A 72,089-nucleotide genomic window follows, 5' to 3' on the forward strand; every position below is an offset into this window, starting at 1 on the left:
GCAAGAGCCCGTTGGGAAGCTGTTTTAGTGATTGATTGCATATGCATAGTGAGGGGAAAGAATGAAAAACACAATTCCTAAACTTCTGGCTTAGGCAACTGGAGAAGGAATATAGTTTCAGAGGGGGAAGGAGATGAAACAGCCATGGCTAGCAGCCATGCTAAGAACAAGTGTCTCCATCTTCTGATTTTAGTCACTATGTCTCTAAACTCAGTTTTTCCAAGAAGAGAATCCGATTTCTATGTCTGCTCCAATCAGGTGTGACAGTCTCATACTGTGCCTGGGGGTGGGCAAAATAGGATTATGTCAGGGTTCTGTGGTACAAATAAGGCTGCCTGGATATATCGCTTCCATTCGGGGGGAGGGGGAGTGGATGCTCGGAAAAGGGGGTTACATAGGAAAGGCACCTCAACAGGTTCCCGTGGGACATCAAGGCGAAGATGCTCAGGACAGAGAAAGCTGGTCCTTCTGATGCTCAGAGAAGAGAAATGCTCAGAGGTACGTATATTTGGGAATCTTCAGCATGTAGATAAGCAAGGCCAGGGAAGCAGCTGACATCCCCCCGCCCAGGGAGTAGAGAAAGAAGCAATGGGGAAGAGGTGAGATGCTCCAGGAATGGAAACATTAGCGGATGGGTAAAGGAAAGGAGGCAGCAAAAGTAAAGGAGAAGAAGGGCCAAAAGGAACACACAAAAGAAAGGGAATGCTGCCTCAGTCTGCCAGACAGGAGGGTGGTTTAAGAAGACGGCAGGTATCCGTGGTGCTGAAGACACGGCAGGGACAAGGGCAGGGGGAGAGGGGTCCTGTGGGACAGAAGTAGGTCATGTCTTCCCGTGCGATGGTATGCAAGGGAGAAGGAGTTGGGGAGCATGCAGGTGGCCAGGGGAAGGTTGCCATCTGCTGAGAATGTCTGGGGAGGTAGTGAGATGGGTCAGAGCAGGTTTAGCAACAGTGTGAAAGAGCTGTTGTGGAGAAAGGGGTAAAGAAAACTGAGAAATGAAAAATGATTTCCAAGCAGCCGTCAAGGGCCAAGCTGAGGTTGGAGACTATGAATCTAAAATAGCACCAGTTTCTGTGCTGTGTGGTTTTCTTCAGCAGCATTCTGCTGAGTGGAAGAGCAGGGAAGCCTGGGTGGCTGGGTTCTTGGGAGAGTTTGGCTGGGGGTGTGTGGGCGCAAGTGGCCTGTTGATGGACTGCCCAGGAGGCCTCAGAGACCTTGCAGCACCCACAAATTGTGATATCCACACTCGCTGTCCCCTGGATGTGAAATATCGTTCTCCCTCTTCCTTCTCTCCTGCAGTTGATAGAGCGCTCCTGCTGGCTTCTCAGGACTTAACTTCAGATGCTTTCTCCTCTGTGAAAACTATTTTCCTTTATCAAAGCTTCTCAGCGTTGTTGATGAACTTAGATCGTAGCGTTTATGTTGCATCTTGGCTCCTGACGTGTGGCGTGACTGCGACGTGTTTATCTTCAACCAACCTGGTTGCCTGGGTCTGACGTTTTAGCGCTGGACATCCCTGGTCCCAGGAAGCCCCGCAGACCCAGGCATTCTTTCTAACACCTATTATAATGCTGCTATCATAGGAGGCATTCAAATAATGTTTGTTCAAACACCTGTGTTTGTGTGGATACAGATACTAACGCCTTCTTGGGGGATTGAGGGTACTGGTGGGAAGGAGAGGGAAATAGGTTTATTTGCCTTTTCAGCTTCCCTCCCCCGGACACTTGGAGTCACCTTCTTAAACGCTCATTTCATACATAAGAAAACTGAAATTGAGGTTTAGAAAGCTTAAGTACTACCGAAGGTGATATAACTACTTTTCTAATTAATGGACTTTTTGAAGCAATTTTACGTTTTACAGAGAAATTGATGGAAAAGTATAGAATGCTCCCATGTATCCCCCCCTCCATGTCCCCTGTTATAAACATGTTGTGGGACATTTCTTGTCATTGATAAGCCAATACTGGTACATTATTCACTAAAGCCCGTAGTTTACATTAGGGTTCACTCTGTGATGTTCATTCTGTGGGTTTGGACAAACGCATAATGGCATGTATGTGCCATCACAGTGTCATAGAGAACAGTGTCACTGCCCTCAGCGTCCCCTGTGCTCCCCCATTCATCCCTCCTTCCCCCTCATCACTGGCCACCACCGATATTTTCCCTGTCTCCATGGTTCGCCTTTTCCAGAATGTCACATGGTTAAAATCATACAGTGTTTGTAGCCTTTTTCAGATCGGCTCCTTTCACTTAGCAATATACTTTTAAGGTTCCTCCATGTCTTTTCATGGCTTGACAACTCATTCCTTTTCAGCACTATTCTATAGTCATATTCTATATGCCACGGTTTGCTTATCCTTTCACTCATTGAGGGACAGATTGGTTGTGTCCAACTGTGGGCAATTATGAATAAAGCTGCTAGAAACCTTTGTGTGCAGGGTTTTCTGTGCAAATACATTTTCAACTCATTTGGGTATCAAATATCAAGAGGTAGGATTGGTGGATCTTAAGGCATGGGTATTAAGTTTTGTAAGATACTGCCCAACTATCTTCCAAAATGGCCGGACCATTTTGCACACCTAGCAGCAATAAATGAGAGTTCCTTTTGCTCCACATTCTCACCAGGAGTTGATGTGTTCAATGCTTTGGACCTCAGCCATTCAGGTTGGTGTGCAGTGGTACCTCGCTGCTGTTTTAACATGCAATTCCGTGACATATGATGTGAGCATCTTTTCATAGGCTTATTTGTCATCTGTATGTCTTCTTTGGTGGTGTGTCTGTTCAGATCCTTTGCCCACTTTTTAATTGGGTTGTTTGCTTATTGTTGAGTTCTAAGAGTTCTTTGTATAATTTTAAACACTGGTCTATTAGCAGAGATATGTGTTTTGCAAAGATTTTCTCCTAGACTGTGGCTTGTCCTTCCATTCTCTTAATACAACTACTTTTTGTAGAAGTATTCTATATGTATACAGAAAAGTGTCCAAATCATAAATGTAGAGCTCTCAATATAAATGTGCGTATATATATTTATGTTTATATATGTAATTAATATAATAAGTGTATAATAAGCATGTAGTTGATAAGTGTGCTTAATTTTTATAACGTGCACATCTCTAGGTAACCATGTTGCCGACAACCCACGAAAGCCACCTTCTGCCCAATTGCTATTGGAGGTGCTAGTGACAGTCATAGAGACTTTTAACAACACAGATTCACTTCGCCTGTTTTGAACTGGGCATAAATTGAATCATGAAGAAAATATTGTGTTTTGTATCTGACTTCACTGGTTCAAAAGTTTTTTTCTGAGACTCCTACCTGTCATTGTACATTAGCAATCATTGTTTCATTCTGCTTTTTCTTTTAAATTATATGTTAATATTATATAAGCCATACAGGTGATGGGTGGTTCATGTATGTGTGTGCACACACATGTGTGCATGTGTGTATGTATGTACATGCATGTGTGTGATCTCTGGCATGTATTTCCTTGCCTGTTTGTGGACCTTCATCATTCTCTGACTCACTGGATTCGCCCTAAATTTCATTTTCCTCCAGGTCATGGGTTGTTTGCCTAAGACAGCACCTTCTGTACATGTGCTTGGTAACATGCTCAAATGTCAGCCCATTCACCCCCCGAGGCATCGAGGACACACAAGGAAGAGCTGTAGAAAGAGGACCAGGGAGCCACAGGAAACTGAAGGTGTGGCCAGAGACAGCAGAGAGACGTGGAGCAGGGCCTCAGCCTGGGGCTGAGAGGGGGTGGCATTGTCCCCTTCCTCTTGTCTTCCCAGATACTGTAGCCTGTGACAGCGGAAGCTTTGGTAGAGGAAGGAGAGAGGATTAAAAAGGCAGTACAGGGGTAGGAACGCTGAAGCTCTTTCTGAGATTTTTTTTAGGTGTTTGGGGCCCAAAGGCTTTTTGTCTGTGAGAACTGAGTCTATGCTTTTCATCCCGCTTCATTCTGAGCTGGGGTAGCTCTCCCCAGGGAGGAACCTATGATGCAAATAGGGGCTAAATGCACAGAGAAGACCTGGGCGCTTACTGAAGAAAACACGCATCTGTTGAGTACCTACTACATAGCGGGTCAGGGATGTTAGGCACACTGGATGATTTAATTCTTTCTTCAACTCTAGGAACCAGGCACATTTCCTTCCATTTTATACTGAGACAACTGAGGCACAGAGAGAAGAAGTAATTTGTCCCAATCACAAAGCTGATAAGTAGGATTTGAACGCAGGTATTTCTGACTCCAAATTCCTGCTCACTCCACTACGTTTCCTCTGTAAAATTCCTTCTACACACCCCAGACCTTTTCTTGACAACAGAAGCTGGGGGAGATCGAGGGCAGGATTTGGTGAGGGAATCAGATGGCCTGGAGTACCGCTTTCTGTTCCCACTCGGGTGGATATGGTAGGGAAGAGACCTCGATGCCAGTAGCACCAAGGCTGGGCCCCTGCAGGTAACCCACACCGCCCAGACCTCCTCAGGCACCTTGAGCCAAAGCTCCTCACCTCCATTTCATTTTCAAAATAGCCCTGTGAAACAGGAAGGACTGTGTTCACCCCATTTTGCAGGGAGGAAACCAAGCAATCTCCAACAGCTTGCCTGAGGAGCACCGTTCCAGCATATCCTTGTCTAGTTCACTGTGCTTCTACTAAGTGCTTATTAAGGCACCGAAGAATGCAAGCACAATGGTCACCAAGTCACCTGGTAAACACGGGTGTCTAAGTGAAGAGAGATCACAAAGAAATTCTGTCCCCAGCAGACAGGGACCATGAAGCGAACGCAGCAACATCTATCCCCAAGCATCTCTTAATGTTTAATGGAGTCTTTGCCAGTGGTGTGGCACCAATGACTCGAATGTCCCTCCTCCAAGAATCCATTCAGCTCCCGCTAAGAGTCCTCGTCTGCAACACTACCTTTCATCTGCAGCTGCCCACTCTAGACCTCCAGGAGCTCTTTTGAAAGAGAATCAGCCCCAAAGTGCTCCCAGGCTCTCCCCCAGCCCGGCTCTGCCCGTTTCTTCACTGCTGTACCCCTCTTCTTTAGTAAGCTCATGTCACCCCAAACCACCCCTCCTCCACGGAGTCTTCTGCTCCTCCTTCCTCAGTGACCTTCCTCACCTTAGTTGACCTTAAGGGTTGATGCTGTGCCCAGCCAGGAGACAAGTCATCTCTCTCAGGTTTGAGGGGCGTCTCAGCACAGTGTGGCTCCACTTTTCTCCAAAGCCTTGAAAGACTCCCCTCTCTTGCAGAGACTCCACAGAACAACTCTGCAGGGAGTGTCACAGAATGAGTTCAGCCTGGACTCCGAGCCTTGAAAACCAAATCCTATGCCCTAAGACTTCACGGGCCCTGGCTAGCTGTGTGTGTGTGTGTGTGTGTGTGTGCGTGCGCATGAACACACACATGTGATATGTGTATGTGTGTATGTGTGACGAGTGTGTGTATGCACACGTGTGTGCCTGACTATGTCTGCATCTGTATGTGTGTGTGTGCACGTGCACACATATGTGATGTGTGTAGGTGTATATATGTGATTGAGTATGTGTGCATGTGTGTATGTGTACATGTGTGTATGTGTGTGTGTGTGCGTGTGTGTTTAAATTCAAGGGGATTTACTTTCCCCTACTGAGTGCTTTGTTTTTTAGTTACAGCTGAATTAACATTATCATGTATTGTTTTGGTTTGGTTTTTACTATTTATTACTGGACAAGGTTCCTGACATCTAGGAGGTTAGAGTCTAAATCTTGGGGGTACACATGAAGAACATATATGGGGGGACAACAAGAAACAGAGTGAGTCCAGAGGAAGCATCATGTAATTGTCAGAACACCCCTGGGCTCGTGGCAAGCATGAGTCCATGGGTATTCCACATCAGTTAGAGTGAAGGGATGGAGGCAGAGGCTCGTAGCTATTTATTCACTTACATAGTCCTTTCAAGGCAATTATGGAGTGCCTACTACATGTCCAACATGGTGATAAAAGCTGGGGATGGAAAAGCAAGTGAAATTTTGTCCTCCAAGTACATCAATATAACAGTATGCATAAAGTGTTAAATTGAAGTTCACACAGTGGTCTACAGAGGTCTAAAAACAGAAACCCCTAAACTAGACTAGAGAGCCAGAGTAGGCTTCCTGGAAAAGGTGACATCTGAGGTGTATCTGGAATGAGCCCTTATATTTTCATGATACTTGGTTTGCAAATTACTTTCATAGTCATTATCTTACATAATTTTCTCCACAGACTTTTGAAGTTAGCCAGAGATGAACTGTATCCCGATTTTACACGTGAGACGGGGGCCAGCAGAACCCAGGTTTATGTGGATGGCCCAAAGTCACACCCTTAGGTGGCTGGTCTCCTACTTCCTGGTTCTGACTCTTTCCGCTCAGTACCAGGTGGCTTCCTTCCTCCTCCCCCACTCCCTTGTTTTGTTGCATATAACTGAAGACAAGATAGCAATTTTCTGATAAGCCCAGGCAGGCTTCCAGGAATCAGGTGTGGGGGCGTTGGGGTCACCTCAGAATAGCCCAGGGATCTTGCCCACGACTCCACCCCCAGGAAGTCCCCAGTGTGTCCCTTCTGAAAGATAGTTTTGGCCATCTGCACTGACACTGTGATCCAGTGCCTGCTCACGTCTACTTCCTGAGTCCTACCCTCAGGGCAGCCAGTTGCTGGATATGAGGTTGTGGATGGAAGCAGGGTGGAAAGTCCACTCACTGCTGTGGCTTTTGCTTCTGGGGAATTCTGCCCTCGCCCTCATAGCCTTTATAGCCATCAAAGTATACTTTCTTTCTTTAAAATTAGGAAGTAATTGACACCTGTCCCTCAGAATCATCAGAGCTCTGTTCCCCTTTATGTCTTCATACCCCCCTTTTCCCCTCCCCCTCCTAGGCCCCAGGAGCCATAATCAACATTCATCGTTAAAGATTCTGTTAGTTCCAATCTCTGGATGAATAGGGAGTACTTCAATTATTTTTATCATGTTTTAATTAACTGTTAAGTACATAAGCAATGCAAAAATAATTCTCCCTGTAAAACTTGACCCTTACAGTTAAACGCGTGTAGAACCAGACAGAACCTACTCTGCCTCCTGGTCTCAGGCCTGTCTGACATTTGTGGGCAGGGCGGGAGCAGCACTGGAGGCCTCTTGCTTTCCTCCTTCTCTTCCCAGCCCTGGCTCCCTTGGGTCTAAGCGTGGACACAAAGGCAGCAGCCTTTGGGAGAATGGATCCAGAAAAGGATCCAGAAAAGGATCTAGAAAATGTCCACACAGGTCTTGAAATGGGCTCAGGATTCTTAGGAAGAGAAGTCTGGGTCCCAAGTTCCTGAGTGTGGTCTGGAAGGGAAAGTGCGGTAAAGCTGAGGGCTCCTTGGCGGGAGGAAAGGGTCTGGAGGGGGCCAGAGCGGGGTCCCATTGGCCTGGGTGTAAGGACAGTGTTGCTGAAGTCCTCCTCCCCATTCTGCTGAGACGACGCAGTGACCAGATTTTCCTCTAACTTATCGACATGGAATATGTGTAGCCTAGCAAATAAAAGGTGCTGTTTTGAAGATTATTCCCCCCACCCCCACTCCCATGAATAATATCATACTGTATATATTGTTCTGCAACTCTCTCTTTTTCACTTACTGTGCAGTAAGATTTTTCCACATAACTCTACATTTTTTATTTTGACTGCCACCTAGTATCCTGTGAGTATAGTTGTGCTATGGTTTAGTTAAAGATAAGCAGTGTTCGTTTAGCATAATTTTTGTGCTGTAACATAATATGAGCATTCCTGAAAAAACTTTGCTTTCTAAAAAATTGCACACTAAGCATAACAAGCTAAAAACAATAGGATTGGGTAGGCCTTCAAAGTTTATGCAATTTGGTAAAAGAACCCTTCCAGAAGGGTTGGCTCAGGAGAAAATCTAGACGGCCCAGGCATGGAGCTCAACATTTCGAGGTGGCCTGTGGGGAAGTTAAAAGCCACACAAATCTACAGAGGGATAGTGTCGCCTGCAGGTGATGAGGCAGTGCAGGTGGAAGTGGCATCCAAACCAGGTGGGCATAGCAGGAAGTGCAACCTGCGTCCTGGGAGTGAGTCTCTCTGGGGACCAAACCCCAGGTGCAGGCACACTTTAAAATTTTTCTTAAAATAGAACTGGAAGAGGGGTGGCTGGTTAGCTCAGTTGGTTAGAGCATGGTGCTGATAACACCAAGGTTGCCAGTTCGATCCCTGCATGGGTCACTGTGAGCTGCGCCCTCCTTAAATAAATAAATACATAAATACATAAATAAAAGGCAATACTTAAAAAAGAAACAAACAAACTAGCTAACTAACCAATAGAACTGGAAGGGCTCTAGCCTCTGCAAAAAGCCAAATTGAGGTCTTTTCCCTTTCTTGGTGAAGGTTATTCTTCTGCTCCCACTATTCCAGCTCTCCTTACTAGGAAAACATTTATATAAACCAACTCAACTTGCATTCTATAACCACATCATCACCATATTTATCAGTTGTGTATGAGCTCTTTGACATTCTAGAAACATGTGCTATAGAAGAAAGAAATGGTAGAAAGCTGACTACAACATAGTATATGCTCAATAAATTCTGTAAAGGATGAGAGGAAGGGAAAGGAGGAAGGGAGGAAAGAAGGAAGGAAGGGAGGGAGGAATGAAGGGAGGGAAGGGCAAGGGAAGGAAGTAAGAACAACTGAAGAATAATTCAAGGAAACAGACAGTAAACATCTTTGGTTAAGAGAGCCCACTTAACATCATCAGGTTCATTAACTCCTAAATAAGGGACCACTGAAGGTCCTTGAAGAAATGTTTGCTGGTCGGAGGGAACATAAAGACTACATAATGAGTAGAAAGTATTCCTTGAAGGAGAGTCTTTATTCTAAGATTGTCTAACTTTTTGTTATTAAAATGTCCTTTCTTTGTGAAACAACACTCATAGCAACTGGTATTTCTATATCTATATCTATCTACATATTCTTATTTAAAAAAATACAAAGTCACCAGCTTTTAATTAGTCCTCAAATTTTTGTGTGTGAAGTTTTGTTCATCTATCAAGTGCAAAAGTCTGGGAACAACTGAACCCTCGGCCATCCCTAACCTCCAAGTCAAATAAATGATCCCTAAGTGCAGAAATGGTAGCTAGTCTATTTCTCAGACCCTAGACTACCTCCAGGATTCCAAAAATGGGAAATCTTGTACTTTAATCTTCCAGTTTCATGGTGAAATGTATATAATGGGGTCCCCCTAAATGTAGTTCTCTCTACTCCAGGAAGAGGGATTACTTTAAATCTTGTTTGTATTTTATGCTGTAGAAGTTCCCTTCAAGCATAACAAGTTTTACAATGTAAATGGGGGAAATTTGGAGGATGGAACCCAGAGTGTGAAGTGAATCCTTAGATCATCATCCGCAGATCTGCTTGGTCACCCAACCAGCTCTCTGGGACTCTGTGGGATTACAGTACGGTGCTTTTACCTGCATGGAGGCAAGTCCAAGGAAGAGGGAGAGGCTGGAACAGAGGCTTGGGGAACCAGTGTTTCTGAACTTACAGCACAGGCCCTATGTGTAGCACCAAGGGCGTGTACCCAGATTTCTCTCTGGTTAACAGAAATCAGAGTCAGGCCAGGAATTTCCTCCAGTGTACTGTAGCCCAGGACATCAGTCTGGGGTATCCTGCGTTGACTGCCACCACCTCTGGGCCTGGACCTCCCCGTGCAGTGGACATTTACCCTGGATCCTGTTCTAGAAGGTTCCTGAGTCGTGCCAGCAGTGGTGGTCGTATTGGGTCACCCTGCTCTGGGTTTCGGGGTACTCACCTGTAGATGGATGAGGCTGCCTGCAGGATCTCTAAGTCTCTTCTAGCTTTCACGTCCCATGGCCCTCCCACCCCCACCCTAACCAAAGGCAGCCATTCCGGGATGGGTCTACTAAGAGCCCAGGACTTTACGAATCCAGTTCCAAAGACAGAAAGACAGAGAGAGGGAGATTGAGAACTAGCCTTCAAAATATTTGTTAAGTAAAAGCAAAGTGCAGAACAATAGTACGTTACCGTTTGCGATAAAAGTAGACAAAAGAATATGTACATATTAGAATGTATATGCGGGGAATATCTCTGGAACGGTGTACAAGAAACTGATTTGTTCTGGTAGCCTTGAGGGCAGGGGACACTGCTAGGCGACAGAGACAGGAGAGAAACTTTTCATTACACAAAGTTAGTACATAAATTTTTAGCTAATCAAATTTTTGAAATGAACTTACAGGAACATCCTGGCTCAGTCATTTCCTAACTGCTGGTCTTCCGGCAAGTGATCTAACTTCCCGTTTTAGTTCCTCCTCTAGAAAATGAAAATAATAGTCCCATAATTTTCTGGGTGAGACTTAAATGAGAAAATGATATGTAAAGAGCTGAACCCAGTGCCTGGCGCATCATAAGGCTTGATTAAGTTGTAACGAATTACTCATCAGAGATGTGGAATTTCAGCTTTGTATCGCAAAGAAAGTCATAAAAAAAGTTGGGAAGACAATCTCTGCAAGGAACAATGAACTTGTGTACAGATCATGACCGTTTACCAGGGGGTATCCTCCCTCTTGTCACATTTCCTCCTCACCACAGCCCACGGGTGGGCAGGGGCGCCACTGGAAACGGCAGCTGACTAGGAGATCACATCTCAGGATGGCAGGCCAGGACCTAGAACTCAGGTCTTATAACCTCCTGTCCTGACTTCTTTGGGTCATGTTTTTTTGAGTGAAGGACATTCAACATTAGTTTGTGGGGTCAGCTTAGGAGAGAGACCTATAAGGCTCTGCTCCCCCTGACCTGTCCCTGACACGTGGGCAGGCGTCTGATTGAAGGCAGGTGGACAGAAGCCCAGGGTGGGGTAGAGAAGCAATTCTGCATGAGTCATAACTTGAAAACAGCTCAGGGATACCCTCTTTAACTTGTGGCCCATTCTCATCATTTGCGATTTCTTCAAGGCCCCTCCCAATTCCTATTTCCACTCAGACGGCAACCAACTCTGGGAGCTGCATTGGTAGTTTTCTCAACTTTAAAGAGAGAGTGTTGGATTAGTCAGAATATTTGAATCTTAAGATGCTAGGCTGTAAGGATATGAAAAGTAAACTAACCATCCGTCCCCAATATCGCAGAGAAGGAAATGAAGGTCTGGAGGAATGCGAGTGATATTATCAGGGTCACACACCACTTAGTACAGAGCTGAGATTCGAACCCAGATCTTCTGACTCCAGGAAAGTGGTAATAGAGATTCTCAAGCTTTTTATCCACAGAAAACAGCACCGGAATGTTTTACGAGGACTCACTTGTGTCTCTGCATGGGTACCAGGGGGTCGGGATAAATAAACATGCGTTGGTACTAATTTGCCAGGCGGGGTGCTAAGTACAAGTCAGGAAACATCACTGAGGTTCATGGAGGTGGGCATCACTATTCCCATTGTATGGATGAGGGAACAGGTTCAGAGAGCTTACGTCAGCTTCCCAGGATCTCAGCGAGTAAGACATGGAGTACGGGGTTCTTAGATGGGTGAAAGGCGAAATGAAGAACTGGTTCTCAGGACTGACTGTGAGCCAGTGTGATCAGTGACCTTCTAAGGGTGGCTGTGCACTTGTCACAGGGAGCGCCTTCTCAGACAGTGGTCAGTCCCTGCGGTGTGAGTCCTGCTTTCCTAGTGGCAGAAGACTGGCCAATGGGATGGTGCTGAAGCCAGGGGGCTGGCTCCTTTGCGGTGGCTTGGTGAAAGACTGTCTCACAGGGGTCTTCTGGGTGGGGTGGTGACCCAATGGGTCCTTCCTCTTGGGAAGCGTGAGTACAATATTGGAGAGGGCTGCAATGACGAGCTGTGTGTGTGCTGCCAGGAGGCTCATCTGCCAAGGACTGTGCCCCAGGGCAACCTCTCAGCACAGTGGCTGGGTTTCTGCAGGCGATCTTCAGCTTCCTCATAAGTCCTCATGGGACCCGAGGCTCCCCACATTCATCAGCCTTCGAGGAGCACTCTTTGCTTTTGTGTTCCCGCCACACCGGCTGGCGTTCCCCATTCTCCGCGGTTGGGAAGCATCAGGGCGTGCTTCCACATTCCAGACTCACCCACCAAGGGGAGTTCTTGGGACCTCAGCCAACTGCCTATGCTTCTCAGCTGGTCTGTGGCTGTGAGAAAGCAAGAAAGGTGTGAGAAGTTGAAGACGTATTCAAGAGAGTGATCCTGATTGGCCACAGAGTTTAAGGCTGGTTAGCAGGTAAGAACAATGGGTGGGGGAATCTGATGCTGTCCCAGGTTATTGGAATTGAGGTTCTTTGCAGACAGTAAGCTGCAAAGATAGGAGGTGGAATTAGAGAGTGGGATGTAAGAAATTGAGATTACCTTGGGATTGAAATTATTGGTAATAATGGGGTCTAGTGCATGAGCATGGGAGTGGGTGGCGAAGGCAGGCTGGACAACAAAATTATGGGGGCTCGGTGTTCAAGGAACCATGCTTATTACGTACTAAAATCTGCAAGAGCTAAGAGATCGGAGTCTTGACTGGAGAGAGTGACGGGGAGCTAGGAACTAAAATCACGGAGAAATGATGGAGCGTGAACCATTCAGGCTGGTAGGTATTAGTACATATCCCTGGGACAATCTCTTTCTGAATTCTGATTTTCAGATTGTTAGAAAAGGCATGAACTTGCAATGAGTTTAACTCCTGGGTGACATAAGGTGACAATCTGTTTAATTGTTCAAAACTGATACTCCTCCCCTCAGCAAGGTTGGTTCTGTTTTTGTGTTTTAATATTGTAGGAGGAAAGAAGAGGTGAGGTTGCTAAATAAAAATTGTCATCATTCCTACCCCCTGCTTTATGACATCTGAATTTAATGTAACCCATGACCGACCAAAATACCCCCTTTCTAACATGGAGCTTTGATCTTAAATATGTCAGACAAGGGCCTTGAGTAAGACAGTTTCTCTAAATGCCAAGGTTTTGTTTGGTCCCTTGTTTGGTGCCTCAAGGTGTTGATATCTGGGACATAATAAGATGCAGGGTGGGGGACAGGTGCACCTTTCTTCTGCAAAGTGGGGAAGGGCAATTGTGAAAGGAGATGGCAGGCGTATCCAGAGGGCAGTGAGCACCATGGAGCTGTGGATCAGGAAACTGATTCCTTTACACAGCCCAGGCTCACAAGTCTCTTGGGAAGTCTTGCTGCACCCCAGTTAGAATACCACTGGTCTATTTCGCACTGGTCCTCTGGGCCTCAGTTTCCATGTCTATAAAACAGGTACAACTCAGTGGTCCCTAAATTACATTCCAGTTTTAAATATCTAATTCCAACCAGCAGGCCAGGCTAGTGGGTAGCCTGTGCACTTGTGGAAGCCACTAGGTCTCCTGGAGGAGCGTTAAATAGTCTGGGCAACCCCTCCACTCCTCAGTGAGCTTAACCCAGCTGCCTCGCCGCCACCCCACCCCCAACAGGTTGTTCTCAGTCTCCCTCTCTCTCTCTCTGTCTCTCTCTCTCTCTCTCTCTCTCTCTCTCTCTCTCTCTCTCTCTCTCTCTCCACCAAATGGCTCTGCCACCCCTCTAGCTGAATGATCTTTGGCAAGTTTACTCAACCTCTAGGAGGTAACAGTGTGCATTCAATAATAATTCTCCTGCACAGACTAATTACAATATAGCATTAAAAATCCTGAACCCTGAAAGGCGGTGGTTTTTGGAGGATGGGATTATAGAAACTATGTCTTTTATTTCTGTGGAGTCTGAGTTTTTGCTATAAAAAAGTATAGTGCTTTTGTTTACATGCTAATGCATGCATTAGCATTTATTTTTGTATTTTTAAATGTTATGTTTTCTTTGTTTTCGATTTGAGTAATAATACTAACTCGGTGTTGAAACAGCATAACATGCAGCTTAGAAGCTTTGGCCATTATGTGTATCTGATAAACTTTTTAAATGGAAGAATTGGTTCTTATGTAGTAAATAGAGTCAAAGTGTAAAAAGGAGGTGGGGTGGATAAGGAGGCTAGGGGTCCCCCTGCATGAAGGGGGTGTCTCCTCCACCACACCCTTGCCTCCGACCTCTGCGTGGGCAGTGGGGGAGTGGAGGAACAAAGTCCTTGGGGCAGTGAGGTGGGTGTGGGGTGGTGGAGGTACAGCATTCAGGAGGGTTAGGGTTTGGGCCAGGAAAGGAGAGGTAGGAGCCAGGCCTGGAGGACCAGAGTGGCCTAGCTGAACTCAGCACTTGCTGGGGGAAGTGGGTGGTTTGAGTTTTACTTTCAGTTTTCACTCAAAGTCATTTCAGAATGAAACCCTTTTAACGGTCAGATCTGTCAGTCAGATTTCCCAGCAAACCTGTACTCCACCCCAGCCCAGGTTGTTCGGCTTGAGCTTGAGAGTGGGCTGGGGCAGGGGCAGGTGAGAAGCAGGAGTACAGCTGCTTGCAGGGCGGTGGCCAGACTTGGAGAAGTCAGTGCTTCTGAATATCAACCAGTTCTCACGGCTGGGGCCCTTGGTACTGGTGGCCGGTCATTTTACCTCTCTACTCCACAAACTGGGGTCTAGAAAGGATCTCTAGAACATCATTTAGCACCTAGTGTGTACCAGGCATGGGTCTTCAAAGAGGAATAAGACACAATGCTTGCCCTCAGGGAGCCCACAGCGTAGAGGGAGAAGAAGGAAAAGAACAAGTTCGGATTGATGAGAGCTGCCATTCACGGTGGCCTGCTCTGTGCCAGGTGCTTTACTCGTGTTCTTTTCATAATTCTTAAAATGACTCAAAGGCAATGCTTCTTAAAAGTTGAGCCATGGACCACTTATCAGAATGCAGATTCCTAGGCCACACTCTCACCGAATCAGAATTTACAAGAGTTGGGTTAGGTGTCTTCATTTTTGACAAACATCACGAATAACTCTCATGTACTTCAAAGTTCCAGATTCCCCCCCCCCAGGGGGGATAGATATTTCACCTCAGTAGATTTCATCAATAAGAAACCAAAGCTCAAAACAATTAAATTGCTCAGGACCAGCCAAAGGACAGGTTGTAGATATATGATTTATCAATCAGTGGTTGTTGATGCCAATTTAACGCCAACAGGAACCCCCACTTTGGGATCTGGTGAAGAAGGAAACTACTCAGTGCAAACAGCTCAATAGTGGTACAGCTCAGTTATGAAACATCACTGTTGGGGCTCAGCTTATCATTTGCGATGAGCTACACGGCTCTGCCCAGCTCTGATCCCACCCTCCTGCTCTGCTCCTGTCCCTTTGTGTCTGCTCCAGTGGGACATCACTGGGACATGTTGATGCTTCAGCTCTAGCTGGAGAAACAGTCTCCAGTCTTTGGTGGAAAGGGCAAGTGTGCTCCCCGAGCTGGAGGGGAGCTGACTTATACAGAGAGAAGTCCTGTCCTCTGGTCCCCGATTAGTCCATCCTCATGAAAATGAGAACTCCTTATTCTCACAGTTTGATTGCTCCCAAAAGCAGTGTCCTGATTGGTCAGAATGGAGCCACTCTGATTGTTTGGTGAAGATACTGATGGGGGAGGGGGAATATAGCTGTGCAGCTCTGGTGGGATGGGGAAAGCCTCAGGTCTATTGGTTGAAATACTATTCCAGGAACTCCTTTGTAAGGACTGGCTCAGCTGGCAGGAGCATAGTGCAGGCAGGCAGCTCAGTGTGGGAGGCAGGAAGCTTAGCGCAGGTTTCTCCCTGAAGCATCACCCTGAGAGGTGCCTGTGTAGAAATGGCTGCTAGGATCTGCTTTTAAATATGAGCCCAGTTAGCCACGGGTGCCCTGCTTTGTAGGTATCTTTTTTCTTGGTGTTGACAGATTCAACCCCAGAGTTAGGGTGATGTCTAGGAAAATTCTGGTTTATGCTGTAACCCCTGTAATTAACAGATATCCCTTTCAGTCTCAGAAGCATCCTGGATTGGATAATAAATTATATGGCTACACCATCAGAAGCCCCTAGCCATTACTCTGCACCATGCTCCTACGCCTTCAAAAAGGTCAGCGAATGTGGTTATGGAAACACACAGAAGATGGGGCAGAGGGGGAGGGTAACCTGGCTGGAGAGGCAGAGTGGAGGTGGAGTGGGAGGCCGGTCAGGGAAGACATGTCAGTTGTGATACCCAAATCCTCTCTCTGCCTTTAGGGTAGCGTTGTAGACAATGGGGAGTCTACAGAAGGAATTGATGAATCGCTGATGTCCGTCTCCATTGAAAGCTGCAGCCACCACAGCAATTATAATCACATCGAAAGCTACATAGTGCTCACTCTGTGCCCAGCACCATTCTAACCTTTCTGCATAGAGGAGCATGGAGGAGCATGGAGGCTGAAGAGCAAGCAGAGAGAGGTTAGGCTGCGCAGCAAGAACATGTATGCCTGGGAAACTAGGATGACAGTGCACTATTGACCAAGGACCCAGGAGTCCAGACACCCAGCTTAGTTGCAGAGCAATTTTGGATGCAGCCTCTGCGATCTGTGACCTTTCTGGAAGACGTGGGAAAAGTCGACACCAAGATCCTGAGACGAACATTTGATGAAAAGGAGCTCCCTTTTCCTTCTCCAGGGACCATTAAGAACAGAGCTGCCTGCACATCTTGACTGGTTTAGATACAGACTTGCCCGGAAGCAGGAAGATGGAGGAGATGACCTCTGAGGTCCCTTGAAACCCAAGGGGTCTGTGATCATTACAACCACATGTCAGGACCCGGAGACATTCCTGTTTCCTGCTGCTCCACCTGGGGCCAGGGCTGCAGAGCCCTTTGTGTGCACATTTAGTGGATCATGCCCCTTTTCCTGGGCCTCCGGCCACCTCACCAGCCTTCGCTGCCCTCCCTGCCCCCCAGTAGGCCCCTCGGCTCTTTCTTTTCCTGGATCTCCCTTGAGCTTTCCCCATAGGAGGAGCCTGGGTGTAGGTGCAGGACATGGGTCCTCCTTCTTTCTCTCCACTTCATCTCCAACACACATCTGGATTTTCCAAGCCCAGCCTGGAACCATATTCTTTCAGTGACATGGAGCAGGACGCCCTCGCCCTAAGAGAGTCAAGACACTCTCCAAACCTACCCTTGCAAACTTGCATCCTCTCTGGGGAGCAGAGCCAGTGGCCATGGTGGCTGAGGCTGTGGACAGATGTGTCCAACCTAGCCAGATGTTCTGTCCCAGCCAAATGCAGCTAAATCACTGAGTGTGTTTTTAACCCAGAAGGGCAGTGAAGGGCATCCCCTGAAGACTCTAGGCCTATGCATATATTTCTTATTTAGATCATCCTGAATGAGGCAGCTGACGGGAAAGGACTGGCCCAGGGCCCAGCCACACAGAGGTTCCTTGGAGCCAGCTGTTTGGCTGGAGCAAAATCGACAGTGGTAAAGAAAGCTTATTGTGGGGAGAAGGGAGAGAGAGAAGTGGGGAGAGGGCAAAAAAGGGAGTGAGAAAAGAGAAGAAAGAAGTGTGGAAAACAGGATGAAGATGAGGAGAGAAAAGGGGGTGGGAGAAGAGAGTAGAATGTGGGGAAACAGGAGAAAGGGGTGTGTGTTGCTGCCACAACAGCTTGTGGAAACAGAGATTTGGGGTCGAGTTTGATCTTGGGCCTAAAAGCCATTGAAGCATTGGGGTCAGAGGTAGGGGTGGGGAGGAAGGGAACAGTGAGCTGTGCTTAGGCTATTTGATTCTCACAGTAGAATCTCAACACCTTCAAAACTCAGCTCTTGGGGGAGACTCTAGACACAATCTCTATGGAGAATGGGGGGCTAGGAGAAGAGAAAAAAGTGTTAGAATAACTCTGAGGTGCAGTACACTCAATTCAGCTCACACTTTTTAGGCACCTACGTTTTCTATGGCAAGCTTCATGCTAAGCACTAGGCATAAGAGGGGTAAATGAGATGCAATTTCTGGCAACACCCTGGGGAAGACATGCAGTGTGTTCAGTAGGCAGGAGTGGGTGCATATGTCTGCAGGGCTGGGGTACTGAGATTCTATCTAGGAGAGGAAAATACACATCCATTCTTATGTGTGAGCTGGGGATCTGCGAGCTGCAAAGACCCTTGGAAAGTCAGCTTGTAGGATGGCCCCCCAAACTGCCCAAGATGAAGGATTCCTTCCAGGCTAGCAGGTCCCCAGAAGAGCAGTACTCCAGCTCATCAGGAGAGTAGATACTAAATCCACAGATCACTCAGGAAACCTCAGATAACACTGAGTGAAACAGAGTTTTTTCCTCATTGTTTGGAAGGATTTTTTCTTATATTGTTTGTTGGACTTTGGTTTCGCCTGTAGGATATACCAGAGCCTTGAATCTGTAAATGTGCACGACTTGGACAGTACGAGCTTTTGGGGGCTGACGTAGATCCTGGGACTGACTTTGAGTTCTGCTCCAGCGGGGTTAGGAGCTTTCCTATGTTGAACTGGGAAAGAAAGGCGTGGATGGGGGCACTGGTCCTTAGGCCCTGCCTGGGAGGTCTGGGCCTCTGTCTGCATTCTACCTGTCCCCAAAGCTCTTTGAAAACCCTTCAACTGGATTAAAGATTTGATTAACTCGCCTTTGTTCTCAGTGATCTGACCTTGGGTGAACCGCTCCAATTCTTTATGGCCCTTCCATTTTCTCCTCATTGAACCGCGATAATGAGCCTCGATTCATTCCTGTCTCCAGGGGCTACCTTTCCCCAAATCACTTCTGTGTGGGATTGTTAGCATCTACTTCCCTGATTTGTTTGGCATTATTTCCTCCATAGGTTCTGACTCTCCAGCTAGACTGAAACGCCTCTTCTGATAGCCGTTCTAGGTTTCCCCAACAGTGCGACAAGATGGAATAGGCTGAGACCTCAAGTCAGAGGACCTGATTAGCTTTCCCACTCTGCCACTTGCTCCCAGGGGCTCATTTCCTTCTTCTATGAAAAAATGGGTTAATTAAGCTGAGGGAAAGTGATTTATAAATTAAGTTTCCATAGACTCCTAGTTACTTCTATTAATCATTTGTCCAACTCATGCCATGTTGCAGGTATTGTGCAAGATGATGAGAATCGGCGATGAGTCTCTGGTTCGTCCACCTCATCTCATTCAGGCTGCACGTTTATAAGTATGATGATTGTGGAAAATCAGGCTTATATACTTGAAGAACGCCTCAGCACTTCGAAAAGGGAGATAGATACATCAAAATGCAGGAATGAGTTCTAGGGGCAGCCATAATCCATAATAAAAAGCAAGCCCATGGGACACGTTACTTTTTATTCTACAAGGAGAATTTAGAAAGTACTTTTGCACTCAGGTAACCTGGAGGTTGGGGATTTGGGGGGAAGGGGAGGACGAAGGAGGAGGGGCAAGCACGGATTGAATGGAGGTGGGAGGGGCTGGCGGCGGAGCAGACACACCCCCAACACGGACGTCCTAGGAAACAAGGGAATGCTGTGAAGCTGTACGACCTTCACGGCTCCATCCTGGCCCCCTTAAGGACCACCCTGGGAAGTCTTCTAGAAAAGCCATCCATCATGGACAACAGTCTGCTTTCTTTCTTCCCTGGTTCAATATCCATAGCACAAAAATGTGCTTTGCTAATGTAAACCTTGTGCTGGCTGGCCGCTCGGAGGACCGTGGCACCGAGCGGCAGAGGGGGAAGCTGGTGTGTGGGAAAGAACACACACGCACAGGCCAGAGCTCCCACGTCTGTGGACCTGTGCACACTCACACTCGCATGTGCGTGCACACACGGGGGGGCGGGGACAGTGACAGTGACAGTAGGGAGGCAGAGCGCGGGAAGGACTTGCTCTCCACTTCCCCAAATCAAGCAGGGATCGTAGCCGCCCTCGTGTCTTTCTCAATGATTCAGAGGCTGCTCAGTATGTCTGGCTGGGGTTTTCACTGGCTCTTTCATACCTTGTTGGAGGAAGAAAAAAGAAAGAAATAGATCAAATTTCAGTTCCCCTCAATTGCCCTGGATTTGTGCAACCAACTGTCATTGTGAGACTGCCTCCCTCCTCAAGGGGGCCTGCACGTGGCTCAGGGTCTGCATCTAGCTCAGAACAGGCAGCAGCTCCTCTTTCCGCTGGTGAAGGACAGCCCACCCACCAAAAGTCCCCATTCCACCTCTGTAACCTCTGGTTTAACTCATGGGGCTGTCTAAAGGAAGAGACAAGTCAATGATAATTTTATTACATGCATGTGAATGAAAACCAAGTGTGAGTGTGGAATGAGCCCTGACCCAAGTTTTAGGAGACCTGAGTTCTAGTGCTGGATCTGTAGTTACTGGCTGTGTGACCTTAGTCAGGTGGCTGAAGCTTTCTGATCCTTCTAGAAAACTGACCAGGGAAGATGACAGTCTCTGAGGCTTTCCCTTTCTGACCTTCGACAGAAGTCTTATCCAATAGTGGTTATCTGCTTGAATGAATTGTTGCAGAGGCATGGATAATACAAAACAGGGGTGAGCTGACTTTAATTCTTTTCTATTTTACTTTCTGTTTGCCTCTGGAATGTAACTGGAGCATACATTCAGACACAAACTTCCTCTCCTTCCCTGCCCCCTCTCTTTGCTCCTCTGTTTAGCCCTCCTGGCCAGGAGTGGGGGTGGAAGAATGTAAGGCTGGCTGGAGGTGTGGGGGGAGGATACCAGAGAGGAAGGTTGCTGGTTGGAGGAGGGAGGTGGTGGGGGAGGAGTGCTCCAGGCACTGGAGAATTGATCAGCTATATGATCATTCTAATCCCTTCCCCATCAGAAAAGGTAGGAGATTGTGAATAGAACATTCCTCACATGAAATACCGGGTATTTTTGCCTATGAGAAGCCCCAGGAAAACCAGTGGTGTGCGTCTAAATGATGAGTCTCAAGGAAAATAACCAGAGAAATCCTTGTCCTCCCTCTTGTCAATTAACATACGTTTGCCTTAGTTTCCAGCCAAGATGCGGCCCCTGCAAAGCTGGGATTGCTGGGGCAATAGTCATGCCGATGGGAGTGGAGACTGGCAAGGGAGATGGGACCTTCACGGGGAAGTAAAGGTGCTGTTGCTGCCATTTTTACTCCACCATGTCTTGGCAAAGGGGACACATTTCTTTTGCAGCAGCGCCCGCTATGTGAGCATATACGGTAACTGGTAACTGAGGCATTCCAGAGTCCAGCTGCTAGCCAATCAGGAGTTGGGGCCTTTCTGCATTTTTCCTTTCAGAAAAAGTTTTGGGTCCTCTAAGGAGCAGCAAATCAACTGCAGTCTACAGAGTTGTCATCCCCTCCCCCAGTCTCCCACCCGCTGTCCTATGGACGGATGTGTGTGTGTTAAATGGAACTTGGTCCCCATTCTGGAGAGAAGCCCATGGAAACACATAGTCCCAGGTGTTGGAAATGTAGGTGCTGGGGAGAGGAGAGAGAAGCTGGCCCACGTGGAGGTGGCTGATCAGCTGGAGATATTGTTGGGGTGAGGGCAGCTGGAGCGGGAAGGAAGAGAGAGAACTGTAAATATGTGCATCTACAGGTGTGTGCGTGTGGCCCCCATGGCCTCCCTACCAGACTGAGCAAGTGGAGAGGTGATGGGAAGTACAAGTGGCTTGATTCAGGAAGGGAAAGACAGCAGCTATTTCCCCAAGAGAAGGTCTCAAGAAGCAGCTGCAAGCTGGGAAGGGCCTGATGACAATGGAGCTGCCTGCTACAGGAATGAACAAGGAGAGACGGGCAGGGGGCTGCAGTCTAACTGGGCTGTGGAGGTCAAGTTCAGAGCTGGCCAGCCTCAGATTTCCCTCTTGGTCTTGAGTCGAAGTCCTTACTCTCCTAGCTCTCCTTCCTTCGTAGCCTTCACCCAACGCTGCAACTTTGCCCGGGCTCTGTGGTCATGACCTCTGCTCAGCTTCCAGGCTTGGTTCTCTTTTCTCCCTCAGACGCTTCTAATGCCCGTGTTCCACCACTTCCAGTTGTGCCCTCCTATTTCTTCCTCACTTAGTTCTCCTTTTAGTCAAGGCTGGATAGGCCCAAAAGGCAGTGGAACAATTGACTGGCAGCCTGGAAACAGGGCATCAACCCTCTGGGCACATTTCTTGGCACTCGAAATATTTGGGTTCCTTAAGTCTTCCCTTAATACTGCCTTTAAATGCTGCACTCTTATCCAGATGAGGAAACTGAGATTAAGAAAGGTAAAATAAGTATCTTCCAACTCAGGCACTGGCCAAACATTCACAAAGCACCTGCTACGTATGCTCCTGGACCAGGGACTGCGACGATAAGGTCCCTCATCCCTGATCTAAGCTACAGCCTGGATTCATGCCCTGCCCAGCAGCAGCAGCATTATTTAGGCACTTCTAAGTAATGCAGATTCTCAGGTCCCACCCCAGATGTGCTGAACCAGCAACTCTGGGAGCCTGCCCAGAGATCCATATCCCCCCGGGGACCCCAGTGCTCACTAACATATGGGCAGCACTGCCCTAGATAACCGTCACACTAGACCTACCCTGTCTGAGGACAGAGTCTGGGCCACAGAAGCACTTGAGGTCAATTTTTTAGTCCCAAGGTTCCTCTTTCAATGATTTTACCACAGAAGGAAGTGGAGTATTTATTCACAGCAGGCCTGGGTGTAACTCCCATTTTTAGATGCCATGGCCTCAGCCCTTTTGACCTTTCGTCTGGCCTTTTGAGAATGAGGATGGTCAGCTACAGCTCGTTTTACTCCCTGTTCCTTCTTTCTCCTAATGATTTTAAGCTTTTCCTTTGACAAAACTTTTCAGAGGTATTTTAAAAGTGGAGGTTTTAAGGATTGCAAGTGTAAGAAGGCATACCACAGGAAAGAGAATTTCTATCAGACAGAATAACAAGAAATGCAGCAGGAGAGATTTAGGTTAGTTAATCAGTTCAGTACCATGGAGATATGGATGTGGATTTTTTTTGATTAGTCTCAATTTTAAACACAGCACTCTAAAATTCAGTACAGTTGTACTTGGGAGAGGACATTAAATTTTTTTAACTTACTTGGAAAGTGATTGCTATGTGGTTGGAAGACAATTAATGCATTATGAAGGAAATATATATTTAAGAACTAGGGAAGATTCACCAGGGAGATTCCGTCTGGTCCAACAACTTGTGTGATATGAAAGCACAGACAATTTGACAATGGGCCTCCTCGGACAAAGAGTCTAAGTCTGGAGCTGGAGGTTTAGGTGACTTGGGTGTTTTAGTTCTGATTCTTCTCACTAACAGTATGATGTACGCAAGTCCCTTAATTTTTCTGTGATTCAATTTCTCATTTTTAACATGGAGGTAAAAACACCTTTCCAAGACTTCCATTTTGTTTTCTTTAAATTTTTTTTTTATTATTATTGGGGAAGGGGAACAGGACTTTATTGGGGAACAGCGTGTACTTTCAGAGTTTTTTCCAAGTCAAGTTGTTGTCCTTTCAATCTTAGTTGTGGAGGGCGCAGGTCAGCTCCAGGTCCAGTTGCTGTTGTTAGTTGCAGGGGGTGCAGCCCACCATCCCTTGTGGGAGTTGAGGAATCGAACCGGCAACCTTGTGGTTGAGAGCCCACTGGCCCATGTGGGACTCGAACCAGAAGCCTTCGTCGTTAGGAGCCGGGAGCTCCAACCATCTGAGCCACCGGGCCAGCCTAGATTATTATTATTATTATTTTAAACTTTTCATTTTGAAATTGTTAGGAGATCATTTTCCATTGGTCTCTCATGTTTTTGCACGTTTTGTGAAGAGGCAAAGAGAGCCTTTTGCTCTGGACTATCTTATTAAGAATGTTTATATAGGAATAGACTTGGATAATGGTGAGAATGTCTACCTTTGAAGAAGAGGGTTTGTTTGTTCTGCAATATGATAAAGATAACGCTTCTGTTCAGGGCAAAGTTTGGGTAGGTTTGCTTACTGCCTCTTAGAAGAGGTTGGAGTTTCTTAAGCCACATGATACGAATTTACCACCTGTGTAACATTTGTCTGGCCCAACTGTGTTGCTCTATGAGACTTGAGGAGACAAGTGGAGCCAGTGTGACTATGAACCTCATGCTGCTTGCTGTGCCATGCGTAATAAATCCCTTTGTCTCTGACCCAGGAGTATCATGTCTTCTGCCAGCGTCCATGAAACTGTGGTAGGTTCTGATGTTAGCTTACGATGTTAACTTAGGGTAAAATCGTAGATCCTGCACAGTCCTTGACAAATAATTTCAGACTTGTGAAAATGATACAATGAATTCTCATTTACCCTTCACTCAGCTTCCCCATGTGTTAACTTAAAAAAATGACAGCACAGATCAAAGCCAGGAAATTAACACCATATACAATTACGCTATTAACTAATACTATTAATAAATCCAAGGATCTTATTTAATTTTATCAGTTATGCTACCAAAGCCCCCTTTATGAGACAGGATCCAATCCTGAATAACAGTACATTTTGGCTCTTCTATACTTTAATCTAGGTTGGTTCTCAGTCTTTCATGACCCTGACACTTTGAAGAGTATTGACTAATTTTCTTTTCTTTTCTTTTCTTTGTAGAAAGATGCTCAATTTGGATTTGACGGATATTTCCAAATATTAATACATTTTGGGGGGAAGAAGACCACAGCAGTGATATTGTGCCTTTCTCAGTGCATCCTTTTAGGAAGCCCATGATGTTAATACATTACATTAGTGGTGATGTTGGCTTTGACCATGTGATTAAGGTGGTGTCTTCCAGGAGTCATCTATATAAAGTTATTAATTTTTTCTTCGTAATGAGTAAATATCTTGTGGCGAGATTCTTTGAGATTATGCAAATATCATGTTTTTCATCATACTTTTGCCTACTAATTTTGGTGACAATAGTTTGATAATACTTTAAAGAATATACTACTTAGCAGATGGGACAACAATAGAAGATCTCAGAGACCAGAAATGAGAATAACCTAGAATCTAGAAGAATGAGCAAGTACTTACATTTGCCCTCCCTGGTGACCTAGCATAGCTTTTAACAGGTCATGCACTGAGGATGGAAGACAGAGTCTAGGATCCATCCAAAGTGAGAGGTCTAAACTGGGGATCCATTCCGAAAGCTATGACACTCTTAAAGGCTCACTTTCAATGGACAAATCAAGAAAAAAATTCACCCTCTAGAAGAAAATAGGCTATCTGCCCTGGTACAGCACATAAGAGAGTACAGGGGAAAGTCTCCCCTGGGAATCTAATTGTCTACTCATTCCCACATGGGTTTTGACCTGACATTAAAAAATCTTTTAGTTAAAATTTTAGCTGAAAGTGGCTTCAGAATGATAGCTCTCCTAAGCACTTGGCAAAAGCCAATAGAGATACTCTCTGAAAAAATACACTTTAAAACCTAGTCTCAAAGAATTTCCTCCAAAGGATGAATGTGATTCACAATTAAAAAGATAATTTTCACAAAACAAGGAAATCAGAAATCCATGAGCTGAAAACAAATAAATTGCAGATTCAGACATATAAAGACTCTAAAAATTTAAAGATAAGATGCATACATAATATAAGTTAATTTTTATGCTTAAAAAATAAAGAGGGTATTTAAAATACGATTGAGGAAGAAGTGTCTATCAGCATTGATCAGACACATTTGAAAAAAAATCAAATAGAATTAGTAGGAAAATGGAAAAATTATTGAAATTAAAATTCAATAGATTGAGTAAATAGGTTAGACATAACTAAGAGAGAGTTAGTGAATTGGAAGCTATAGTTAAAGAAACCCCATAGAATATAATAAGGAGAAACAAAGATGGAAAATATGAGAGCAGTAAAGAGACATAGAGGTAGAGTGAAAAGTTTTAATGTGGTGTAATTAGAGTTACAGATAGAAAGAAAAGAAAGAGAATGAGAAAGAAGGAATGCTAAAAAAGATAATGACTGAGAGTTTTTCTAAATTGATGAATGACGTGGCTCTTCAGAGTCAAGAAGCCCCATAAATCCAAGCAAGATAGGTTTTGACATATTATAGTAAAACTACAAAACATCAAAGACAAAGAGAAGATCTTAATAGCTAAAGAAAAAAGACTGTTTATCTACAAAGGATGACTTTTTAGTAAGCTAAGAAAGCTTCTATATATATCCCCAGCAAAATAATCTTTCAAAAATGGGGATAAAATAAAGCTATATTAAACAAAGAAAAACTAGCTGAGTTTACTACAAACAGATGTTCACTAAAGGAATTTCTGGGCTAGGATATATTTCAGGAAGAAAGAACAATTCCAGAAGGAAGAATTGAGATACAAAAAGGAATGATGATTGAAGAAAAGGACAAACACATGGGTAAATCCAAATATTGAACACAGCAATAACATTAATGAGTCATTTCTAGGTTTAAAAAACAGATAGAACTAAAGTAGGCCAAGAAAAGCACTAAAGTTGGAATGAGGTATAACTAGAGTTGGAACAGGCTAAGGTCCTTGTACTGATCAGGAGATGGGAAAAAATATTAACTTTGAATTTTAAACTAAATAACCACTTAAAGAATAGAAATGGAAGAGTTTAACTTCAAAACCCATATAAGGAAAAATAGAGTTTTTAAAAAATGTTTAAATGACAAATGGCAAAAATGAGGGGAAGAAACAAAGAACAATACGATAGAAATAATCCAACTATATCAGTAATAATTATAAATGTACTAAACTTTCCCATTAAAAGAGTGAAATAATATTAGACTAAGCTCTTCCATGAAAGGGCAAATACGGTTAGACTAGATTTAAAAATCTAATTTATGTTGTCCACATTTCAAACTTAAAGACACTAAAAGGATGAAAGCAAAAGCATGAGAAAAGATATACCTGAAAACGAGTAATAAAAGAGGAAGTTGTATAGTTATATTAATATCAGAAAAATTATTATAAAGCCAAAAGCTTTATGAGACATAAAGAGAGACATTACATAATGATAAAAAGTTCAAGTCACAAGAAAGATATAACAATCATAAACTTGTACGTAACCAGCAATATAGCTTCAAAATATATAAAACAAAATTGTAAGAACCAACAAGGAGAAACTGACAAATTTACATCGTAGTGGGAAGCTTTAATATTTTCTGTCAATATTTGATAGCTCAAGCAACAGAAAAATAAAAGAATATGAAGATTTGGGCAATGCAATTAACAAGCTAAATCTAATGGCTGACTATAGAATTCTATACCTAAGAAATGGAAAAGAGACATTTTTTTCAAGCATACTTGGAACATTTAAGAAAACTGTCTACACGCTATGCTATGAACCAAGTCTTAAGAAGCTTCAGCATGTTACAGACTACATATTATGACTACAAAGAAATTAAGTAAGAAATTAAAAACAAAAAGATGACTAAAAATATAATCCTAAATTTGGAGATTTAAAGGCACACTTCTAAATAACTCCAGGGTCATAGAAGAAATCATAATGGAAATTAAAAATACTTAATATTGATTGATAAGGATAACATTGCATATTAAAATGTGGGGAATAAAGTTAAAACAGTGGTTAGAGGTGGATTCAGAGATCGTTATAGGAAAATATATGCTTATATACTTATATATTAGGAAAGAAGAAAGTCTAAATAGTAACAAGGTAAATGTCTGAATTGAGAAATTATAATAAAAGAATAATCATCTAAAAAGTAGAAGAGGTGAATTAGTGAAGAGCAGAATTAATGAAACAGAAACATAAGATAAAATAGAGAGGATTAACAAAGCTGAAAGAGACTTTGTTTAACATGTTGATAAAATTGAGAACTGCTGGCAAGAATGACTAAGAAATAAAGAGAAAAGGCACAAAAACATTATTGGAAATAAGAAAGAGGTACATACAAGCTACTTGTATGGATTGAGTTGTGTCCCCCCAAAAGGAATGTTTAACCTCCAGTGCTTGTGAATATAATCTTATTAGGAAATAGAATCTTTGCAGCTGTAAGTAAGTTAAGATGTGTCATTAGAGTGGTCTCTAATCCACTATGACTGCTGTCCTTATAAAAAGGGAAGAGATATAGCTATAGACACAGGGAGAACACAACGGAAAGATGAAGGCAGCGAGTAGAGTGATGTGTCTACAAGCCATAGCTTGCCAACCATCATCCGAAGCTAGCCCTATAGAGGCATGGAACAAATTCTTCCTCAGAGCCCTCAGAAGGAAGCAACTCTCTTGATACCTTGATTTTAGATTTTTAGCCTCTAGAACGGTGAGACAATACATTTCTGTTGTTTTAAGGCACCCAGTTTCTGGTACTTTGTTATAGCAGTCCTTGGAAATTAACGCACTACTGCAGCAGGAATGAAAATATGAGAGAATATTATGTCATTTATTGCCAATAAATTTGAAAACTTAAATGAAAAGGACAAATTGCCAGCAAAATATTAATTGCCAAAATGGACTCAAGAGGAAATTGAAAACCATTAAATTTGGGTGATGAGTAGTTAACAATCTCCCTACATAGAAAATATCAATCCCAGATGATTTTATAGGTGAGTATGCCAAACATTAAAGGAAGGATAATTTCAACATCATTTCAATTCTTCTGTAGAGTAGAAGAAAAGGGAACATTTCTTAAGACATTCTGTGAGGCCAATATAATCTTGATACCAAAACGGACATAGTTATCAGAGAAAAAGAAATCACAGAATCATTTTTTCACTAATGACTATAGATGCAAAAATCCTAAACACAACATTAACATATTGACACTAGCCACATAGAAAAAAAGATAATAAATCATGACCAAGTTGGATTCATTCCATAAATGCAAAGCTGGTTCAGCATTAGAAAATTTCTAAATGTAGTTCACTACATAACACTTCATTAAGAGAAAAAAAAAATGATCATCTCAGTAGAGAAAGAAAGCATTTGATAACATTCAATATTTGTTTTATGATAAAAAGACCTAGTCCTTGCCCAACTAGGAATCAAAGGTGACTTCCTTAACCTGATAAGGGTTTTTTAGCATACATTCATGAATGTGTGAGCTCATGTGCGTACACACACAAACAGAGTTATAGTAACCACATATTCCATAGTAAAATATTTAAACATTTTCTTTAAAATCAGTAATAAGCTAAGGCTATTTGCTCTCATTGTTTTTATTCAATGTTGTTGGAATTCTAGCTAGTACAGGTATTCCTCATTTTATTGTGCTTCACTTTATTGTGCTTTGCAGATATTGAACGTTTTACACATTTCTTTTAAAAATATGTATTTATTTAAGTGTGTTTGTCCAGGACCCATTAGCTCCAAGTCAAGGAGTTGTTTCAATCTAGTTGTGGAAGGCGCAGCTCACAGTGGCCCGTTTGGGGATCGAACTGGCAACCTAGTTGTTAAGAGCACCGTGCTCTAACCAACTGAGCTAACCAACCACCCCAACACATTTTACAAATTGAAGGTTTGTGGCAATCCTGCATCCAGCCAGTCTATTGGTGCCATTTTCCCAATGGCATTTGCTCACTTTGTGTCTCTGTGTCACAATTTGGTAATTCTCTCACTATTTCCAACTTTTTCATTATTATTATATTTGTTATGGTGATCTGTGATGTCCTTATTGTAAATGTTTTGGGGCACCACGCACTGCTTCATATAAGGCAGCAAACTTAATAAGTGTGTGTATTCTGACTTCTTCAGTGACTGGCCGTTCCCATCTCTCTCTCCTTCTTCTTGGGTCTCCCTGTTCCCTGAGACACAGCAATGTTGAAATTAGGCCAATTAATAACCCCAAAATGACCCCTAAGTGTTCAAGTGAAAAGAAGAGTCAGTCAATGTGGCAAACTCCATTGTTGTTTTAAGAAATTACCACAGCCAACTTTAGCAGCTAACATCCTGATCAGTGGGCAGCCATCAACATCCAGGTGAGACCCTCCACCAGCAAAATGATTATCACTTGCTGAAGGCTCAGACGAAGGTTAGCATTTTTAGCAATAAAGTATTTTTAATTAAGGTATTTTTTTAGACATAATGCTATTTCATACTTAACAGACTACAGTATAGTGTAAACATCACTTTTATATGCACTGGGAAACCAAAAAATTCATGACTCGCTTTGTCACATTTGCTTTATTGTGGTGGCCTGGAACCATAACCACAATATCTCCAAGGTCTGCCTGTACAATATGAAAGAAAAAAAAAAGAAAGTTATAAAGAAAAGGAAAGAAATAAAACCACCATATTTGCAGATTATATGACTGTCCACATAGATAACCTAAGCTGTTTTTCAGACAAATTACTGGGATAAATAGCAAAGTTTATCAAAGTTGTCAGATAAAAGATAACAATACAAAAGTTGATTTGTATGCACCATCAAAACCCAGATATTTAATTTTAAAAAAAAGATAACACAAGGGCAACAAAAAACAAGACACCCAGGAATATATTTAACAGATATGCAAGACTTCTATGAGGAAAAATATAAAATTTTTCAAATTATCAAGTTATCAAACTTCATTTGGAATACATAAATGAAATGGAGAAACGAGCCATGATTCTGACTAGGGAGATGTAATAGTGTACCAGTATAGATTCCCTCATTTTGATTTATTTGTAGATTCAATGAAAGTACAATTAAAATGCCAACAGGTTGGCAGTTGCAATACTGCTTTGTTTCTCTGGGCCATCAGAGTCCTGCTGTTGGGCTGGCACCACCAGGTAAGCGTGGGAAATGCCAGGAGGCTGCTGTCACCGCTGTGCCCGACAATAAATTTAAAGGAGGTAAAAACAGACTAGAAGTAAGAATGAGAATGAATTAAAAGAGAGAGAGAGAATTAGTCTTTAAAGAGCATGGATAAGCAAGAGTATGCTGAGGTCATCAAAATATTGGGAAATGGACGATTAGAGGCAATGTGCTTGGATGGTGGAAAGAGCTCATGCCGTATCAGAGGAGAACTGAGAAAGAAGAGTTTGGGCACATACCTCAGGGATTCTACTGGTTGGTCTGCGAGACTAACAGGATAACAGAGCTGATGTAATTTAAAGTACAACGCAGGTGAAGGTAGAAGTCTGAAGGCATATGGCAAGCTCCCAGAACATGCTAAAATCAATGAAACAGACACATTTGGGCCTGGAGATGATGATGAAATCTAGTTTGATGATATTGGAGATGGTACAGACATTGATGATATCTAAATTGAACTCAAAGTTTCTGAGTATTGTGCTACACTTTGGATTTTGGCCATCACCTGTTAAGAAGTATAAAACTTCAGTAAGTATGAATGAAGTTTGTTAAAACACACTGATTAATTTTCGCTGTTTTAAAGTATTTATTATATTTCTTTAAAAACTAATGATGTTCAATTATCTTAAGTGAAATGTTAACACTTTATTCTTTTGATGTAATGGAATTTAGGGGTAAAAGACCACAGTATCTGCTATTAAAACAATAGAAAGAAGAGAGGGAGAGAGAGAATCTGAATTAATAAAACAAATGCCTTTTAGTTAATGGATATTTTGAATAAATTGCCTTATCATCAATGGGCTAGTTCCAACCAGTCTGTTTAGAATCTTTTTGTATGTTCAGTTACCTAGATGTTCTCTTGCGATTTTTGATACAATTTGAGGGAGGCAGAAATCTACAATTGAAATTAAAAAAGGGGGCTATTTTCACATTTGTGTAGCTGTATGTATTTTTATACTGTTTGATAACATTCTTTTCATCATTTTATGTTGTCACCAGAAAAAAAAAGCATTTCAAAACACAGCTTTTAGAATATGGGTTTGAGTAGCAATTTTGAATTTAGAAGATTTGTAGTAGCAAAAATTCAGTGTTAGGTAATCCCAATTATTTTAACATTGGAAGCATTAATATATTAGTTAATAGTATTTTTTACTTAATGTAAAATTTCTTAAGCAAGACAACTTTTAATGGCAAAACAAGTAGAATAGTTTTTACTATTCAAAATAGGTTGTGTTAAAATATGTCATTTTATTGTCAAAAGTCACCTGTATTTATAACCTATAGTTTTGGGTTTTATGAACAATGAAATTACAGTATATAAATCAAAAATTACTTTCAGAATACATTCTATAAACTAGGCCTTTCTTAAGTCATTCCTTAACTGGCCTAAGAAAAAGGAAGGAACCATAAGTTAAGAAATACAATGAAACGTCACATGGAGTATATTTTGGCCTTAAACAAACAAACAAACAAAATCCCAACAGGCGGGAATTTTTTCCTTTTGGTGGGCTATGGCAACTTGATTCAAAAATTCACTTGAAGCACAAAAGACCAAGAATAGCTGAGATACTCCCAAAGAAGTCAAAGTAAGGAGCTTATGTTGTTAGATACCAATACTTGTAAAAAATGATGGTAATTAAGATAATAGGTACTGATGAAGGGACAGACAAATAGATCAACAGAACAAGATAAAGTCCAGAAACCAATTCATACATTTTTAGAAACTTGACATGTGACAGAACTGCCATCGATGGAGTTCAAACAATGGAGAAAAGTACAGATGACCCAATACTGGGGTAATTGGTTAAAATCGTATCTGTACCTGACACCATATACACACATACATTCAGATGAATTAACAATTAAAATATGAAAGTCAAAATGTTAAATATTTTAAGGAAACATAAGCAAGTATCTTTATGAATTCAGGACTTAGAAGGAGTTTATAAACATAGCTCAATAAGCAAAATTATTTTAAAAAATGCACTGGTAATTTTAACTGTGTTAAAATGAAGCATTTCTGGTTATCAAAAATTACTATTGAAAGAGTAAAAGGGTACATATATACTGTTCATAATACATAAAGACTTCATCAGATTATTAAGAAAAACACAACTGAATAGAAAAATGAGGAAAAGACACAGCAGGCATTTTATAAAAAAAGGAAAGCTGAATAGCCAAAGAGCATAAGAAAGAATATCCAACTTCTCTAGTGTTCTGAGATGTGTAAATGAAAACCATCATAGGTACAATTTTAAGTTAAAAAGTCTGACAATACCGTATGTTGCTGACAATGTGAATCACTGAATAGTTTAATGCACTGCTGCTGAGGGTGAAAACTGGTCAATCACTTTAGATAATGGCTTGGTCTTCTCTAGTAAAGATGAAGAGTCATAGTCCCAGGGACTCAGCAATTCCACACATCGGTTCAAACCCTGGAGAAACTCTTTCACAGGCACACTATTAAGCCTGTGCAAGAATGTCCATTAAAACATAGTTTGGGATAGCCGAAAACTATACACAATCTATGTACTAACCAAGAGTAGAATGATTAAAAAAAAACTGTCTTGTAGACATACAAAGGAATACTATATGCTACTGGAAATGAAGGGACTAGCAGTATATACATCAACATGGATGGATCCAAAATTATTGTAGTAAAAAAAGTAAGCAAAGAATACATACAGTATGATTCCATTTATGTAAATATAAAAAAAATAAACCACATCCCAAATTCAAGGCTTACTATAAAGTTACAACAGTCCAAGACATTGTGGTTTTGGCCTAGGCTAGAATAAGGACATAGATCAATGAAGCAGAATAGAGAGTCCAGAAATAGACCCACACATATGTGGTCAACTTATTTTTGACAGAAGTACCAAGGCAATTCAGTGTGAAAATATAGACTTTTCAATAAATGGTGTAGGAACATTTCAGCATGCATATGAAAAAAAGAATAAACAATGATTCATACCTCACACCATGAATAAAAACTATCTTGAAATGAATTATAGACCTACACATAAAACCTAAAACTTCTAGAAGAAAACAGGAAAAACTGTTAAGAGAATAAAAAGATAAGCCTCAGACTGAGAGAAAATATTTGCAAAATACATATTTGACAAAGTGTTGGTATCCAGACTATAGAAAAAAATGCTGGCAACACAATAATAAGAACACAACCCAATAAAATGTTGGCACAAAAGATTCCAACAAACACTTCGCCATTGAATAGATACAAATTACAAGAACAGCACATGAAAAGATGTTCAAGATCTTTAGTTATTAGGAATATGCAACTTCAATCACAACGAGATGGCACTATATACTTAGTGGTTAAAATAAAAACTGACAATAGGAAATGTTGGTAAGGACATAGAGCAACTAGAAAGTTGTTAGTTGTAATGCAAAGTGGGCACAGCAACTTTAGGTAATGGTTTGGCGTTTCTTAAATAAGTAAACACATTTTTGCCATCTGACCTAGCAATCCCACCCAAGAGAAATGAAGTTATGTTCACACAAAAACTTGTGCACAAGGGTTATAGTAGCTTTATTTATAATTTTCAAAAACTGGAAACAACCCAATGATCAATGGTGAATGGATAAACAAACGGATACATTGGAATACTACTCAGCAACGAAAAGGAATGAACTGGGGGGGAGGGGATTAAAAAAAAGGAATGCACTAGTCACATGTGGTCTGACAATTAAGTTCGTGAACTCATCCTAGAAAAAGTGCTACATGCCTCATTGCTGAATATCCCTATTGTCATCTTCGAAGTACTCCCCTTGGGAAGCTATGCACCGATGCCAGCACCTAGTCCACCCTTCAAGACAATTTTGGAACTTTTTCTGGAATGGCCATCAGAGCTGTTATTGTATTACTCTTGATGTCCTGAATGTCATCAAAATGTCTTCCTTTCAATATTCCCTTTCACTTCGGGTAAAGAAAGAAGTCACTGGGGGCCAGATCAGGTGAGTAGGGAGGGTGTTCCAATACAGTTATTTATTTACTGGCTGAAAACTCCCTTACAGACAGTGCCATGTGAGCTGGTGCATTGTCGTGATGCAAGAGCCATGAATTGTTGGCGAAAAGCTCAGGTCGTTTTTGTCTAACATTTTAATGCCGCCTTTTCAGCACTTCCAAATAGTAAACTTGGTTAACTGTTTGTCCAGTTGGTACAAATTCATAATGAATAATCCCTCTGATATCAAAAAAGGTTAGCAACATCTTTATGACTCTTGATTTGGACTGACAGAACTTTTTTGGTCATGGAGAATTGGCTGATTTCTATCGTGCACTTTGATGCTTTGTTTCAGGTCATATTGGTACACCCATGTTTCATCACCAGTGATAACACAGCCAAAAACATCGTCTTGCCTCTCTAAAAGGTGTTGGCAAACTTCTACTGTCCTTTGCTTTTGTTCATTGGTGAGCTCCTTCTGGACCACTTATGCACACACCTTTCTCATGCCAAGATTTTCAGGTAAGATTTTTCTGTTTCTCTATCTATGTTTACTTGGTCTCCTATGCTTCTCACAGTCAGCTGATGATTTTGACTCACAATTAGTTGAATTTTTGCAATGTTTTTATCAGTTCTGCTCGTTACCGGCCACCCTGACCTTTCTTCATCAGTGATGCATTCTCTCCGCTCAGAAAAACGTTTAATTCATTTGTACACTGCCAATTTCTTCATGGCATTATCCCCATAAACTTGGACTAACATGTCCCTGATTTCACTTCCACTCTTGCCAAGTTTAACAACAAATGTAATGTTTGTTCATTGCTCTAATTCAAGCTTAGACATTCTTGGGACAGCACAAAAACACACTACAACAATAATGAACGCCACTGAACAAGACACCACCACTCTCCACACGAACACAGCTGGGAGACACTGATATCCCAAGGTTATGAAACCTCATCGAGCTGTTTGTACAGCGCTGCTAATGTAAGGGCACTTAATTGTGAGACATCGTATGCCAAGCACTGTGTTAAATTCTTCACACACATATTTCATTGAGTTCTTATGACAACACCGTAGAGTAGGTATTATTATGCCCATTTTATAGATAATAGAACCAAGGCTCAGAGGGGCTAAAAAACTTGTTTAGGCTCACACTGCTAGTAAGAGTGAAGCTGGGATTCAAACCCCAGTCTGTCCGACACCAACGCCCTTCATCACTGCTCTCCAACCTGTGCAGAAACAGCGGCACCGGCAGCCCCAGGCATGCTTTGGCCCCGAGACAGTCCCTCAGCACAGCCCCTTCCCTTCACTTTTCCAAGTACAACCTCACGACACACTGTGTGCATTGCAATGTCTCACACACCAAGGCTGTCCCTCCCCATCAGTCAGCGCCCCCCTCCACAACAAGGCCCCAACATCCCTCAGTAATTTCCTCTGCTGCATATGGTCTGTCTCCCTCAGTGCCTCTCAGACTTGTTGCCCCCTTAACTGGCAACAAGCATTTGCTCCTATTCTTCTTTTGACTCAAGACGGTCACCAGCCATCATTTAAGGGCTGGGGAGTCTCACACTGCAATGAGGCCACACCTAGCGAAACAGCCCCTGGGACCTGGTCTTTGTCTGAGCAATCGCTACATCACACCACTCACCCCTGGTTCTTACCATTTATTTATTTTTCCAAGCCCCAGAGAAAGAACCGGGAGGCAGTAAGGCGAGAATAAGCCTGAACTAACCACGGGAGCATCTCTCCTGTAAGGTCTGGGAATACTGCGTCCTTGTGCCGCCCCAGCCATCATGCTTCCTGATGACTCTGCAGCCAGTAGATATTTGGAACAGTGATTAGAGTATTTGATTCTACCTCAATATGTAGCACATGCTGAACACATGGGAGCTGGTGAGTCTTGACCTCAAATGTGAGTGAATGGTGGAAATGAACAAACAAAGAATTCCTGATAGGTAGGGAAGAGGACAGCTGAAGAATACCGGTACCAGTTGTTATAAAATGGTGGTGCCTGAATACCGGTGGGTTCAATGGGAGAAAAAAAGAGAATTTAGGGAGAATTCAGAGAGAGAGAGTTTGGTGCAGATGCTAGTAAAAACATAGGCTTTGGAGTCTGATAGCGTTTGAATTTGAGCTCTGCCACTTCACAGCTGTGTGACTTTGGCTAAGTTACTTAATCTTTCTGTGCTTTTACTCTGTCATCTGTAAGAAGGGGTTGAATACCTATCTTGATGGGACATTGTGATGATTAGATAAGGTAATTTCTGTAAGTGCTTGGCACAGAGTGAATGTTCCATAAAAAAATAATTTATTATGATTAGAGAGGGAGAGGGAAAGGAAGAGGGGGTTTGGAGGAAGAGTACATTTAGGGAGTTTGGTAGTGTGTTTAGTGCCGTCCCACCCTGGTCCTGTGACCATCAGAGTCTTCATTGTCTTTGCAGAGACATCCTGGAGCCCCCACTTTGGTCATGGATCTTTCTGGCTTCTGGAAGTGGCAGCAACAGCTGTCTTTTAGGTGGTGGCAGGGGTGGGGGTTGGTGTTAGCGGGGTTCTTGCTGGGGGGGGGGCGGATGGTATTCAGGTCAGGGGAAGAAAAGGATACTGGATTGTAGAGCAGTGCAACAGAACCGTTGGTTTATTTCAAGGTTGCAAGACCTCCAACCATCTTTCCTTGCCCCCCTCACCCACAAGGGCAGAGGAGCTGAACCCAGACCAGATGTTTCCTCTCTTTCACTATCAATGGATGGCTTGGAGACATGGGGGAAGAAAGGGGGGAGTAATGAAGGCAGTGGGAGAGATGCCTTAGTAGGGAACCCCTCCTTCTCCAACTGGGGTCTGCAGGCTTGGAGCGTGTGCCCCCTGAAGTGCTGGGACGCATCAGCGAATGTCAATTGCATGGCCAAACCTAAGGTCAAATCAAACCCAGGACAGGGATGTGGGACAGTCGGTCCATATCCTGGAGGAGCCCCTTGGGAAGGAACTTGAAGGGTGGTCAGAAGCTTCTGCCTAACTCAGTGAAGAGTAATTGGGGACACAGAGAAGAATCGCTCTTTTGTCATCTGCACCACCTGGAGAACCGACCTAAGAGGTACCGACAGCTGCTTGGAGAATTCCAGCACCTTTACATTCCACCACCAGGATCACTGGGCATCAGTTTTGTAATCTGTAAAATGGGGAGAAGACTAATACCTGTCCAGATGACTTCACGCCATCATTAGGAGGACATTATGAATAGCAATTGTCATGACAGTTTTCACAAATGTGCAGGATCAGCGAGAATGAGATTTCACGGGGTGGGGAAAGTACCTACATGCTCTTCCACCTGCTGCACCCATGGAGGGGGCCTCAGCTGCGGGGACAGGTGCACCTCCTCCCAGACTACTCCGAGATCATTGCGGGTGCCCAGTAAGCACTTCCTGGCTAGAGTCTGAAAGAAACAACTGAAAGCTTCTTCAAACTTAAAATCTGCACCAATTAATCATTTTGGAGACTTTGGTTCAATCCTCTTCCCTGGGATACATCTTCTTCCTCACACCAGTGGCTAGATGGCTAGAGGCCCCAGTGAACCAGAGTGGGTCAAGCTGAGTTGGGCACATATTTTTTATTTTTATTTTTTGTAGTCATCCCAGCTTCTCTTTCTAAAGGCAAAGGAAGTGCCTTCTACCTCCTGAGACTCAGAAAGCCCAGCAGAGTTGGTAGTGTCCTTATGGGGCTGCTGAAAATGGAACAGATTGCCTGCAGATGTAGTGAGTTCCCTGTCTTGGAGGTATTCAACAAAAAAACACAATCTTTCCTATCATTACATTCTGTGCTAATTACGTCCTTTGTGTACATTATCTTAATCATTGCAACAACACTATGAGGAGGGGACTATTATCATTATCCCCACTTTACAGGTCACGAGACGACTGAGGCTCCGGGAGATTAAGTGGCCCCAGGTTTCACAGCTACACAGCAGCCTTCTGAAAGCTTGGAAGTCATGCTCCTAGTGACAAGCATGGCCCGCCAGAGGTCCCGCGTGTTCCCCTGAGGTGGATCCTAACTGGACACAGTGAATTTCTCCCCAGGGGAAAGCCTTGAGTTCAACCCCAGAGAAGCTCCCCTTGGGTCAGCCTTCACCACCCTCCCATCCCACCTACGGCAGAGCTCAGCTCCCATGTGAGACTTGCTCTGTCATCTCAAACCAGAGGGTCTGAGGGTGAGGACAGCTCGGGCAGGGGAGCAGCATGACCTGGGAACAGGAGGGCAGACTGGAAATCATACTTTTATCCTTTCATAATCCTAATATTGAATGCTGTGAGGGAGGGAGGCAGGAAGGGAGGAGGAAGAGTAGGAGGAGGAGGAGGGGGGGGTTTCAGGGAGGTTGAGTATTGCCTTATAGAATCTCTTTCTTGTCCTTTCTTTTCTCAGCAAACCACAGACTAGCTACACATTCTTTGGCCGTTTCCTGAGGATGAACTTGATATTTTGTGGATAGAGAGAGAAAAAAAAAGAAAGAAAGAAAAGAGGAGGGGTGGGAGAAGAAGTGAGAGAGAAAGCCACACACACACACACACACACACACACACGCACACACACCCCTCCACACTGACTCCTGGCAATAAGGAAGTGAGACGAGATCTTTTTCATGAATGGGCTTCACTCAGCCTTGCTGAACTTCCGCTCTCCATTCACCAGCATTCAAATTTCACCTTCTGACCATCCAAGGCAGCTGGCTGCTAGCCCAGGAACTAGCAGTTTGAGATCATCCCCCGACCACAGGCAACTGTGTGCTTACAGAATCTTCTTTCCTTGTAACAACTGAAACAACTAAAAGCAGTTACCCCCTGGCAAATCCAAAATGATCGAAGTATTTACAGGATACCTGGATTGAGGGCCATTGGCCCTGGCCCCCTCCCCATCCAGGGCTCCCCTCAGGGCTACTCCTTACAGGGGGCATCCAGGGGGAGCTCAGAAATTATGCAGACAGGGCATGCAGAGGAAATCTGCCTGCCCAGGAGTTGCACTCTGGGGAGTGGCAATGCTTGCCTTAAAATTACGCGGGGGGCAAGCGTCACCATTTTGGAGAGGACATTTTAGAGCTCTTCCTGTGGAGGCTTTGCAGCAGTTCGCTGTGGCTTGTGGCCTGCAAGGGTGCTGTTGTTTCATTTGGGATGGGAGTCGGTGGACAAACAGGGAGCAATTGAAGCTGCTGTCCCTGGAAAAGCGGCCTGGAGGTTCCAGAGGGTTTGTCCAGGAAGTAGAAAGACCAGCTGCAGGATCTCAAGCAAGTCATTTGATTTTGCTGTGCCTCAGTTTCCTTGTTAGTAAAGATGGGCTAAGAACACCTCTCACCAGGGTGGCTGTGACCCCTAAAGAGCTAAGGCAAAGACATGCCGCCCCCCCCCCCCCGCCCCCAGTGCATCTGACCTGGGCCTATGGGTGCTCAGGGAAACCCCTGTTGCCCCGATTTGGAGAGAATAAGGAATAGCTCTGTAGCTCTGAGCTTCCAGGAATGGTGGCTGCAACAGACTCTTGATGAGTGGCCCAGAGAGGAGAAATACAGGGATTGCCTGGCCTAGACACCACAGGAGAGAAAGCTGGGATGGGGATGACGTGGCGGTGTGTGGCGACGTTATGGGCGGCTAAGCTGCTCTCTCTCTCTTTCTTCCCCCTCCCCTGCAGCCCCTTCTTGTGGCAGATCAAAGAGAAGATAAAGGGACATCATTTTCCCGTCCCCACCCTGGCACCCCTGATCCCCACACTTTGGTGGGTTATAAGGGGTCCCCAAACACCCATGTTTTAAAATAGTTGGGCCCAGAGGCAGTGGCATGCATGGGATGGCCTTCAGAGCACCTCCCCACTTCCGGGCCAAGAGTCTCTCCAGAAGGCTAAATCCAGGACAAAGTGCCGAGCTGCATTCCACTCCCTGCAGCTGCTGTGCCTCTGGACCGGCTCTGGGCACTGGGAATGGACTCGGAAATACCAGTGGGCTTTGTTAGGGCTGATTACTCACCGCAAAGGAATGCCAGCCATTTCATGGGACTTTCTAGGAACTCGCTTGCAGCTGGAGCATTCTGGTCCTGAGCCCTCCCTCCAGAGCAGAGAGGCTGCTGCCGAGGCCTCGTGCTGGGGAGGGAAAGTGCGGCTTCGGGTGCACGAGGCCAGGGCACCTCACAAGGACTCAGAGTGATTTTCCTTTTATTAAGTTGGGCTGTGGGCCCCCCGCCCCTGGGATGACTAGAGGCAGCTTTCTCTACCGGTTTTCCCCTGTCGTCTCTCTCTCCTTCCTCGGCCAGCCCACCTCTCACAGCCAAGGAAGGCAGAACCCCCGCATGAGGGCTGACCCAGAGAGACGTGGCTGTGATCAAAGAAACGCCATTGATGGAAGGAGCTCTGATAACAAGTGTTGTTCTCCCTCCTTTAGTCCTCACAGCCCACTCAAGGCTGAGGGGCTTGCGTCGTGCCCTTTTTGTAGAGGAAGTGAGGACCTGGTGAGATCCAGAAATTCTTCCAAGCTTACATCGTTAGCAGATGGAAGAGCTAGGAATTAAGTCCATTTCTGCTCATTTCCGAAGCGTGTGGCTTTAGCTACTAGACTCTTACGGTATTTCATGTGTTCTTTACTAGCTTGACTTTTATGAGAATGAGAGATTAAGCACTCCCTGAGGGGAGAGGCCACGTTTTCTTTTTCTCTCTATTTATCTCTACAAGATACCCGGAACTCATTTTATAAAGCAGCTGCCAGAATGTGCTGAGACAGTAGGGCCACAGCTGCCTGTGGAGGGTCTGGAGGCCACAGCACCCCCTTAACTGTTTATCTTTAGTGCTGCTACCAGATGACCAATTTTCTTCCCACCCTTGTCTCCTGTGCCCTGTTTATGAATGGCTTCCATGGCTTCCCCTCTCTGTGTCTCTAAGTTTCTGGGTCACCTCGCTCTCTGTCCTCTCCGAGTAACTCATATTCACATGTCCTGCTGCCTGCTTCAATGGGTTAGTTGCGGTCCAATCAGTAGATTCCCAGGGGCCAGTCTCAGCAGCCTACCTCTCAGGCAGCTGGCATTCTCTAGAGCATTGCATGGGCCCATTTCTGATCCAAGTTACTGTGGCCGGGTTGGCAGGGTAACATGGTACAAAGCATATGGACTCAGTTTTGGTAAGCCTGATTTAAAGATGAGGGGTCAGAAGCTCAGAGATATTAAGCAACTGGCCTCATGTTACACACTTAGAAGACAGTGGAATCTAGAATCGAGACTAGAACACAAATTTTCAGTTCCTAAAACCTGAGAATTTTCTGCTATAATATGCTACTGCCCAAGAAAATTCTACTTGTGTTTGGTTTTTGTGGTGAGAGTAATGAATTACATTTTAAATCATAGAAAAATTATAATTTCTACAAGGTGTTCCACTCAGTAGATATTCTTTTCAACCTGACACTTCCATCATTCTGAATAAATGAAAACTTATTACCATCAGAGTGTTAATGCTAAATAAAACCCTAATCTGACAGAGAATTGCTCAACGGATGACAATAGTATTAATAACAGTATTGTTAATTAATAACATACTAATTACTGCTGTTTGGGAAAAAGATGAAAACAACAGAACTGCTAATAATCATACTGCAAACACCTGTTTAGAACACAAGTGACACAAGTGCCACAGCCATCTAGTTAAGAGACTTTAGCTTCCATCAGTTAGCTATGTGGCTTGGGGCAGGACAATGTACCTCTGGGCTCCGTCAAATGAGGAGATCGGTCTAAATAATCTCTATGGCTCTTTCCAGCTCCAACATTCTACAAATCTAGGAGTTTGGTTTTGTAGCCTCCAGAGGGGCTGAAGAAAGTCTGAAAAGTGAGGGCTCTCGAGAAACCCAGCAGTTGAGGTGGCCCCCAGAGTACCTGGCTGGAGGGAGAACACAGAGAGGCTCTTGCTACAAGACTTGAACACGTCCCATCTGAACCATGAGAACTGGTTGACCTTTTGGGATTAAGAAACTTCCTCCACTGTAGGGCTGACATACGCAGGTCAGACCAGTGGCCACGTCCACTCCCTTTGGTCTCATCTGCTGGACTCTATGGCAGCAGAATTTCCATCCGCTCAGGCAGCTGCTGATAGCTGCAGGGTCTGGGGTGGTCTCTGTTAACCTGCCAGCTGCTTAAACAGCAGGCGGGAGGAGCTTCCTCTGGCTTCCTCTGGACTGCAGCTGTTCAGAGCATCACGGGAACAATGGTTGACTTCCATGACAAGAATGTGTCAAAGCCGATTTATTTTTTAATGAAGAAAATTATTTCAGGTTGACTTATAAACTAGTTTAAATATGTTCTCTGGAATATAAAACATGGTCATAAAGTACCCCAAAATAATGCTTCCCCCTAACAAGAACTCTGTAAATGTTAGTACATTATTATTAATATCAGATCTCACAGAATAAGGTTAAAATAATGATGATATCCAAACTCTACTAATCTTTTCAAGACCAGCTCAGATTCCTTTTCCTCCTAGAATTTTTCCTAAACTCTTCAGCCTACATTCTTCTCTATATTCAGCCTATATTCATTCATTCATTCACACATTCATTTATCATTTTTCTAGTGCTTGAGGTTCTAGGTGGTGAGGATATCATGGCAAAGAAAAGTCAAGGTTGCTGCCCTTACAGATTTTGTATTCCGGTGGGTACAGACAGATAACAGACAGTTCACAAACTAGAAAAACACAACCTTCATTCAGTCAATCAAATATTTACTGAGTACCTACTATGTGCCAGACACAGTTTTAGGTATTAGAGATACAGTGTTGAATAAAACAAACATGGCTTCTCCACTTAAGCTTTCCTTTTAGTGAAGAGACAGACAATGCACAAACGGATAAAAAGTTTAGACATGGTAAATGTCTGAAGAAAATGAAATGGACTTGTGCTTGTGGTTCAGGAGAGAGGGAGAGGGTGCTGCGTTCTCTAAGGAGATCAAGTTTCAATAATGTCTAGAGAATACAAATGAAAACATCTACTGCACGCACTGTCCATCTCACACATTTTCCTATTTCATATTGGTAAAGACCTCTCCTGCTTAAACACTGCTTGGTCACTGGCTTAAATATAGTAGTCACCTCCTGTGTGTAAAGGATTTCTTAACTGACGTTAGCAGAGAATGGGGAAAGCTGCTCTTGAACTAGACTGAAGACGCGTCTGTCTGCAGTGTCTCTGTTACAATATCTTAAGAATCTCGGGACTGTGGGAGCAGGGGCAGGTGAGGGGTGAGTAGAGGAAAAGAGCTTCTGGCGGGAGAACATTGCAGGATGACATTCAGAAGAAGTGCTAGAATGTGAAGGCTTGATTTCCAACGCAAAGCACTATATGACATTATTGACAGCTGGAAACAAAGCCAGGCTCTTTCCCAACCCTGCCATCTGATTATCAGTCCTAACAACACCACTGCCTCACTTCTGTATCAAGCTTTTAACTGCCAGAACACTTTCCTTTGGAGCTTGAGGTTTACAGCATCCTTGCAAGATAAAGGTGACAAATACAATTATCTCTGAGCCTGAGGAAACAGAGAGAAAGGTCAAAAGTCTTATCCAAGGCCACCCAGTAAGCTGGGGGAGACAAGCTCTCTCATTTAGTTCTTTGTTCTTTCCACCACATGGCTCTGCAGTCCCACAATTTGCCAGATAGGCATGAAACATGCATCCATTCTGAGCTCATCTATGCATTTAGAATAATTATCTGATTTGGGATTTTTCTTCGAAGGATAAGCTTTCCTTCTCTGACTTCCCAGCTTCCGTGACTTTAGTTCTAGCTTCCCACACCTTCCTCTTGGGTGGTGGGGAAGGAACCAACAGCTCTGGGCAGTGTGGAGGTGGACACTTGGGGCTGCAGCTCAGTCCAGCTGTCCTGCATTATGGAACGGAGCACAACAGCTCCCCAGCACACCCTGCCCAGCACTGACCTGAACTGCTGCGTGCAGATTTGGAAACCTCAGCAAGAATGTTGACCAGAAAGGACAGCCCCATCGGGTCAGGCTGGTGGAGACCTACACCCGGCCTCAAGCCTGTCTTCTGTCTTCTGCTCCCAGGTTTCCTTCTGTCATGCAGGGTCTCAGCTCCCACTCTCCACATAAGAACACAGGATATGGTGAGGCCAAAAAGGAACAACAACGGAGCCACAGACAGGGGAGTCGTACCACTATATTCTCGATGGCGGCTGGTCGAGACACAAAAGCAAACATCCACCAGTACCCCAAAAAGGGGCCCCCCATGCCCCCGGCTCACTGGCAGGTGGGTGAGACACAGGAAGTAGGATCAACATGATCTGCAATCCACAATCCTCTTGGAAACCCCACTTGCTAGCCGCAATCAGGAGTCTGCTTCTCTGCCAACGAAGCAACTCCCCAGCGTAGCCATGGCAGTTATATTAGTGGCTAATGGCTAACTGGTAACAGCTGACGGCCATTTAATAACTGAGCCAGCACCTTTCCACCTGAGGTCAAGAGCCCGGAAACTGCTCTGTGGGACTCTTGTCCCCACACCTTCCCTTCTGGAAGATGCCCACCAGCCAGTGTGAGTGGGCGATGCCTTGTGAACCTTTAGGAAAAAGGGCTATTTCCTATTCCTCTACCAAGCTCTCACTGGTCTCTTGGCATCTCTCAGTCTTCTTCATTCCCACGTCCATTCGGCAATCACAGTAGTCTGAGAAAACATAGAGCTCATCATATCTCTGCCCTGCTTCACAGCCTTCAAAATCCCCATCTTAATCTAAGGATAGTCTCAGTGTGGCTTAGAACTGCGTGCATGATACCTGCCTGCTTACCTGGCCAGCGTCATTTCAGACCAGCTCCCCTTCCCCACTCTGACTGGGGGTTTGTATAAACTGTTCCCTGCACTGGAACACTCTTCCCTCCTTTCTCCTGCTGCTTTGCTGGAGTATCTCTTACTCTGCGTTCGGGTCTCAGTTTAAATGTCACTTTCCTTGATTCCTCAGACTAGAGGAACTGCTAGATTGCAGCCCGCTCCGCTTGTAATTTCTCACAGCACTTTTTCACTTCCGTGAGATGGTACCTATCGCAATTCTTCTTTTTAAAAACCCCAAATTGTGTGTTTAGTAATTCTTCCCCCTGACACCCCCCTTTTGGTAACATGATCTCTGTTAGTCCCTAGAACCCCACTGGGCACCCCACTTGTTGCAGGACTGAAGGCACCCACATGCCCTAAGAGTGGGAGGACATGTCAGATCATTGAATCCAATGCGTCTCTGTTGTGGCATTCTTGCCCCATGTCCCCAATTCTGCTTCAGTGCGTCTGTACAAGGGCACTTACTGATTCTGGGGCAGCCCGTTCCGTCTAAGGCGGCAGCCAGTCATTTAACTCCCATAAACCTCTGTCCTTCACCTGTAAATGGGGGGGATAATAACGCGCACCCCACAGCAATGCTATGATTATTAAATGAGACCTGGTGCCTTGACACCACGTATGGTTCAGTAAGTGTGAGCTGGTATTGCCATCGTCATCATCACAGAAGGTTATGTTTTCCTCACATTATGATCGATTTCTCTGCAAGTTGGGTTCCACCTTGGGGCTTGCACAGAACGTGTGTGACATGGTCCACGTGACAGCCATTGGAGTCCAAAGACGGTATCTTGTTTACCATGTTCGGAAAGGTACTGTACCAGTTTCAAGCTTCTCACCGTTTAGGCCCCTCTCTGAACGATTCCTTTGTCTGTGTTCCCTCACTTCTCAGGCCATCCTAGAGATTAAGAAGATGCTGGTCCTAACAATCCAGAGCCACAGGCATCAGAGAATGACAAGGAATTATATAACCTCTGGAGCCAGCCAAGGAGTAAGGAGCTTTCCAGAGTAAGGACCTTCAAGAAACTCCTCCACCATGAGATGGGAGCTGAAGGAAACACTGGGCAGGGCAGGCCTGAGTGCAGGCAACATCGATCTCTTTCCGTCTGCCACTTCTTTTCTTTTTACCTCTTTTTATTTTTAAAGTCGCCCAGTAACTCAGGTGCCCAGTGCCTACATGCCACTCCAGCTTACACACAGAATGTCCTACCTATACAACCACCAAACCTGGGTAGATTCTCTTCATAGAAGATACCAATCTTTTGGTATACTTTTTCAAGGTCCTTTCACTCCTGAGTTAATATACCAAACTTGTTCCTGCTAAAGTGTTAATGACTAACCTCAGTTTCCCTTCCTGCTTGCCATCCACAATAATGCCCATACCCCAACACACACACAAAGTGGATAAATTTGAATTTTAGACATAAATGGCAGGATCTATGAGGGAGTTAATTCTGAGCAGGTGGAGATCTCACCTAAGGCTCTCCAATTCATACTGTGCAGGTAGCTTCCCATTCCGCCTGTGCATTAAGCCAACCAACCCTACCAACATATCTGGTAGAAAGGAATGGTGAATAGGCAGTTAATATGAAGACTGCCATCTACTGGCAGATGGCATCTGCTGGCCTGTTGGTGAGCTCAAAAGTTGGGCACTGCAGGGAGTTTCCTGATTGAACTCTCTGAGTGAGGAGAACCAGTCATCTCCCCGATTCCTTTTCTCTAAGATTTCTTTCATTATTATCATTATTATTATTTTACTTTGATTCTTTAATGTACACAATATTTCACAGAGGCTTTGAGCCAGAAGGGATTTTCAGAGGGTATAGGTGTTGTAAGCCAATAACACTTTAGTATAAATTAACCCATTTACTACCACCAGTCCAGAAATTGAGCTGAAATTCCAGGAAGATGACAAATCGATTATCTTCCTTTCTTCTTTCCTTCCTTCCTTCCTTCCCTCCTTCCTTCTTTCCTTCCTTCCTTCCTTCCTTCTTCCCTCTCTCCCTCCCTCCCTCTTTTCTTTTCTTTTTTTCTTTCTCCTTTTCTCTCTCTCTCTTTCTCTCTCTCTCTCTCTTCCCTCTTTCCCTCCCCCTTCCCTTTTATCATTGAATACAGAAGTCTGGCTCAAAAATAAAATCTTACCTGTGGATAGGAAAAGATGACAAAAACAGTTTCATTTACCAAGAGATAGCTGTGGACGTTTTTAAAAGGTATTAGTCCACTGGCCTTACTTACTCCATCAAATCTCATTTATACCCATTTGTGATTCTCGGAAACAAATGCAAATCCTCCTGAAACCCCCCAATCTTTGGAATCCTGTATTTCCAGTTCCTTCAACCCCTCTAGCAGTCTCATCCCTCCCTTTCAATAAGAAGAGTAAATATCTTTGCTGTATCCTTATGCACATTTCATGTGTGGTGTGTTTGCTGCAGGTGTGTGCATTTGGCCTCTTGTCAGAGGCTATTACTTCCTAAAGACATTTGGTTTCTCTTTCTTAGAAGAGAAAGGGAAGCTGTGTACTGACACCACCTTGAACTAATTGTAAGATTCAACACTGGTCACCCAAATAGGTATGTTCATTGGTTACGGCTCAAACAACAGTGAAATGATGGGTGCAAAGGTCCTTGTTAAGTTCAGAAGAGCTTCTAGGTCTTCATACACCCGTTTCTGTGTGTGCGTTGCAAGAAGGAAGAACAGTGATTCACCAACTGAAGTGTGACTGTCCCTGAGGAGACAGGAAGAGTTTCCAAGTGATATTCAGGCATGAATTGCTTTAAGGGAACCAACTTCCAGATCTTCTGTTCCATTTCTTCACCCTTCCCTAAAACTGATCTGCTTGATAATGTGCCTACAATTGGAGGGTCAGGCCTGCTCTTTCTCAATAGCCTTTAGCCCACTTTACAAAAAAGAAAAAATTGTTAACTCACATCTATCCCCAAACTTATACGGTGCATTAGGCCAAGTAGAAAAACCTCCATGGCATCAAAGGACAACTGAAAATGTTAATGAAAACAACATAAATCTCTGAAACTTTGTGTCTTTCTTTGTCTTATACATATTTCTGTTAAGGGCAAAGCATGGCATTAGAAACAAGGTACTTCAGCCCATTGGGGGTGAGGATATACCAAGTCTGATAATTAAGTTTGCGAACTCATCCTAGAAAAAGTGCTCCATACCTCATTGCTTAATGGTCACCTTCCAAGTACACCCCTTGGGAAGCTGTGTACTCAAGCCAGCACCTAGTCCCATCTTCAAAGCAATTCTGGAACTCTTTTTCTGAAATGGCCATCAGAGCTGTTGTTGTATTACCCATGATGTCCTGAATGTCATCAAAATGTCTTCCTTTCAATATTTCCTTTATCTTCAGGTAGAGAAAGAAGTCATTGGGGGCAGATCAGGTGAGTAGGGAGGGTGTTCCAATACAGTTATTTACTAGCTAAAAACTCCCTCACAGACAGTGCCGTGTGAGCTGGTGCCATTGTCGTGATGCAAGAGCCATGAATTGTTGGTGCAAAGTTCAGGTCGTCTAACTTTTTCATGCAGCCTTTTCAGCACTTCCAAATAGTAAAGTTGGTTAGCTGTTTGTCCAGTTGGTACAAATTCATAATGAATAATCCCTCTGATGTCAAAAAAGGTTAGCAACATCGTTTTGACTCTTGATTTGGACTGATGGAACTTTTTTGGTCATGGAGAATTGGCTGACTTCTACCGTGCACTTTGACGCTTTGTTTCAGGGTCAGCTATGTTTCATCATCAATGATAACATGGCCCAAAATGTCATCTTGCCTCTCCAAAAGGTCTTGGCAAACTTCGACTCTCCTTTGCTTTTGTTCATCGGTGAGCTCCTTCTGGACCACTTATGCACACACCTTTCTCATGCCAAGATTTTCAGTTCAGATTTTCCTAACTGTTTCTCTATCGATATTTGCTTGGTCTGCTATGCTTCTCACAGTCAGCCAATGATTTTGACGCACGATTTGATGACTTTTTGCAATGTTTTCATCAGTTCTGCTCATGACTGGCTGCCCTGATCTCTCTTCATCAGTGATGCGGTCTCTCTTCTCAGAAAAACATTTAATCCATTTCTACACTGCCGTTTTCTTCATGGCATTATCCCCGTAAACTTGGACTCACAGATCCCTGATTTCACTTCCACTTTTGCCAAGTTTAACAAGAAATTTAATATTTGTTGCTCTAATTCAAGCTTATACATTCTTGAGGCAACACACAAAAACACGCAACAACAATAATGAACGCCACTCAGCAAGACACCGCCACATGTCGGCACAGACACAACTGTGAGACACTGATATCCCAAGGTTATGAAACCTTATGGAGCTGTTTGTACAGTTCTGCCAATGTAAGCGCACAGTGGTAAGTTCACGAAATTAATTGTCAGATCTCATATAGTGATGCAGTAAAAGTGATCAATTTTCTTTTACGAATCTTCACATTCATTCCCCCATGATTGTCAAAGAACATACCTGTATTGCCATAATGTGAATCCCATGAAAATAATGTGAATGAAGTTAGGAAATACTAAAGGTGATGGTGCCTTACTTTATCTGGGTGATAAATTCATGGGAAAACTTCAAGCCCTATCTCTCTAGTAGTCTCATATCTATCATCTATCTATCTATCCATCCATTCATCCCTCTCTCCATCCATCCATCATCCATCCATCTATCTATCTATCTATCTATCTATCTATCTATCTATCTATCTATCTAATTGTCTATTATCTTTCATCTTAGAATTAAAATGTAGAATGTTTGTCATGGGGACATATTAACACACATTGATTTGGATTGAAAAATAAAAACTTAGGTGGGTTTTGGTTTGGGGATGGAGAATAAATCTACTCTGGATGATTCATTTTACAATGATGACTGCCTTTAATTAGGCTAAATTGTAGATGTTATTCATAAGTTGAATGCTTTAAATTTACAGCTTTTAAAAGTTTGACAATAATAAAAATAAAGCACATGAGAATATAAAAATAATTTATAAAAAACTTTTGGCAGATGTGTATTGAAATGAACAATATTTCAATGTATGCAACTCTAAGCATATCAAATTAGAAGGTGCTTCTAAGAAAAAGAATAATAAGGATAATTAATAATCATTTGATGAGTCTTGGTAAAGCATTGTAGGTGGCTTCTCAGAAACAGAGAAAGTTAATGACTACAAAAACTGGATAACAGATATTTGTAAGTCAGATGTTTTCCAATTCTTGGCTTTCAGTGATATCAGAGGAGGACCTAATCGAGTTGTCACCTGATAGATTATTAAAAATAATTCTTGATGATAGAGCAGTATGTTATTTTTGGCATAGAACTTGGAAAGAGTTCAGAGAGTTAAATCATATTGCTATAATAAAACTCCTTCCAAACTTATTTATGTGAACAAAGTTTCCCAGCATTACTTCTATAAAAATGAAAAGTGGGAATAGAATGGCTACTGCTCCCCATCTAATTCAGTAATACCATGCATGGGTCCATAAAGTAATTAAAATTAAAAGCCCATCTACTTCATTAGTAGATAATTTTCTTTACAATATTGTAATTAAACTCTTTTGAGAAGATAGAGTCACATACAGTTGTGAGAAATACACAGATGTCCTGTGTCCCTGTACCCAATGCTGACATCTTACAATGTTAGACAGGACAGTATCATATTCAGGGCACAGACAATGATACCGTCAAGATATAGAATGTGTTCATCACCACGCGGATCCTTCATGTCGTCCTTCAATAACCACACCGCCTCCCTTACATCCTGCTCCTCCTTACCCACCAGTATCCTCCATTTCTATAATGTTGTCCTGTCAAGAATGTTATGTAATAGAATCTTATATAACACCATGTGACCCTTTGGGATAGGCTTTTTCATGCACCAGTATTCTCTGGACATTCGTTCAGGTTGTTGTATGTATTAACAGTTCGTTCCTTGTTATCACTGAGTGACATGCCATGCATGGATGTGCCCGTTTCTTTCACCATTCACACAACGGAGCACATCTGGGTTGTCTCCAGTTGGGGGCGAGTACAAATAGAGCCTCTATAAACATTCCCATGCAGATTTTTGTATGAACATAGTTTTCATTTCTCTGGGAAAAATATCCGGGAGTGCAATTGCTGGGTCGTGTAGTAGTTGCATATTTAATTAAAAAAAAAAAACTGCCAAACTGTCTTCCAAAGCAGTTGTACCATTTTCCACGCCCTTCAGCACTGTATGAGGGATCCAGTATGGTGATCCTGTATGGTGATGTCATTTATTTTCACACATTATTTTGGTATGCACTTTTAATTTTAAGATAGGTTTAGATAGGAAAGTTGCAAAGATAACACAGAGAGGTCCATGAAAGCAATTGAGAAATGGCTAAGAAATGGAGTCCCTCACTCAGTTTCCCCTGTGGTTCACATCTTCCATTTGTGTGGTACCTTTGGAGGAACCAACAGTGACACATTACTCTTAACTAAATTCCACGGTTTGTCCAGATTTCACTGGTTTGTCCCCAGTGTCCTTTTGCTGTTTGAGGATCCCATCCAGGTACCATGTTACTTTTACTTGTCATGTCTCCTTAGCCTTTTCTGGTCTATTACAGTTTCTCAGACTTTTCTTGTTTTTGATGACCTTCAGGATTTTGAGGTGTGCTGGCCAGGTATTTTGTAGAATATCCTTCAATTTGGGTTTGTTTTGTTCTTCTCCTGGTTCGACTGGGGTGATGGAATTTGGGGAGACTTACCACAAAGGTGAAGTGCCATTTCCATCACATCAAATCAAAGGTACCTGCAATCAACAGGACTGATGATGTTAACGCTGGTCACCCAGGTGAGGGAGTGTTGGCCAGGTTTCTGCACTGTCAGGTGACTCTTCATCTCCCCTACTCCCCGTCCTCCTCCATATTTTACTCTTCAGTAGCAATTATCAAGGGCAGACATCCCTCAAGGGGTTAGGGGTTAACCTCCACCTCTCTGAGGGAAAAAACCTACTTAATTTTTTTTGGAAATCTCTCTTATGGGAGAATTAACTGTCTTGTAAATTAACAGGCATTAATAGACATTATTTTTCAGGGCCATTTTAGGGTTTCAGAAAAATTGAGCAAAGTATGGAAAGTTTCCATATATTCTATCTCTTTCTCTTCTCCTACCCCAGCACGGTTTCCCCATTGTTAGCGTCTTGCCTTAATATGGTGCGTTTGTTACAACTGATGAATAAATATTGATATGTTATTACTAATTAAAGTCCATAGTTTACATTCAGATTCACTCTTCCTATTGTTCTTTGGGCTCTGATAACATGGATAATGTCATGTATCCCCCATTACAGTATCAAAATACAAAATACAAAATAGTTTCATTGCCCTAACTTCATTCCTCCCCCTAAATCCCTGGCAACCGCAGATCTTATTTACTGATCCCATAGTTTCGCTTTTTCCTGAATGTCATATAGTTAGAATAATTTCACTGCTCTAACAATCCCTTGTGCCCCACACATTTATCCCTCCTGCCTTCCAAATTATTGGCAACCACTAATCTTTTAACTGTCTCCATAGTTGTGCCATTTCCAGAATGTCATATAGTTAGAATCCTAGAATGTGTAGCCTTTTCTTTCACTTAGCAATATGCTTGTAAAGTACCTCCATGCCTTTTCATGGTTTGATAACTCATTTCTTTCAGCATTGAATCCATTATATGGATGTACACTGTTTATCCATTTACCCATTGAAGGACATTCATTATTTGGCAATTATGAATAAAGCTGCTCTAAATATTTGTGCACAGTTTTTATGGACATAAGTTTTCAACTCATTTGGGTAAATACCGAGGAATGCAATTGCTGGATTATATGGTAAGACTACATTTAGTTTTGTAAGAAGCTGACAGATTGTCTTACAAATTTGCTGGACCATTTTGCATTCTCACCGGCAATAAATGGCAGTTCCTGTTGCTCTCTCTCTCCCCCCAGCCTTTGGTGTTGTAAGCATTTGGGGTTTTAAGCATTCTAATATGTATGGAGTACCTGTTTTTTGAAGTTACTGTTCCCTAACGATGCATGATGTTGAGCATCTTTTCATATGCTTATTTGCAAACTGTATATCTTCTTTGATGAGGTGTCTGTCAGATCATTTGCCCACTTTTTAATTGGATTTGTTTTCTTATTATTGCATTTTAAGAGTTCTTCGTATATTTTAGATAACATTCCTTTATCAGATGTGTGTTTGGCAGAGATTTTTTCCCCAGTCTCTGACCTGTCTTTTCATTTTCTTAACAGTGTCTTTCATAGATTAAAAGCTGATTTAATTTTAATGAAGTCTAACTTATCAAATTTTTCTTTCATGGATCATGCTTTTTGTGTTGTATCGAAGAGTCATGGCCAAATCCAAATGTCATGTAGATTTTCTCCATGTTATCTTTTAGAAGTTTTATAGTTTTGCATTTCGTATTTAGGTTCTTGATTTATTTCTCATTTGAAGGGTATAACATCTATGTCCAGATTAAATTTTTTTGCATGTGGTTGTCCAGTTGTTCTGAACACTATTTGTTGAAAATACGATCCTTTTTCTATTGAATTGCCCTTGGTCCCTAGTCAAACACCGGTTGACTCCATTTGTTTGGGTCTATGTCTGAACTCTCTATTCTAGTCCATTGATCCACCTGTCGATACTTTTACCAATACTGCACTGTCTTGATTACTGTAGTGTAATAATAAGTCTTATAATCAAGTAGTGTTCATTTTCTGACTTTTTGCTTTTTCTTCAATATTGTGTTGGCTATCCTGGGTGTTTTGCCTTTCCGTATAAAGTTTAGAATCAGGTTGTTGATGTCCACAAAATAACTCGCTAGGGTTTTGGCTGGGGTTGTGTAGAATATATAGCTCACTCGGGAAGAACTTTCACGTCTGAACAATATCGAGTCTTCCTATCTATGAAATAGAATCTCTCTCCACTGATTTCGATCTTTGATTTCTTTCACCAGAGTTTTGTACTTTTCCTCATATATACCTCTGATACATGTTGCTAGATTTGTACCTAAGTATTTCATTTTTAGGGTGCTAATGTAAGCTGTGGTATGTTTTTAATTTTTAAATTCCACTTATTCATTGCTTGTATATAGGAAAGTAACAGACGTCTGTATTTAACCTTGTGTCCTGTAACCTCGCTGTAATCATTTATTAGTTCCAGAACTTTTCGTTGTTGTTCTGTTGTTAATTCTTTGGGATTTTCTACACAGACAATCATGTCATCTGCAAACAAAAAATATTTTATTTCTTCTTTCTCAACAATGTATTTCTTTTCTTCTCTTATTGCATTAACTAAGACTTCCGGTATGCTATTGAATTAGAGCGGTGAAAGAGGACATCTTTGCCTTACTGATTCAAGTACATTTCAACTATTCGGATGGGTATGAAATATCTCATGATTTTACTTGCATTTCCCTAATGACAACTGATATTAAATATATTTTCATGTACTTGTTTGCTATCTGTATGTTCTCTTTGGTGAAATATCTTTTACCTATTTTTAATCGGGTTGTTTGCTTTATTACTGTTAAGTTTTGAGGGTTCTTTATACATTCTAGATACTAGTACTTTGCAGGTTTGCAAATATTTTATCCCTGTCTGTAGTTTGACTTTTTATCCTCTTAACAGGGTCTTTTGCAGAGCAAAAGTCTAATTTATCAATTTTTCCTTCTATAAATTATACTGTTGGTGTCAAGTCTAAGAACTCTCTGCCTAGTTCTAGATCCTGATGACTTTCTCATTTCCCCCCCCAAAACACTTAGTTTTACAATTTACATTTAAGTCTGTGATCCATCTTTAATTTTTTTTATCAGGTATGAGACATAAGTTTAGCTTTTTTATTTTAATGCCTATTTCTATGCACTATTTATTGAAAAGGCTATCTTTCCTCCATTGCATTGCTTTTTGCAGCTTTGTCAAAAAGAAGTTGGACACATTTGTTTTGTTCTATTTCCATGTTCTCTGTTCTGTTCCATTCATCTCTATGTATATTCTTCTACCCAAAACACACAGACTTGATTACTGATTTACTGTATCTATAAAATAAGTCTCGAAATCAGATTTTTCTTGATTTTTCCCAAGTTCTTTTCCTTTTCGTTTAATTGTTCTGGCTGTTCTGGTTCTTTTGCCTTTCTACATAAGTTTTAGAATAATCTTAAGACTATTTACCAAAAGTCTTGCTGGGGTTTTGATAAGAAATGTGTTTTACATGTATATCAATTTGAGGAGAATTGATGTATTTACTATGTTGAGTCTTCTAGTACATAAACACGGCATGTCTTTCCATTTAGATCTTATTGATTTCTTTTATCAGCATTTTATAATTTTAGGTGTACAGCTCCTGTTCAGGTGTACAGTACATGTTTGTTAGACTTACATGTATTTCAATTTTTCTAGCAATTGTAATATGGCATTATATATTTTTATTTTGGTGTCCACTTATTTATTGCCAGTATATGGGAATACAGTTGATTGATTTTTGTGTTTACCTCATGTTCTGTGACTTTGCCAAAGCCATTTATTTGTCTTAGAAGTCTTTTGTAGATTTCTTGGGATTTTCTTCATAGACAATCATGTTATCTGCAAATAGAAATGGTTTTATTTCTTTTTTATGATCTATATGCTTTTTATTTCCTTTTCTTGCTTCATTATCCTGGCGAGAACTTCCAGCACTATGTTGCATTAGAGCAGTGACAGCAGGCATTATTGTCTTGTGCCCAGTCTTAGGGGGGAAAGCATTTAGTCTGTCACTTTTAAGTGTAATCTTAGCTATAGGTTTCTTGTAGGTATTCATCAGGTTAAGGAATTTCTTCTATATTTCTGGTTTTTTGTGTGTTTTTTTTCTGGAAGTTTTTATCATGGATGGATGTTAGATGAATTTTGCCAAATATTTTTTCTGCATTGGTTGATATGATCATATAATTTTTCCTCTTTAGTTTGTTAGCATGGTTGATTATATTGATGGATTTTAAAATATCGAACCAGTCTTGCATCTCTGGAATAAATCCCACTTGGTCATGATATATAATTCTTCTTATATATTGTTGAATTCTGTTTGCCTATATTTCGTTAAGAATTTTTGTCTGTATTTATGAGATTTATTGTTCTGTCATTTTCTTTCTTTCTTTCTTTCTTTCTTTCTTTCTTTCTTTCTTTCTTTCTTTCTTTCTTTTTTCTGTCTTTGTCTAGTTTTGGTATCATGATAATACTAGCTTCATAAAATGAATTGGAATCTGCTTCCTCCTTTTCTGTTTTCTGGAAGAGATTATGTAGAATTAAGTGTTAATTCTTCTTTAAATGTTTGATAAAATTCCTCAGTGAAACTATGTGTGTCTGGAGATTTTTTTTAGGGGGAAGAGTTATAAAATTCTGAATTCAATTTTTTACATTGCTATAGGGTTACTCAGATTACCTCTTTTGTATTGGGTGAGTTGTAATTTTTTGTAATTATTTGTAAATTTGTGTTTTTTGAGGAATTGGTCCATTTCATCTAAGTTGTCGAGTTTATGAGTGTAGAGTTGCTTGCAGAATTACTTTATTATCATTTTGATGTCTTCGGATTCTGTAGTGATATCCCCAGTTTCATTCCCCATATTGGTCATTTGTGTCTTTTCTTTTTTTCTTCGTCAGTCTTTCTGGAGGTTTGTCAATTATATTGATCTTTCCAAAGGACCAGCACTTTATTTCACATATTTTCTCTATTGTTTTCTGTTTTCAAATTTCATTGATTTCTGTTCTTACCTTTATTATTTCCTTTGGTTCATTTGCTCTTCATTTTCTAGGCTCTTGAGGTGGGAGATTTGGTTATTAATATGAGACTTTCTTCCTTTTTAAAGTAAGCATTTAGTACTACATTTTTTTTCTCTCAGCACTGCTTAGCTGTGTCTCAAAACTCTTGATATGCTGTATTTTCATTTTCCTTCAGCTCAATACATTTTTTTGGATTTCCCTTGAGACTTTCTCTCTTTCCATGGATTATGTCCTTGTAGAAGTGTTTTGATATTGTCCTGCTAGCCTTTTGTTATTGGTTTCCAGTTTGATTCCACTGTGGTTGGAGAACACACTCTATATTATTTCAATTCTTTTTAATTTGTCAAGGTTTGTTATATGAACCCAGGATATTGTCTATATTGGTACTTTGTATGTTTAAAATGTTCTTATCAAAATATATAATATTTTGTATTGTGTTGATCAATTGAGCACTAATAATTGCTATTATAACATAATACAGAATTATAATTTTGACAATTAGAACTGTTACAGGAACTTTGAAAAATTATGTTTCTGAATATATTTTTGTTGAAGAAAATTAAAGCAGGTGAAGTAGAAAGACAATTTCAAAGAGAAAAGGAAACACTATAAATTTCCAACCATAAAGAAGAATTTGTTCATAACTTTTAAAATGGATGATGTGTAGCAAATAATCATGGTAACTGTTTTCCATTGGATACATGTAAAAGTGTGATGTAAACATTTTATTTTAAAATGCCAATGTTTATAATACTCTGGAAATTACATCCATTTTTAACTACATATTTAAACTTTTGATGTAAACTTTTGGAAAGGTGACTTACAAATAAAAGAGAATATGTTTTAAAAATTGTGTGTGGGGGAGGGGTCGAGTAAGCAGGCACCATCTGAAGACCACCATTCTGGAACACAACGCTGAGTTCAGTGCGGAGGTATGGATGAAGATGCAATAAGCATGTGATTAGGATGATGTACCTCATGGGGTATTCATTCATTTATTCATTCATTCAACTAGCCATGTTTATTAAGTACCATTGATTATTATGTGTTTCTTCCTCTGTTAAGTGTTTGGAAGATATAGGTGACTGATTCGAGGCAGGTCCCAGCCCTCAAGTAGAGCATCACTTTCCAAGAAACAACCAGCAACACCACCATTCATGGAGTGTCTTGGTTTTTCCCTGACCTCTAGCCTTCATTGCTGAGATGGGACAACGGATGAGGTGTGCAAGCGTATCGTGATTTAAACCTAGACTATGGAACTACATAGCCCCACCCTGTACTTCTCTAGTTCCTCTCAGCCACAGCACCTCATCTGTACTAAGTAGTTCACACAGTGAGAGAGTTATAGCAGGGCACAAACTAGAAGGACTTAAACAGATCACAAGCACGCTGCTTAGTCAGAGAAGTTTCGTGTGAGCTGGTTTACCACCAATGACATCTGGTTTCTCAGGTCGCCCCACTCAACCACTCCTACTGAGGAAGAAAGACAGCACATTGCTGCGGAGAAGGGCTTGATGAGAAGCAGGTGACTAGGTCTTTGCCCCAACTGTAACCCTGTGTCACCTTAAATAAGTGACTTCTCCTTTCTGAGCCCGAGTGTCTTCATCTGCAAAAGGAAGGCTGTTGGACTAGATGAGTTTTAAGGGCCCTTCAATCTGAAGAATGATTCTAAGTCTCTCCGGCCGGGTTCCATGTATAACCTGCAAGTCCCAAGCACTCTTCTCATGATTGGCTCGAGTTCCTCACTCTGAGTTAAGTCCTTTGCACAGAGTCTTTTTAGTTCACTTCCTTCTTAGTCCAAGTTCCGCCAACTTATTGTCTCCTTTTGCTTACTGTCTCTGAGAGCATCAGCACTTCATGTGCTCTCTCCCCTTCGGCTGCGTCCTCCAGCTGCCTCCTCAGCACAGAGGATGTACGCCGGACTCTTTCTTGACTTGGTTCACACTTCCTGTCTCTGGGACGCCCCTCTGCTGCCAGAGGCAGCCAGGCATTCTCTGTCTCCTGGATCATCAGCTCATGCATGTGGAGCACACCCACAGGAGCCACATTCAAGGGAAAAGGTGGGCGAGCGGGTCCACCACACCTTCAGAGTGACAGCTTCTCTCCTCTGCCAAGGAGGCCTTGGGACCCCAAAGGCTGCAGCCCTCTTGAAGCAAAAACAAACAAACAAACAAACAAAGAAGCAAATAAACTGTGGGTTTCCCATGTCACTGAGATTACTCTTCAAACCTGACACTCAAGAGAACATAGCAGATTGTCCAGATCATCTAAAACAAAGTGGAATTTAAATATTCTATCTTTCATCTGTATAAGCCATCAAAATATCTGGGAACCATCTAAACACACTCATGTTTCTCAGCACTGGAACCGGGACAACCAGGTACTATGTGCCCCCTGAGGTGAGGTGGGAGACAGGACACTGCACCATCTACGTATGTGGTGATCTCGCTAAGACGTGAACCTCACCACGCCTTTAAGTCTATTATGGGAAACAGGACAGGGAAGAACAAGTTAAGTACAGCACCCGGGAGCAACAAGAGAGACGCAGAGTGTGCGACATTCTGTAGGACGGCGGACAGTGTCTTTAACAATCAACGACACAGAAAAGAGAGGATAAAATTCTAAATTAAGAGACCTAGGAGACAAATCCAAATGCAGTATGTGGATCTTGTGTGGATACTTATTTAAACAAGCCAAATTGGGGGGCGGGGGAGGGAAGGGCATTTTTTGAGACGTGCGGAGAAATTAGAGTTGAACTGGTGATATTAGGTGATATTAAGAATTTTTTATCTGTGGTAGGTATTTGGTTTTGTGATTCTGTAGGAAGGCCCTCCTTCCACTCTTCTTCCCCCCTTTCAGAGCTACATATGGAAGTATTTAGGGGCAAAATGACACAATGTTAGGAATTTTCTTTAAAGTGCTAGAGGAAAAAAAAAAACAGAAGAAATGGCCAGATGAAGTTAAGTATGGCAAAATGTGGGTAATTGTTGAACCTGGGGGATGGGAGTTCACTTCCTATTATGTGATTTTTCTACAGGATTAAAATGTTTCGATACAAAAAAACTTAAAAAAAAAAAAATCTGGGAAAGGCCAGTGTTGTGGTGTCAAAGTGATATGTGACTGTTTGCAAAGCCCATACTTACATCTAGAAGTTTAGGGTTATGCTGAAGAAAATGAGTTGCGGAGTCAGACAGAACAAGGCTGCAATCCTCGCTTTGCCACTTATGAGCTGGGCCATCTTAGATAACTCTCTTACTACTCTGCACCTCATTTCCCGCTGTGGTTGCTGTGAGAGTAAGTGCAATAATACACATAAAGTGCTCAGCAAAATAGGTATTTAGTGAACAGTTTAAATAGACGTTATTACCCTCGTTAATCTTAAACTCAAAAGCATCAGATAAATTCTTTGTCAGGCCATGTGTCCTAGGCCAGGTTCAGAGCAGTAAGAATGAGGAAAAATGGGAAGCAAGCAGCCCACACTGTCAGGGTGCACGAGGCTCTGAACTTCTCAAGGATAAAGCCATGACTCTGTGGAACAGCCTCCTTAACCTCAAGTGCCCCTGCCAGGTAGGGAGGGGGTCCAAGCATCAAGAGGAGAAGTGAACCAATTAAGAGCTCTGGGGGTGGGGATCGGGGGGGCCCAGGAAGAAGACTCAGGTTTGCCTCCCAGCTTCTGCACCCACTAGGAACCTTAGTTGCTAGGAAGAATCTAAATATATAGTGTGTTGTTGTTGAAATGTTTCCTTCTGACAGCCCGCTGAGCATTTTCTCTCATGGAGCTCATATTCCCCAAACTGGAAAGTGAAATCGTTTACAGACTCCCAAGGGAAGCTAGAGCCCCGGATTCATTTTTCCCTAGAGAAAGCATGTTTGCTGGAAATTAGAGAAGGTAATTGGAGAGGCCTAGGGAAGAAAGGGACCTGCAGGGGTCATTTAGTCCATCCTCTAGCCTCCAGGCAGGAGTGAAACTAACCCATTCCAGATGGCAATTGTCCCTGTCTGCTGTAGACCACCAGGAGAGACCCTCGAAGCTTGACTCAGCAGCTCATTCCAGAGGAGGGCTGAGTGCACAGACTTTTGGTCCAATCTCCACCCTGTCACTGATTCACAGTGGGTTTTGAATGAGTCATTCGTCTTGGACCCCAGGTTTCTGATCTATAAAATGAGGGAGGTTGGTACTGCCTTGCTGCTCTGAGATTAAATCCCAACACAAAATGGAAAAAAGCTTTATGCCCAGGAAGGGGCCAGTATTTAAAAGGCCTGACAGCATTCCATTGTCAGCTCTTTAAAGAGGTTTAAAAAATCTTTTAGAGCTTATCGAAATAATAGCTTATCCTCACTGTTCCTTCTCTCCTTATAGAATACGGTGGGAGGTGACAATAGTCCCTTAGAGAAAAAGATTCCCACTGGTCCCACAAAAATAATGTTTTGGTATCATTTGCCCAGAACAAATAGAATCCTCTAGCAGTGATGAAATTCCCAGAGGCACTGTATTCAGGGCAACAACCACCTTAAAGAGGAACCTAGCAGCAAACCCAGGGTTACATTGTATCTACAGAGCTGAGGAAGTCAACTGAACCAAGAGCTGATGCCTAGAAACTGAGGCCCAGAGAGGTTAAAAAAGACAGCAGGGCTGGAAGGACACTAGAACCAGAGTTGCTTTAGTTTACTGAATCCCTGCTCTGTACCGGACACTGTAGTGGCGGGAGGTGAAAAAGATGGCCCAGCCCTCCTGCAGCTTAGAGGCTAATGGGGAGACAGGCCTCCAATAGCCAGTAAGTGTTGCAAAGGAGAGCATAGGAGGCTGAGAGCATGTGACAAGGCAGCGTGGCCCACCAGCCTCCCCAGTTCCTAGTCCCAGGGAAGCTGGATAGGAAAGCAAAGTGAGTGTGACAAGTACAATCGGTGCCTTGCCCTTGGCCCGAGGCCCCAGTCACACCTCAACTCTGGTATCTTTGAAATTCTTTTTCTAGTGAAGTGAAATTCACGTACTACAAATGTAACCATTTAGAAGTGAACAACGATTCAGTGACATTTAGTACATTCACAAGGTTGTGCAACCACTGTTTCTATCAAGTTCCAAAATATTTTCATCACTCCCAAATGAAACCTCCTACCATTTAGCAGTTACTCCCCATTCCTCCCTGGCCCCGGCCCCTGGCAACCACCAATCTGCTTTTTGTTTCTATGGAATTGTGAATTCTGGATATTCCATACCCATGGAATCATATAATATGAGACCTTTTGTGTCTGGCTTCCTTCACTTAGAATAGTGATTTTGAGGTTCATGCACATTGTAGTATGTATCAATACTTCATTCTTTTTTATGGCTGAGTAATAACTCTGGTATTTTTATAAAGGTTAACAAATGAACGAACATTCTAGAAAGAGCACTGGACTCAATAAGGAGAAACCTGGCTCTACAAATTATAAGTTAATTATTCTGAACCTCAGTTTTCTCATCTATTAAAAGTTAAATGGTAATAAAACCAACCCAAATCACCTTGCAGAGTGACTGGGAGATAAAAGGTGACATAATTATAAATAATGATACATTTTCCAAATATATTATTTGAAACTACTATTAGTTACTATTAATCAATGTCTCATATATCCCGTCTCCTCAATTACATTTTAAGTTCCTTGGAGCTCAACTATGTCATACCCATTTCTATCTTTACAACACTTAGAATTATGCCTATCACTTATTAGCTGTTTAATAAATGTCTCTTGGGTGGATAACCTGTGAAGGAAGCTGCTTTCTTTTGAGTCGCTTAATCCATTTCATTGAATGAATGACTGGTGGAGGGAAAGCATCACCATCGGCCGGGAATGACAAGACTTTGCCGTCCCTCTCCCCACCTGTGTGTCACTAGTCCTCGCCTGTCCTAATTGCCAAAGGGAATGACCACTAAAAATATTGACGGTACCAAAGAAACACAGACTTTCAGTCTGGAAATAATGTCCTAGGCAAAGAAAAGTAGGGGCTCCGAGACCCTCTACTCCTGCACAGAGTCTACGCCAAATGTCCAGGGTCCAGAGATGACCATGTATGGATGAGGACTGCAGATACCAGTGCAGATGTCTCACTTGAAAAATAATCCCACCCAGCTGGGCTTCCTTGGGGTTGGCTAGGAGTAAGAAGGGATATAGAGGAGCAGCCCTGGTCATCTGAAAATTCCTTGTCCCCACTCTTGAGTTATGAGTTACACCAGAAGGAAAAAGTCATTCCAACACAAAAATACTCATTAATGAACTGACCTCTTTTAAAAGTAGTTCACCTTCAAATTTTCCTTTTGAATACAAGTGTATCTGCACAAAATAAAATTGCAAACCTTGCAAAAGATACTGAATCTGATCAGGTTGACTCAAGCGATATTTGACAATGACCCAAGTCACATAGAGCCACCGACTGGACAGGACCTGGCTGAGTTAGCAGGTGAAAAGACACTGAGGGTGGGACCTGCAAAGAGAACCCACAAAGAGAGTCCTGGGCTTCCAAACAGGAACGTTGTAGTATCAAAGGATTAAGGACGAGCCCTTGAGTTAAGTGATGAAGGGACTCTACATTACTGCCCTTTGAAAGGCCAAAATTGATTGAAAGATGTCTTATGATGCCATCATAAAAACAAAATTGTGCAAGAAAAACGATGTCCAAGCAAATCAGTTTTTGATTAATTATTTATTCTAAGATTTTGCATACAGCAGTAACTATAAACCACATCTTATTTTCTTCAGTGCATATTTTCATAATCTGTAGTATAATTTTTCATAGTTTTTACTATTCACTGTAAAATCCCAGGATCTATTTTTAGTGGCCCTTTTCCTATTGTAATTATGCTTTGTGATAAGAAGCCCCTGTATTTTATTTAGAGACGGGGACTGTTATAAGCCGGAGTTCACTGTCATTTATGTCGGGGTAAGGAAACCTGGATTCTACCCCAGTTCCACTTGCATTTTACTGTGACTTTGGCAAAGCTGCTTAACATGTTGGTGTCCCAGTTTCCGAGTTGGCAAAAATTAGATAACAATCCCTGCCTTTTTCCTATTCCACAGGGGTCCTGGTGGGACAATACGATGACCCTTATGAGAAAGTAACTGGTGGTTTTCAGGGACAGGACGATGGCACGACCTCATCTCCAATTCCCTATGCTATAGGAATGGAAAAGCCCAAACAATAAATCGATGACCGACACATGGTTTCTGTTGGTTTGGGTATCATTGTAATACACGAACTGTAAGATTTCTTTCGACACTGAAACTCTATGACACATGTCTTCACAGAAATTCATTTTCCTAATTACAATTTACTCAGGGTAACTTTATAATTCCATTTCCTAAGCGCGCTCCCACTGATCTGGTGGGGAAGAACCCCGGGAGCCTGTTGGACTGGGGCTGTTTGAATGATTTACATGCTGACTTCCAAGGCTTCACAGGAAATATTGCCATTACCCTATCATTCACTTTGCCCCATAACATACTGTGAGGTCAGAGATGCTGGACTTTTCTCCCGATTTGGCAGATAAGGAAATTGAGGCCGTCACAGAGCCTGGAACCAGCAAACCATTCCCTCACTCGGGGCTTCGGTCTGTCGTCTCTCTATCCCCAATCTTTCCCCCTCTAGCTCCACTTCCTCCTTTGCAAGAAGAATTCAGGAAAAGAAACTGAAACCAGCCAGAGCCTGACTACTGACCCACTGTCCTGGGAAGCAGTGGGGGCAGGGGTCATGGGGGGCAGAGGCAAGAGGTCACCCAGGGCCTTGGGCAGCTTGTCCAGAGCTCTGAGCTGAAGTCCACCCCAACCGGGCGGTGCCAAGCCCTTTCCTCTTAATTGTTGCAGCTTTACGAGCTTGGGGAGAAAAATGTCATCCAGCTGGTCTGGATTTCTCAGCACTTGAGGGACCCGGAGAGTGTTTTGTAAGCTCTCTTGGATAACCATTCTGCACTGAGGCCCTTTCCCTTAACTGAAGGAAGTGGTGTTTTACCAGCTGTCCCAGCCCAGAGGCAGAAGGGACTGCCTGGAGGAAGTGGAAAAGGGGGCAGAGAGAAGGCCGAGCTCTGTTACAGAGCAGGGATAAGGCTCTTTACAATTCCTCTGCCGGCTGGGAATTCTCTTTATCGCAAAGTTTACAGACCAAAGAAATCATTCTTATCCTCCATCACCTATTCAGCAGAAGGACCACCTCAGATTTGGGAAACTGAGGCATAACAATGGAGTCACTGAAGGTGTGGCAAGCTTTTAGGAGCACTGTGACACAAGCACTGAACGGAGGTAGACTGACTGCTCTGGGGGTTGTTTCCCACAAAGCTTCCATCGGGTTCACATGTTGGTTTTGGGTGATGTCAGGGAAATTCCAAAATTATCACGAAAACTAACTTGGCTCATCTTTAAAGTGGGGATAATAATACCTTCTTCTTGGAATGCTGGGAATATTAAAAAGCATATACACAAAATACCCAACATGTTGCCAGGCAAATAGTAGTTTACTGAATTATGATAATATGTCTCAACAAGCAAATGTTCCAAGGCTCGGATGGTGAAACCCGGTGCCAGGCACCATGGAGGATGCTGAAAGGGCCCACGCTGCCGTGGAGACGTAACGAGAAGGGGTGGCAGGTGTGCGAAGACGTGACTGACACTATTCAGGCAGGGGACCTTAACAAACCGAATGAACCAGCTCAGGTGGGAGCCATGCACTCAATGAGTATTCCAAATTTAAAGAGGGGAGTTCACCATGAAATGGGCAAACCAAGGAGGGCTTTTTGGAAGAAGCAGAAATAGACTCTCTTGTCCTATTTGCCTCAGAAAAGTAAAGCTGGTTATTTAGCGATCCAGCTAAGCATGCATTGTGTGGAACTCTTCTGGAAAGTGGTTGTTTACCTTCCACACGTGGACAGCTCTTTGGGGTGGGAAAGGGCAGGATCGATGGGGCCTGGGCTGGAATCCCGGGGGTCTGGCTGGGTGAGCTCATTCTGCCATGGCTACGAGGAGGTTGAACAAACCAAGCCGGCTGCCACTGGCACCGGTGACAGTGGACCAGAAGGTAAGGATTTTCACCAAGTTCTCGGGTGTTTGGGTAACTGTTACCCAGAAGTCTCCAAAGCAGGCTTATTTCAAGGTATGTCCTTCCCTGGAAATACTTGTGAGCAAGGTTTGGGCTTCTGTCCATTTGGAGGGGCAGTGAGGCCTGGGGACACAGAACCAAGAAGGTAACCAAGGCAGTGGTCCTGGGGAGAGATGCTTTCCAGAAAGCAAATCCCCACAGAAGGCAGGTAGATTTACAGCGTGGTGTCTTCAAACACACGAGTGTGTGTGAGAGAGAAGCGGGCAGAAAGGGAAAAAGCAAGCAGGAACACCAAGCTCAGAGCTCAGCGTTGGAGAGTTTGTTTTCCATACGGCCCCTTTATCTGGTGTCAAAAATATCTCCTGGGAAAAGAAAACATTTCTCAGGAACATTTTCTCCTTCGTGTGATTTACGGAAACTGCTGGGGCATCCTGGGGGGCCCACGGTGAGTGTAGGGGACTCAGGGCTGTGGGGGCACAGGCGGGCAGGGGAGGGAAACACCCTACCCCCACCCTCCCAGACTGAGGAGCACCCAAGAGCTCGAATGCCAGTGTCACATGTGAGAAGGGCCTCCTCACGAGGGACACCCACCCTTCTGAGGGAGTCCTCCCAGATAAAGAGCTTTGCGAGGGGTTTGCCATGGGGTTCCGGCCCCACTCCCCCTTCCTCATCATGGTTACCTCTCAACTTCCACAGCTATAAAATGGCAATGATTGGAACCTGCTGTCTTCCTCACCGGGCATCAAATGAGACTGAAGAGAATAATGTGTGTTTATTATATTAGAAAAGATATACGGATAGAAGGAGTTATTAGATAGAGAGTATAAAGGAAGGAGCTGGAGGTTTGGAGTCAGAAGTCCTAGTGCCCCAGCCCTACCAGAGAGTTACCATGGGCCAGTCATTTTAAATCTGAGGCTTATCTTCTATTCCTCTCATCTCACTGGGGTGTGAAGAGGAGGAAATGGGGTCATGACCATGACCGGTGCTTTGGATGGTAAACTGCGATATAAAGTATATAGGTTGACATTATTAGAAATTATGTTTAGGGCTAAACCGTCTCAGAGGACAAATGGAAACTTGAGAAAAAGCACCAATATTTTCTGCCCTTTAATCCAGCCATTTGATTCCCTGGACTTTCCTGGTGACCTGGCAACTTGAGAATATTCTTGATTTGAACGAAATAATTTGACCATGGATATGGACACTTACTTTCGATTTTGTGAATATTTGAAAATGTCTAATTATACCAAAAAAAGGCTTAAGTTAATTTGTAGCATTTTTTTGTTGCAGAGGCTGTAATTCTCTACAAATATCCATTTTCCCCTTCTTCCTTGCTAACAGTTCTGTTTGAGTTGTGGATGTGGCGATGTGCTCAGGCAAAACCAGTGCCCTTTCCCATCCCCACCTGAAATTAGGGGAACCATGTGACTAATTGCGGGCCAATGAGGTATGAGTACTTGGTGAGGTTTACCAAGGGGCATTCCTACAAAACAGGGACTAACTGAGCTGGCATATGCCTTTTACTTCTTCTCTTCACTTGCTTAATGTCTGGAATGTAGAAGTGGTGACTGGAGTTCCAAGAGCCATTTTGGGACCAAGAGGCTATCTTGAAGATAGAGGCAATATATTAAGGATCGTGAAGCAGATGACAAAGGAGCCTGGTATATTAATGACATTATTGAGCTACTATTGTGACCGTAGACTGTCTACCTCTGGACCTCTTTTATGTAAGGGAAAAGTAAACCTATTTATTTAAGCTGCTTTCCTCCCCCCACAGTTTCTGTTATAACTGAATGCAATTCCTAACTGGATACAATCTTATCCTATACTATTATCTTTATATGGTAGGTCCACATGATTATTCCCTTAGGAGCTAAATACGCTTCACCAATAATGTCTCTCTTATTTCTCAAAGATAGTTCTGAGAATGTAAGATTTACAGATAGGTAAGCTGAGCCCTAAGGAATAGTATTAGCTGATGAAAGTCATGAGAAAGAACATGTTTTAATTTCTGGGTCAGCTGTATCTTCCCCAACCATTTTGGAAATCTTCCTAGAACTATTTTTTTGATGGAGGAAGGCTACAGGCATTACAGTTACCATTTTGTAGTCTGAAACAGTAAATTGGAGAGGCTAAATTTCTAGCATAAAATCTTGTTGCTTTTACAATGAGGAACACGCCCATGGACAGGCCTGCTGATCTGAAGATCCTCCAAATGTCTACCCTTCTTGTGAAGCAGCAGAAAGAGGAAGAGTGCAGAGGGAGGCAGCAGAAAAGCGAGAAGGAAGCCACAGGGCCCCAGAGGAGTCCGCCTGCCAAGCACACACCCTTCCATACACCCTGATTAAAGCCACACCCCACATTATGCCAACAGTGCACACATCCTTTATCCCTCAAAGTTATGTGAGACTGAGGCTGTATTTAACACAATGCCAAACACTTGAATAAAAAGGGAAAAACCTAGACCTCTGCACGCCCAGAGCAGGTCAAAATATCTCTTCAGAAATACAAGGAAGACTGGTGACTTTTCTATCTCCAAATAGATGTCTTTACATACCTGGAATTTGGCACTGTGTCCTTAGAGTTTCAGTCCACATGGGGACATTGGACTGTACAACGCATCGTTTATGTAACATGACTCACTGTGATACTAATCTCTGAACAAACCTACTAAATAAATTGATAGAATTGAGTACTGTGGTGATACCATGGAAATAAGTCCTGTCTATGCAAATAAAAGGAACTAAATAAGTCATAGATCTCTCAGTTAATTTTCAAACCTCCAGGTGTGAAGGAAGAGTACTCTTTTGACTATCCAAACAAACATTGTACATTGTATATGAACATACAAACATTTGTTGTCTTTGTCCTGTTCCCTTTCTTCTTTGAATCCTTACTGTCCTGATATTCTGATACTGCACAAGTTAGCCCTGAATTAAATTTTGTCTTATATCGAATCCTAGTTCATATGGGTTAATTGTGTCCCCTCAACTTAACTGTAAACTTCCTAAATGTAAGAGAGCCTATGAAACATCAATCAGGTTACTTAAAAGTGGAATCTTGACTTCTACCTCCAGAAAGATGGAGGAGATGTACTTTTCTCTATTTCTCTCACTAAGTGCAGTGAAAAGCCCTGGACATGATATAGAAAACAAACATAAAAAGACTCTGAAAGGTGGAGAGAAGAAGGCAGACCTGCTAGGAACTGTGGACCCAACGACCAGCAGAGTGGTGAGCTCCCTGGGTTGTGTTCTTGTTGTTGTTGTTAGCCCAGAGATTCCACACTTGGAACTGAAAAAGCCGGCAACCTAGAAACACCAAGGGCCAGACAAAGCTCAATAAAACTTACTCCTTCTAGCCAAAGGACCAGGAAAGGGGCAGCCTAACAATACAGAAAACTCCAGCCAAAGCCACCAAAAAACTGTGGCCCCATCTCCATCCAAGCCAGGAAAAGCCATATAGGAAGCCTAGACTTCCATTCTTGCCAGGCTGTAAAAAAGCATCAAGAATGAAATACGGGACACCACTACAGATCTTACAAATGTTAAAAGGATAATAAAGGAAAACTACTAACAACTCTACACAAGTAAATTGGAAAATTTAGATGAAATAAACAACTTCTTTTAAAATACAAACCTCTATAACTCACTCAATATGAAATTCAAAATTTGAATAGCCCTGTAACTTTAATATAATTGAATTTATCATTTTAAAACTCCCAAAAAGAAATCTTCAGAGCCAGATGGTTTCACTGGAGAATTCTACAAAACATTTAAAGAAGAACTAACACTAATTCTATACAATCTCTTCTAAAAAACAAAAGAGGAAAGAAACACTTCCCAATCCATTTCATAAAGCCAGTATTACTCTGATCAGAAAACCAGAAAAATACACACATAGAAAAACAAAACCACTACAGATAAATATCCCAACACATAATCCTCAACAAAATATTGGCAAAAACTATTTAACAATATATAAAAGGAAATGTACATATGCAATGACAAAGTGGGGCTTATTCTAGGGATGCAATGCTGGATTAATATTTGAAAATCAATCAATCCATCATATAAACAGGCAAAAGAAAAAATCACATGATCATATCAACCAATGCATTTGACAAAATTCAATATACATTCATGTTAAAAACTCTCAGAAAGAAAGAGAATGAAATTTCCTCAATTTGATAAAAAGCATCTTTAAAAACCTACAGCTAACGTCATAATTAATGATGAAAGACTAAATGCTTTCCCTCTAAGATCAGGAACGAGGCAAGTATCTTTATGCTCAGCACTGCTTTTCAGCGTCGCACTAGAAGGTCGAGCCAGTTAAAGGAGGCAAAAAAAAAAAAAAAAAAGAAAAGAAAAAAGGGAAATAAAGGGCATATGGATTATAAAAAAATAAAACTGCTTCTATTTGCAGATGACATGATTGTCTGCCTACAGAGAGAATCCAAAGTAATCTACAAAAAATTTGTAACCTAAGAAGTGAGTTCAGCAAAGTTGCAGGATACAAGATAAATACATGAAAATCAATTACAGTATTTTTATATAATAGCAAGGAACATGTAGACACCAAAACTACAATACCATTTACACTTAAAAATTAAATACTTAGGTTGAAGGAGGGTGGTGGATGAGGGTAAAAGGGATCAAATATGTGGTGATGGAAGGAGAACTGACTCTGGGGGGTGAACATAGAATGTGATATATAGATGATGTATTACAGAATTGTACACTTGAAACCTTTGCTAACAATTGTCACTCCAATAAACTTTAATTAAAAAAAATACTCATGCATAAATCTAACAAGACATATACAAAATTCTATGCTGAAAACTATAAAATGCTGAGGAAAGAAATCAAAGAATGGAGAGACATATTCCTGGTATGTGGGTGGATGAGAAGATTCCACACAGTAAAGGGGGCAGTTCTTCACAAATTGACATACAGATTTAACAGAATTCCAGCAATATTTTTGATGGATATACGCAATATTATTCTAAAACTTAAATGGAAAGACAGAGGAACTAGAATAGCTAAAACAATTTTGAAACAAGAATAAAGTGGGAGTAATCAGTCTATCCAATTTTAAGACTTATTATACAGCTAGAGTACTCAAAACCTATGGGTTATTGGCAGAAAGATAAACACAGAGATCAATGGAATGGAATGGGGAACCAAGTAACAGACCCACAAAAGTATGTCCAACTTTTTTTGGAAAAAGGTACAAAAGCAATTCAATTCAAGGAAAGACAGTCCCTTCCACAAATGGTGCTGAAGCAACTAAATATTCATAGATGTAAAAACGAACCTCAACTTAAGCCTGACCCCTTATACAAAAATTTAACTCAAAATGGATCATAGATTTAAATGTAAGTCTTTTACAAATCATTTAGATAAAAACAAGAGTGGTTTTCACAATCCAGAACGAGGCAGAGTTCTTAGACTTGACACCAAAAGCATGATTCACAAAAGGGAAAACTGATAAATCAGACTTCATCAAAATGAAAACCTTTTGCTCTGTAAAATACCTTGTGAAGAAGATGGAAAGACAAGCTACAGATTACAAGGAAACATTTGCAAGTTTTATATCTGAAAATAGACTAGTATCTAGAATGTATAAAAACAACCTTTTTCAACTGTAAAAAACTCAACTGTAAAAAAAAGTCCAGTTAGAAAATGGGCAAAAGATACAAAGAGACATTTCACAGAAGAGGATAACAGATAGTAATTAAGCACATGCAAAGATGTTCAATATCACTAACGATTAGGCAAATGTAAATTGAAATGATAAGATACCATTACATATCTATCAGAATTGATAAATTAAAAAAAATAGGACTGAAAAATCCTAAATAATTTATGTAGATACCTCCTTCTCAAAGAGGTGGAGCTTAACTCCCAACTTGTG

At 42.4% G+C, this 72,089-nt stretch overlaps 1 pseudogene across 1 annotated transcript; it reads left to right on the forward strand.

Annotated features, from left to right (window-relative positions):
- Positions 1-30,444: 30,444 nt before the first annotated feature.
- LOC308501944 (eukaryotic translation initiation factor 1A, X-chromosomal-like) lies at positions 30,445-31,000 on the forward strand (annotated as a pseudogene). The gene has a single exon. The product of its transcript is annotated as a eukaryotic translation initiation factor 1A, X-chromosomal-like (transcript).
- Positions 31,001-72,089: the final 41,089 nt, after the last annotated feature.

This window comes from Rhinolophus hipposideros, assembly GCF_964194185.1.
Source record: "Rhinolophus hipposideros genome assembly, chromosome: 9".
In the NCBI taxonomy this organism is placed as follows: domain Eukaryota; kingdom Metazoa; phylum Chordata; class Mammalia; order Chiroptera; family Rhinolophidae; genus Rhinolophus; species Rhinolophus hipposideros.